The sequence below is a fragment of the Lolium perenne genome, chromosome 2 (genome assembly GCF_019359855.2).
Source record: "Lolium perenne isolate Kyuss_39 chromosome 2, Kyuss_2.0, whole genome shotgun sequence".
Classification (NCBI taxonomy): Eukaryota; Viridiplantae; Streptophyta; class Magnoliopsida; order Poales; family Poaceae; genus Lolium; species Lolium perenne.
The window spans coordinates 281486348-281558100 of record NC_067245.2 but is presented as its reverse complement, the minus strand read 5'-3'; the positions used below and the strand labels follow the sequence as shown (position 1 = coordinate 281558100).

The 71753-nt window shown below is 42.9% G+C and overlaps 5 protein-coding genes and 1 long non-coding RNA gene across 9 annotated transcripts; 5 read left to right on the top strand and 1 right to left on the bottom strand.

Moving 5' to 3' along the window:
• Nucleotides 1–21340: 21340 nt before the first annotated feature.
• On the bottom strand, nt 21341–23175 carry LOC127336555 (phenolic glucoside malonyltransferase 1). The gene has a single exon (XM_051363381.2). The coding sequence runs from the start codon at nt 23022–23024 to the stop codon at nt 21651–21653; it is 1374 nt and encodes a 457-aa protein (XP_051219341.1). The 5' UTR covers nt 23025–23175; the 3' UTR covers nt 21341–21650.
• A 13510-nt stretch (nt 23176–36685) lies between these two features.
• LOC139835333 (uncharacterized) lies at nt 36686–39901 on the top strand. Its single transcript, XM_071825195.1, has 6 exons — nt 36686–37295; nt 37388–37506; nt 38451–38566; nt 39249–39344; nt 39609–39676; nt 39742–39901. The coding sequence occupies exons 1-3, from the start codon at nt 36984–36986 to the stop codon at nt 38503–38505; spliced, it is 486 nt and encodes a 161-aa protein (XP_071681296.1). The 5' UTR covers nt 36686–36983; the 3' UTR covers nt 38506–38566; nt 39249–39344; nt 39609–39676; nt 39742–39901.
• Nucleotides 39902–41095: 1194 nt separating this feature from the next.
• On the top strand, nt 41096–56986 carry LOC127336552 (uncharacterized). 4 transcript variants are annotated; one of them, XM_051363377.2, is made up of 17 exons: nt 41096–41276; nt 41362–41916; nt 41999–42091; nt 53228–53347; nt 53446–53514; nt 53598–53784; nt 53879–54027; nt 54122–54307; nt 54399–54522; nt 54594–54727; nt 55019–55094; nt 55175–55467; nt 55556–55742; nt 55811–55930; nt 55997–56259; nt 56341–56416; nt 56490–56986. In XM_051363377.2, exons 10-17 carry the CDS (start codon nt 54714–54716, stop codon nt 56604–56606), a joined length of 1146 nt encoding a protein of 381 aa, XP_051219337.2. In that variant the 5' UTR covers nt 41096–41276; nt 41362–41916; nt 41999–42091; nt 53228–53347; nt 53446–53514; nt 53598–53784; nt 53879–54027; nt 54122–54307; nt 54399–54522; nt 54594–54713; the 3' UTR covers nt 56607–56986. The 4 variants fall into 4 exon arrangements, with proteins under 4 accessions (XP_051219337.2, XP_051219339.2, XP_051219338.2 ...); XM_051363379.2 differs by lacking the exons at nt 41096–41276; nt 41362–41916; nt 41999–42091 and adding exons at nt 49928–50339; nt 50431–50548; XM_051363378.2 differs by lacking the exons at nt 41096–41276; nt 41362–41916; nt 41999–42091 and adding exons at nt 49928–50343; nt 50431–50548.
• Nucleotides 43461–44936, top strand: LOC139835822 (uncharacterized). Its single transcript, XM_071825693.1, has 3 exons — nt 43461–43914; nt 44013–44605; nt 44688–44936. The coding sequence occupies exons 1-3, from the start codon at nt 43461–43463 to the stop codon at nt 44934–44936; spliced, it is 1296 nt and encodes a 431-aa protein (XP_071681794.1).
• On the top strand, nt 45214–46259 carry LOC139835332 (uncharacterized; the record flags this gene model as incomplete). Its single annotated transcript, XM_071825194.1, has 1 exon — nt 45214–46259. A coding segment is annotated over exon 1 (1005 nt), but the record flags the coding sequence as incomplete, so codon positions are not given.
• Nucleotides 46262–47692, top strand: LOC127336553 (uncharacterized). The gene is made up of 2 exons (XR_007873364.2): nt 46262–46553; nt 47270–47692. It is a non-coding gene; the product is annotated as an uncharacterized lncRNA (long non-coding RNA).
• Nucleotides 56987–71753: the final 14767 nt, after the last annotated feature.

Genomic DNA, 71753 nt, shown 5'->3' with positions numbered 1-71753 from the left:
GGAACATAAGAAATTATAGATACGTGATGTCCCACAAGTATAGGGGATCGTGTGTAGCCTTTTCGATAAGTAAGAGTGTCGAACCCAACGAGGAGCTAAAGGTAGGATAAGTATTCTCTCAAGTTATATCAACCACTGATACAACTCTACACGCACTAAACGTTTGCATTATCTAGGAAATAAAACTACGGTAGCAATACAGGTATGAGAGATAGCTTTGCAAGATAATAAATACATGAAAGTAAATGTTAGTGCTGCAGCAATAAAGTACACTAAGTAACCATATACTAACAGTACCATGAGTGTGGAAAAGTGATGGTAATTGTGGTGGCTTTGTCCAAGATTAATTAGTGAAGACATTTAGTTTATTGTCTTTGATGTAGTTTTCAACGTGGGAGAGGCTAAATATACATGCACTCCACTACTTGGGATTTACAAGTACTATATGATTGGATTGTTAGCAAACATCCGTAAATACTAACAATGCATTAAGGTTTCCCCAACCATAGCCTTAAGTTTATGGTCCTCTTGTAGGATAACGTTGCATAGAAAACAAAAAATTTCCTACCGCGAACACGCAATCCAAGCCAAGATGCAATCTAGAAGACGGTAGCAACGAGGGGGTATCGAGTCTCACCCTTGAAGAGATTCCAAAGCCTACAAGAGGAGGCTCTTGTTGCTGCGGTAGACGTTCACTTGCCGCTTGCAAAAAGCGTAGAAGATCTTGATCACGATCGGTTCCGGCGCCACGAACGGGCAGCACCTCCGTACTCGGTCACACGTTCGGTTGTTGATGAAGACGACGTCCACCTCCCCGTTCCAGCGGGCAGCCGAAGTAGTAGCTCCTCTTGAATCCAACAGCACGACGGCGTGGTGTCGGTGGTGGTGGAGAAGTCCGGCGGAGCTTCGCTAAAGCTACGCGGGAGTTATGGAGGAGAGGGGGCGGCTAGGGTTTGGGAGGGGGTGGCCGGCCTCAAGGGGGTGCGGCCAACTTGTGGCTTTGTGGTGGCCGGCCCCCTCCCCTATGCCCCTCATTATATAGGTGGAACCCCAAGAGTTAGTCCCCAAGTCTTCGAATAAGACCCGAACCAAAAACCTTCCATATGGAGGGGAAACCTAGCCAAGCTAGGACTCCCACTAGAGGTGGGAGTTCCACCTCCCATATGGGGGGGGTGGCCGGCCCCCTAAGGGGGAGTCCACTTGGGACTCCTCCCCCACTAGGGTTGGCCGGCCATGGAGGTGGAGTCCCATGTGGACTCCACCTTCCTTTGGTGGTTTCTTCCGGACTTTTCTAGAACCTTCTAGAACCTTCCATAGAACCTTTCGCGACATTTTAATTCACATAAAATGACATCCTATATATGAATCTTATTCTCCGGACCATTCCGGAACTCCTCGTGATGTCCGGGATCTCATCCGGGACTCCGAACAAATATTCGAACTCCATTCCATATTCAAGTACTACCATTTCAACATCCAACTTTAAGTGTGTCACCCTACGGTTCGTGAACTATGCGGACATGGTTGAGTACTCACTCCGACCAATAACCAATAGCGGGATCTGGAGATCCATAATGGCTCCCACATATTCAACGATGACTTTAGTGATCGAATGAACCATTCACGTATAATACCAATTCCCTTTGTCTCGCGATATTTTACTTGTCCGAGGTTTGATCTTCGGTATCACTCTATACCTTGTTCAACCTCGTCTCCTGACAAGTACTCTTTACTCGTACCGTGGTATGTGGTCTCTTATGAACTTATTCATATGCTTGCAAGACATTAGACGGCATTCCACCGAGAGGGCCCAGAGTATATCTATCCGTCAACGGGATGGACAAATCCTACTGTTGATCCATATGCCTCAACTCATACTTTCCGGATACTTAATCCCACCTTTATAACCACCCATTTACGCAGTGGCGTTTGATGTAATCAAAGTACCTTTCCGGTATAAGTGATTTATATGATCTCATGGTCATAAGGACTAGGTAACTATGTATCGAAAGCTTATAGCAAATAACTTAATGACGAGATCTTTATGCTACGCTTAATTGGGTGTGTCCATTACATCATTCATACAATGATATAACCTTGTTATTAATAACATCCAATGTTCATGATTATGAAACTAATCATCCATTAATCAACATGCTAGTTAAGAGGCATACTAGGGACTTCTTTGTTTGTCTACATATCACACATGTACTAATGTTTCGGTTAATACAATTATAGCATGATATATAAACATTTATCATAAACATAAAGATATAAATAATAACCACTTTATTATTGCCTCTAGGGCATATCTCCTTCACCTCTTACTCCCATACATGCAACTAACCGGTTTGAGCTCTCAGGTTTCTGTCACTCCGGCAGGACTACCCTCTTCCTTTGCACATACTACTAACCCTATGGTGTTGATCCATGCGCACACAAGTATAATGGACACCAAAGGACAGTACCATATCAACATACAACTCTAATGAACCATAGACATTCAACAAAGCAATCAAAAGACAAATATACTACATAAACATGACATAGATCATAGGATAAATATTATAGCATCAAACACCATATTTACATAGGACGGTACAGAGGTTTATGAGAGGATAAACCACTGAATACAAGTAGGAGATGGTGATGGAGATGGAGGTGAAGACGTCGGAGAGGGGCAGCGCGGCGGCGCAGGGCGGCGACGGCGCCAGCGGCGCGGGGAACTCCTTTCCCCGCCGCCGGCAAGCTTGGGGAGCGCCGCCCCTTAGCCTCCCTCCTTCATGGCTTCTTGGGAGCCCTCCCCCATGGAGATGGGATCCATGGGGGAGGCAAAAACGTGGCTTTGGTGGCTGGAAATTCGTGGGTGGAGGAGTCCTCCACGAGTTAGGTTTCCTCCCTTTATATAGCTTCTCAGATTTCCGTCACCTCTTTTACGGTTCCACCAAAACGGGCCTAAAGTCCGCGTCCGAACTTTGATTGGACCGAATTTTAACTCCAGAACGTTCAGCAGAAAATTATCTACAACTTTCTCTTCAGGCTCAACTCCGTTGGAGGTCATCTTTGAGGGTCAAACAGACAATCTCCGAAAACAGTTCTGGGACAGATTACTCCAACAAGGTTTCCTCTTGTATTCTTGATAATTCCTACACATCAAAGTGTAAAACAAGAACATTGTGCACTTTTGCAACTATTAATAGGTTAGTCCAAATAAATCATAAATTTAATACAAAAACAAGTGCCAAAGGCATAATATTAACATGAAACAATCAAAAATTATAGATACGTTTTGGACGTATCAATACGTTTGAGACGTATCAAGCATCCCCAAGCTTAGTTCCTACTCGCCCTCGAGTAGGTAAACGATAACAAGGATAATTTCTGAAGTGACATGCTATTATCATAATCTTGATCAATACCATTGTAAAGCATATGAAGTGAATGAAGTGATTCGAAGCAATAGTAAAGATAATGACTAAACAACTGAATCATATAGCAAAGACTTTTCATGAATAGTACTTTCAAGACAAGTATCAATAAATCTTGCATAGGAGTTAACTCATAAAGCAATAAATTCTTAGTAGAAAGTTTTGAAGCAACACAAAGGAAGATATAAGTTTCAGCGGTTGCTTTCAACTTCAACATGTATCTCATGGATAATTGTCAACACAAAGTAATATGATGAATGCAAATAAGCAAGTATGTAGGAATCAATGCACACAGTTGACACAAGTGTTTGCTTCTAAGATAGAAAGAAGTAGGTAAACTGACTCAACATAAAGTAAATGAATGGCCCTTCGCAGAGGGAAGCATGGATTACTATTTTTGTGCTAGAGATTTTATTTTGAAAACATAGAAACAATTTTGTCAATGGTAGTAATAATTCATATGTGTTATGCATAAGACATCCTATAAGTTGCAAGCCTCATGCATAGAATACCAATAGTGCTCGCACCTTGTCCTAATTAGCTTGGATTTACATGGATTATCATTGCATTCATATGTTTCAACCAAGTGTCACAAAGGGGTACCTCTATGCCGCCTGTACAAAGGTCCAAGTAGATAGATCGCATTTGATTTCTCGTTTTTGATAGATCTCAACTAAGGACATCCATACCGGGACAACATAGAAAACAGATAATGGACTCCTCTTTAATGCATAAGCATTCAACAACAGATAATATTCTCATAAGAGATTGAGGATTAATGTCCAAGCTGAAACTTCCACCATGATTCATGGCTTTAGTTAGCGGCCCAATGTTCTTCTCTAACAATAAGCATACTCAAACCATTTGATCATGATAAATCGCCCTTACTTCAGACAAGACGAACATGCATAGCAACTCACATGATATTCAACAAAGGTGTAACAGTTGATGGCGTCCCCAGAAACATGGTTACCGCTCAACAAGCAACTTATAAGAAATAAGATACATAAGCTACATATTCTTTACCACAATAGTTTTTAAGCTATTTTCCCATGAGCTGTGTATTGCAAAGACAAAGAATGAAATTTTAAAGGTAGCACTCAAGTAATTTACTTTGGAATGGCAGAGAAATACCACATAGTAGGTAGGTATGGTGGACACAAATGGCATAGGTTTTGGCTCAAGGATTTGGATGCACGAGAAGTATTCCCTCTCAGTACAAGGCTTTGGCTAGCAAGGTTGTTTGAAGCAAACACAAGTATGAACCGGTACAGCAAAACTTACATAAGAACATATTGCAAGCATTATAAGACTCTACACTGTCTCCTTGTTGCTCAAACACTTCACCAGAAAATATCTAGACTTTAGAGAGACCAATCATGCAAACCAAATTTTAACAAGCTCTATGGTAGTTCTTCATTAATAGGTGCAAAGTACATGATGTAAGAGCTTAAACATGATCTATTTGAGCACAACAATTGCCAAGTATCAAATTATTCAAGACAATATACCAATTACTACAAGAAGCATTTTCTGTTTCTAACCATATAACAATGAACGAAGCAGTTTCAACCTTCGCCATGAACATTAAAAGTAACGCTAAGAACACCAGTGTTCATATGAAACAGCAGAGCGTGTCTTTCTCCCACACAAAGAATGCTAGGATCCGATTTTATTCAAACAAAAACAAAAATAAAAGCAAACAGACGCTCCAAGTAAAGCACATAAGATGTGACGGAATAAAAATATAGTTTCACTAGAGGTGACCTGATAAGTTGTCGATGAAGAAGGGGATGCCTTGGGCATCCCCAAGCTTAGATGCTTGAGTCTTCTTGAAATATGTAGGGATGAACCATGGGGGCATCCCCAAGCTTAGACTTTTCAGTCTTCTTGATCATATTGTATCATCCTCCTCTCTTGATCCTTGAAAACTTCCTCCACACCAAACTCAAAACAAACTCATTAGAGGGTTAGTGCATAATCAAAAATTCACATGTTCAGAGAGGACATAATCATTCTTAACACTTCTGGACATTTCCCAAAGCTACTGAAAGTTAATGGAACAAAGAAATCCATTCAACATAGCAAAAGAGGCAATGCGAAATAAAAGGCAGAATCTGTCAAAACAGAACATTCCGTAAAGACCAATTTTTTAGGGGCACTTAACTTGCTCAGATGAAAAAGCTCAAATTGAATGAAAGTTGCGTACATATCTGAGGATCACACACGAAAATTGGCAGATTTTTCTGAGTTACCTACAGAGAGGCCTACTCAAATTCGTGACAGCAAGAAATCTGTTTCTGCGCAGTAATCCAAATCTAGTATCAACCTTACTATCAAAGACCTTACTTGGCACGACAATGCAATAAAGTAAAGATAAGGAGAGGTTGCTACAGTAGTAACAACTTCCAAGACTCAAATATAAAACAAAAGTGCAGAAGTAAAATAATGGGTTGTCTCCCATAAGCGCTTTTCTTTAACGCCTTTCAGCTAGGCGCAGAAAGTGTGAATCAAGTATTATCGAGAGATGAAGCATCAACATTGATGGCGTGTAACTCACACGTTCATTGGGAACCCCAAGAGGAAGGTATGATGTGCACAGCAGCAAGTTTTCCCTCAGAAAGAAACCAAGGTTTATCGAACCAGGAGGAGCCAAGAAGCACGTTGAAGGTTGATGGCGGCGGGATGTAGTGCGGCACAACACCAGAGATTCCGGCGCCAACGTGGAACCTGCACAACACAACCAAAGTATTTTGCCCCAACGAAACAGTGAGGTTGTCAATCTCACCGGCTTGCTGTAACAAGGATTAGATGTTTAGTGTGGATGATGATTGTTTGCAGAAAACAGTAGAACAAGTATTGCCAGTAGATTGTATTCGATGTAAAAGAATGGACCGGGGTCCACAGTTCACTAGAGGTGTCTCTCCCATAAGATAAATAGCATGTTGGGTGAACAAATTACAGTCGGGCAATTGACAAATAGAGAGGGCATGACCATGCACATACATGATATGATGAGTATAGTGAGATTTAATTGGGCATTACGACAAAGTACATAGACCGCTATCCAGCATGCATCTATGCCTAAAAAGTCCACCTTCAGGTTATCATCCGAACCCCTTCCAGTATTAAGTTGTAAACAACAGACAATTGCATTAAGTATGGTGCGTAATGTAATCAATAACTACATCCTTAGATATAGCATCAATGTTTTATCCCTAGTGGCAACATCACATCCACAACCTTAGAACTTTCTGTCACTATCCCAGATTTAATGGAGGCATGAACCCACTATCGAGCATAAATACTCCCTCTTGGAGTTAAGAGCAAAAACTTGGCCAGAGCCTCTACTAATAACGGAGAGCATGCAAGATCATAAACAACACATAGGTAATAGATTGATAATCAACATAACATAGTATTCTCTATCCATCGGATCCCGACAAACACAACATATAGAATTACAGATAGATGATCTTGATCATGTTAGGCAGCTCACAAGATCCGACAATGAAGCACATGAGGAGAAGACAACCATCTAGCTACTGCTATGGACCCATAGTCCAGGGGTGAACTACTCACTCATCACTCCGGAGGCGACCATGGCGGTGAAGAGTCCTCCGGGAGATGATTCCCCTCTCCGGCAGGGTGCCGGAGGCGATCTCCAGAATCCCCCGAGATGGGATTGGCGGCGGCGTCTCAGTAAGGTTTTCCGTATCGTGGCTCTCGGTACTGGGGGTTTCACGACGAAGGCTTTAAGTAGGCGGAAGGGCAACGCGGGGGGCCACACGAGGGCCCCACACACCAGGGCCGCGCGGTCAAGACCTGGGCCGCGCCGCCCTATTGTGGCGGCGCCTCGTGGCCCCACTTCCTTTCCCCCTCGGTCTTCTGGAAGCTTCGTGCAAAAATAGGACCCTGGGCGTTGATTTCGTCCAATTCCGAGAATATTTCCTTACTAGGATTTCTGAAACCAAAAACAGCAGAAAACAGCAACTGGCTCTTCGGCATCTCGTTAATAGGTTAGTGCCGGAAAATGCATAAATACGACATATAATGTGTATAAAACATGTAGATATCATCAATAATGTGGCATGGAACATAAGAAATTATCGATACGTCGGAGACGTATCAGCATCCCCAAGCTTAGTTCCTGCTCGTCCCGAGCAGGTAAACGATAACAAAGATAATTTCTGGAGTGACATGCCATCATAACCTTGATCATACTATTGTAAGCATATGTAATGAATGCAGCGATCAAAACAATGGTAATGACATGAGTAAACAACTGAATCATAAAGCAAAGATTTTTCATGAATAGTACTTCAAGACAAGCATCAATAAGTCTTGCATAAGAGTTAACTCATAAAGCAATAAATCAAAGTAAAGGTATTGAAACAACACAAAAGAAGATTAAGTTTCAGCGGTTGCTTTCAACTTATAACATGTATATCTCATGGATATTGTCAATGTAAAGTAATATAACAAGTGCAATATGCAAGTATGTAGGAATCAATGCACAGTTCACACAAGTTTTTGCTTCTTGAGGTGGAGAGAAATAGGTGAACTGACTCAACATAAAAGTAAAAGAAAGGCCCTTCGCAGAGGGAAGCATTGATTGCTATATTTGTGCGAGAGCTTTGGTTTTGAAAACATGAAACAATTTTGTCAACGGTAGTAATAAAGCATATGTATCATGTAAATTATATCTTACAAGTTGCAAGCCTCATGCATAGTATACTAATAGTGCCCGCACCTTGTCCTAATTAGCTTGGATTACCAGGATTATCATTGCAATACACATGTTTTAACCAAGTGTCACAAAGGGGTACCTCTATGCCGCCTGTACAAAGGTCTAAGGAGAAAGCTCGCATTTGGATTTCTCGCTTTTGATTATTCTCAATTTAGACATCCATACCGGGACAACATAGACAACAGATAATGGACTCCTCTTTTATGCATAAGCATGTAGCAACAATTAATGTTCTCATATGAGATTGAGGATATATGTCCAAAACTGAAACTTCCACCATGATTCATGGCTTTAGTTAGCGGCCCAATGTTCTTCTCTAACAATATGCATGCTCTAACCATTTAAATGAGTGGTAAATCTCCCTTACTTCAGACAAGACGGACATGCATAGCAACTCATATGATATTCAACAAAGAGTAGTTGATGGCGTCCCCAGAAACATGGTTATCGCACAACAAGCAACTTAATAAGAGATAAAGTGCATAAGTACATATTCAATACCACAATAGTTTTTAAGGCTATTTTGTCCCATGAGCTATATATTGCAAAGGCGAATGATGGAAATTTTAAAGGTAGCACTCAAGCAATTTACTTTGGAATGGCGGAGAAATACCATGTAGTAGGTAGGTATGGTGGACACAAATGGCATAGTGGTTGGCTCAAGGATTTTGGATGCATGAGAAGTATTCCCTCTCGATACAAGGTTTAGGCTAGCAAGGTTATTTGAAACAAACACAAGGATGAACCGGTGCAGCAAAACTCACATAAAAGACATATTGTAAACATTATAAGACTCTACACCGTCTTCCTTGTTGTTCAAAACTCAATACTAGAAATTATCTAGACTTTAGAGAGACCAAATATGCAAACCAAATTTTAGCAAGCTCTGTGTATTTCTTCATTAATGGGTGCAAAGTATATGATGCAAGAGCTTAAACATGAGCACAACAATTGCCAAGTATCAAATTATTCAAGCCATTTTAGAATTACTACATGTAGCATTTCCCGATTCCAACAATATAACAATTTAAGGAAGAAGATTCAACCTTCGCCATGAATACTATGAGTAAAGCCTAAGGACATATTTGTCCATATGCAACAGCGGAGCGTGTCTCTCTCCCACACAATGAATGCTAGGATCCATTTTATTCAAACAAAAACAAAAACAAAAACAAACCGACGCTCCAAGCAAAGTACATAAGATGTGATGGAATAAAAATATAGTTTCAGGGGAGGAACCTGATAATGTTGTTGATGAAGAAGGGGATGCCCAAGGCATCCCCAAGCTTAGACGTTGAGTCTTCTTAATATATGCAGGGGTGAACCACCGGGGCATCCCCAAGCTTAGAGCTTTCACTCTCCTTGATCATATTGCATCATTTCCCTCTCTTGATCCTTGAAAACTTCCTCCACACCAAACTCGAAACAACTCATTAGAGGGTTAGTGCATAATAAAAATTTATATGTTCAGAGGTGACATAATCATTCTTAACACTTCTGGACATTGCATAAAGCTACTGGACATTAATGGATCAAAGAAATTCATCCAACATAGCAAAAAAGGCAATGCGAAATAAAAGGCAGAATCTATCAAAACAGAATAGTTCGTAAAGACGAATTTTAAAATGGCACCAGACTTGCTCAAATGAAAATGCCCAAATTTAATGAAATTGCGTACATATCTGAGGATCACGCACGTAAATTGGCATATTTTTCTGAGCTACCTACAGAGAGGCAGGTCGAAATTCGTGACAGCAAAGAAATCTGTTTCTGCGCAGTAATCCAAATCTAGTATGAACCTTAATATCAAAGACTTTACTTGGCACAACAATGCACAAAACTAAGATAAGGAGAGGTTGCTACAGTAGTAAACAACTTCCAAGACTCAAATATAAAATAAAAGTACTGTAGTAAAAACATGGGTTGTCTCCCATAAGCGCTTTTCTTTAACGCCTTTCAGCTAGGCGCAGAAAGTGTGTATCAAGTATTATCAAGAGACGAAGTATCGACATCATAACTTGTTCTAATCATAGAATCAAAAGGTAACTTCATTCTCTTTCTAGGGAAGTGTTCCATACCTTTCTTGAGAGGAAATTGATATTTAATATTACCTTCCTTCATATCAATGATAGCTCCAACAGTTCGAAGAAAAGGTCTTCCCAATATAATGGGGCAAGATGCATTGCATTCAATATCCTAGACAACAAAATCAACGGGGACAAGGTTATTGTTAACGGTAATGCGAACATTATCAACTCTCCCCAAAGGTTTCTTTATAGCATTATCAACAAGATTAACATCCAAATAACAATTTTTCAATGGTGGCAAGTCAAGCATATTATAAATCGTCTTAGGCATAACGGAAATACTTGCACCAAGATCACATAAAGCATTACAATCAAAGTCATTGACCTTCATCTTAATGATGGGCTCCCAACCATCTTCTAACTTTCTAGGAATAGAAGCTTCACGTTCTAATTTCTCTTCTCTAGCTTTTATGAGAGCATTTGTAATATGTTTTGTGAAAGCCAAGTTTATAGCACTAGCATTAGGACTCTTAGCAAGTTTTTGCAAGAACTTTATAACTTCAGAGATGTGGCAATCATCAAAATCCAAACCATTATAATCTAAAGCAATGGGATCATCATCCCCAATGTTGGAAAAAATTTCAGCAGTTTTATCACGACGGTTTCAATAGCTTTTAGCAGTTTTTTGCAGTTTTGCAGGCTTTGCATTAGGAGTAGAAACATTGCCAACACCAATTATTTTACCATTGATAGTAGGAGGTGCAGCAACATGTGAATCATTAACATTACTAGTGGTGGTAATAGTCCAAACTTTAGCTACATTATTCTCTTTAGCTAGTTTTTCATTTTCTTCTCTTTCCCACCTAGCATGCAATTCAGCCATTAATCTTATATTCTCATTAATTCTAACTTGGATGGCATTTGCTGTAGTAACAATTTTATTTTCAATATCCTCAGGTTTAGCAGCCATTTTATTAATTAAATAAGATTGTGACGCAGACATGTATGAGATTTGGTTTTCAGCATTTGCAAGTTTAGTTTGCAACCCAGAAATCTCCATATTCAGATTTTCAAGTTGATTCCCTATTTTATTCAACAAGGTAGATTGTTCATTCATGGTTTTAGTAAACAATTTGTTTTGCTCATATTGTGATTGCATAAAGCTCTTGGTGGATCTTTCAATTTCTAACATCTTTTCCTCATTAGGTGAAACATATCTACCATAAGAGTTACCATTAGCAGGATATGGCCTAGAATTATTGTAATTGTTATCTTTAATGAAATTTATATCAACATGTTCTTTTTGGGCAACCAATGAAGCTAACGGAACATTATTAGGATCAACATTAGTCCTACCATTCACAAGCATAGACATAATAGCATCAATCTTATCACTCAAGGAAGAGGTTTCTTCGACAGAATTTACCTTCTTACCTTGTGGAGCTCTTTCAATGTGCCATTCAGAGTAATTAATCATCATATTATCAAGAAGCTTTGTTGCTTCACCAAGAGTGATGGACATAAAGGTACCTCCAGCAGCTGAATCCAATAGGTTCCGCGAAGAAAAGTTCAGTCCTGCATAAAAGGTTTGGATGATCATCCAAGTAGTTAGTCCATGGGTTGGGCAATTCTTTACCAAAGATTTCATTCTTTCCCAAGCTTGTGCAACATGCTCATTATCCAATTGTTTAAAATTCATTATGCTACTTCTCAAAGATATAATTTTAGCAGGGGATAATATCTACCAATAAAAGCATCCTTGCATTTAGTCCATGAATCAATACTATTCTTAGGCAGAGATAGCAACCAATCTTTAGCTCTTCCTCTTAAGGAGAAAGGAAACAATTTTAATTTTATAATATCACCATCTACATCTTTATACTTTTTCATTTCACACAATTCAACAAAATTATTAAGATGGGCAGCAGCATCATCAGAACTAACACCAGAAAATTGCTCTCTCATAACAAGATTCAGTAAAGCAGGTTTAATTTCAAAGAATTCTGCTGTAGTAGCAGGTGGAGCAATAGGTGTGCATAAGAAATCATTATTGTTTGTGGTTGTGAAGTCACACAACTTAGTATTTTCAGGAGTAGCCATTTTAGCAGTAGTAAATAAAGCAAACTAGATAAAGTAAATGCAAGTAACTAATTTTTTTGTGTTTTTGATATAGAGTGCAAGACAGTAAATAAAGTAAAGCTAGCAACTAATTTTTTTTGTGTTTTGATTTAATGCAGCAAACAAAGTAGTAAATAAAATAAAGCAAGACAAAAACAAAGTAAAGAGATTGGATTGTGGAGACTCCCCTTGCAGCGTGTCTTGATCTCCCCGGAAACGGCGCCAGAAAAAGAGCTTGATGGCGTGTAACTCACACGTTCGTTGGGAACCCCAAGAGGAAGGTATGATGCGCACAGCAGCAAGTTTTCCCTCAGAAAGAAACCAAGGTTTATCGAACCAGGAGGAGCCAAGAAGCACGTTGAAGGTTGATGGCGGCGGGATGTAGTGCGACGCAACACCAGAGATTCCGGCGCCAACGTGGAACCTGCACAACACAACCAAAGTACTTTGCCCCAACGAAACAGTGAGGTTGTCAATCTCACCGGCTTGCTGTAACAAAGGATTAGATGTATAGTGTGGATGATGATTGTTTGCAGAAAACAGTAGAACAAGTATTGCAGTAGATTGTATTCGATGTAAAAGAATGGACCGGGGTCCACAGTTCACTAGAGGTGTCTCTCCCATAAGATAAATAGCATGTTGGTTGAACAAATTACAGTCGGGCAATTGACAAATAGAGAGGGCATGACCATGCACATACATGATATGATGAGTATAGTGAGATTTAATTGGGCATTACGACAAAGTACATAGACCGCTATCCAGCATGCATCTATGCCTAAAAAGTCCACCTTCAGGTTATCATCCGAACCCCTTCCAGTATTAAGTTGTAAACAACATACAATTACATTAAGTATGGTGCGTAATGTAATCAATAACTACATCCTTAGACATAGCATCAATGTTTTATCCCTAGTGGCAACATCACATCCACAACCTTAGAAGTTTTACATCCGTCCCGATTTAATGGAGGCATGAACCCACTATCGAGCATAAATACTCCCTCTTGGAGTTAAGAGCAAAAACTTGGCCAGAGCCTCTACTAATAACGGAGAGCATGCAAGATCATAAACAACACATAGGTAATAGATTGATAATCAACATAACATAGTATTCTCTATCCATCGGATCCTGACAAACACAACATATAGAATTAAAGATAGATGATCTTGATCATGTTAGGCAGCTCACAAGATCCGACAATGAAGCACATGAGGAGAAGACAACCATCTAGCTACTGCTATGGACCCATAGTCCAGGGGTGAACTACTCACTCATCACTCCGGAGGCGACCATGGCGGTGAAGAGTCCTCCGGGAGATGATTCCCCTCTCCGGCAGGGTGCTGGAGGCGATCTCCAGAATCCCCCGAGATGGGATTGGCGGCGGCGGCGTCTCAGTAAGGTTTTCCGTATCGTGGCTCTCGGTACTGGGGGTTTCACGACGAAGGCTTTAAGTAGGCGGAAGGGCAACGCGGGGGGCCACACGAGGGCCCCACACACCAGGGCCGCGCGGCCAAGACCTGGGCCGTGCCGCCCTGTTGTGGCGGCGCCTCGTGGCCCCACTTCCTTTCCCCCTCGGTCTTCTGGAAGCTTCGTGCAAAAATAGGACCCTGGGCGTTGATTTCGTCCAATTCCGAGAATATTTCCTTACTAGGATTTCTGAAACCAAAAATAGCAGAAAATAGCAACTGGCTCTTCGGCATCTCGTTAATAGGTTAGTGCCGGAAAATGCATAAATACGACATATAATGTGTATAAAACATGTAGATATCATCAATAATGTGGCATGGAACATAAGAAATTATCGATACGTCGGAGACGTATCAAACATCATAATTTGTTCTAATAATAGAATCAAAAGGTAACTTCATTCTCTTTCTAGGGAAGTGTTCCATACCTTTCTTAAGAGGAAATTGATACTTAATATTCCCTTCCTTCATATCAATAATAGCACCAACAGTTCGAAGAAAAGGTGTTTCCAAAATAATGGGACAAGATGCATTGCATTCAATATCCAAGACAACAAAATCAACGGGGACAAGGTTATTGTTAACCGTGATGCGAACATTATCAATCCTCCCCAAAGGTTTCTTTGTAGAATTATCAGCAATGTTAACATCCAAATAACAATTTTTCAGTGGTGGCAAGTCAAGCATATCATAGAGTTTCTTAGGCATAACGGAAATACTTGCACCAAGATCACATAAAGCATTACAATCAAAATCATTGACCTTCATCTTAATGATGGGCTCCCAACCATCTTCCAACTTCCTAGGAATAGAGGTTTCAAGTTTTAATTTCTCTTCTCAAGCTTTTATAAGAGCATTTGTAATATGTTTTGTAAAGGCCAAATTTATAGCACTAGCATTAGGACTTCTAGCAAGTTTTTGTAAGAACTTAATAACTTCAGAGATATGACAATCATCAAAATCTAAACTATTATGATCTACAGCAATGAGATCATTGTCCCCAATATTTTGAAAAATTTCAGCAGTTTTATCACAAATAGTTTCAGCAGTTTTAGCAGTTTCAGGTAGTTTTGCACGCTTTGCATTAGGAGTAGAAACATTGCCAACACCAATTATTTTACCATTGATAGTAGGAGGTTTAGCAACATGTGAAGCATCAACATTACTAGTGGTGGTAATAGTCCAAACTTTAGCTACTTTATTCTCTTTAGCAAATTTTTCTTCTCTTTCCCACCTAGCATGCAATTCAGCCATCAATCTAATATTTTCATTAATTCGAACTTGGATAGCGTTTGCTGTAGTAACAATTTTGTTATCATTATCCTCAGGTTTAGCAGCCATTTTATTAATTAAAAAAGATTGTGACTCAGACATGTATGAGATTCGGTTTTCAGCATTTGAAAGCTTAGTTTGCAAACCAGAAATCTCCATATTCAAATTTTCAAGTTGATTCCCTATATTTTTCAACAAGGCAGATTATTCATTCATAGTTTTAGTAAACAATTGATTTTGCTCATATTGTGATTGCATAAAGCTCTTAGTAGCTCTTTCAATTTCTAGCATCTTTTCCTCATTAAGCAAAACAGATCTACCAGAAGAATTACCATAAGGATTACCACTAGCAGGATATGGCCTATAGTTGTTACCAGAATTATTCCTATAAGCATTGTTGTTGAAATTATTACTTTTAATGAAGTTCACATCAACATTCTCTTCTTGAGCAACCAATGAAGCTAAAGGAACATTATTAGGATCAACATTAGATCTACCATTCACAAGCATAGACATAATCACATCAATCTCATCACTCAAGGAGGAGGTTTCTTCAACAGAATTTACCTTCTTACCTTGTGGAGTCCTTTCAGTGTGCCATTCAGAGTAATTGATCATCATATCATCAAGAAGCTTTGTTGCGGCGCCTAAGGTGATGGACATAAAAGTACCTCCAGCAGCTGAATCCAATAGGTTCCGCGAAGAAAAATTCAGTCCTGCATAAAAGGTTTGGATGATCATCCAAGTAGTTAGTCCATCGGTAGGGCAATTCTTTACCAAAGATTTCATTCTTTCCCATGCTTGAGCAACATGTTCATTATCCAATTGCTTAAAATTCATTATGCTACTTCTCAAAGATATAATTTTAGCAGGAGGATAATAGCTACCAATGAAAGCATCTTTACATTTAGTCCATGAATCAATACTATTCTTAGGCAAAGATAGCAACCAATCTTTAGCTCTTCCTCTTAAGGAGAAACGAAACAATTTCAGTTTTATAATGTCTCCATCTACATCCTTATACTTTTGCATTTCACAAAGTTCAACAAAATTATTAAGATGGGCAGTGATACGTCTCAAACGTATCTATAATTTCTTATGTTCCATGCTAGTTTTATGACAATACCTACATGTTTTATTCATACTTTATATCGTTTTGATGCGTTTTCCGGAACTAACCTATTGACGAGATGCCGAAGTGCCAGTTCCTGTTTTCTGCTGTTTTTGGTTTCAGAAATCCTAGTAAGGAAATATTCTCGGAATTGGACGAAATCAACGCCCCGCATCTTAGAATTCCAGGATGTTTCCAGAACACCCGAGAGCCGCCAGAGGAGAGCCCTGGGGGGCCCACACATGGTGGCGGCGTGGCCAAGGAGCCAGGCGCGCCACCCTACTGTGTGGTGGCCCCGTCAGCCTTCCGACTCCGCCTCTTCGCCTATTTAAAGGTCCCTGACCTAAATCTTCGATACGGAAAAGCCACGGTACGAGAAACCTTCCAGAGCCGCCGCCATCGCGAAGCCAAGATCTGGGGGACAGGAGTCTCTGTTCGGGCACGCCACCGGGACGGGGAAGTGCCCCCGGAAGGCTTCTCCATCGACACCACCGCCATCTTCATCAACGCTGCTGTCTCCCATGAGGAGGGAGTAGTTCTCCATCGAGGCTAAGGGCTGTACCGGTAGCTATGTGGTTAATCTCTCTCCTATGTACTTCAATACAATGATCTCATGAGCTGCCTTACATGATTGAGATTCATATGAGCTTTGTATCACTATTAGTCTATGTGCTACTCTTGTGATGTTATTAAAGTAGTCTATTCCTCCTTCATGGTGTAATGGTGACAGTGTGTGCATCGTGTAGTACTTGGCGTAGGTTATGATCATAATCTCTTGTAGGTTATGGAGTTAATTATTACTATGATAGTATTGATGTGATTCATTCCCCGTTCATAGTGTAAAGGTGACAGTGTGTATGCTATGTTAGTACTCGGTTTAAATTGCAAAGATCTATTATGCTCTAAAGGTTACTTAAATATGAATGCCGAATGTTGTGGAGCTTGTTAACTCCGGCATTGAGGTGCTCTTGTATCCCTACACAACGAATGGTGTTCATTATCAAACAAGAGTATATGTAGCACAAAGGAAGAGAACTTATTTATTTATGTGATCAATGTTGAGAGTGTCCACTAGTGAAAGTATGATCCCTAGGCCTTGTTTCCAAATACTGCAATCATCGCTTGTTTCTTGTTTCTTTGCATCTTTACTTCCTGCAATATTACTACCATCAACTGCACGCCAGCAAGCACTTTTCTGGCGCCGTTACTACTGCTCATATTCATTCATACTACTTGTATTTCACTATCTCTTCGCCGAACTAGTGCACATATACATCTGACAAGTGTATTAGGTGTGGTGGGGACACAAGAGACTTCTTGTATCGTGATTGCAGGGTTGCTTGAGAGGGATATCTTTGACCTCTTCCTCCCTGAGTTCGATAAACCTTGGGTGATCCACTTAAGGGAAACTTGCTGCTGTTCTACAAACCTCTGCTCTTGGAGGCCCAACACTGTCTACAAGAATAGAAGCACACGTAGACATCAGGCAGCAGCATCATCAGAACTAACACTAGAAAATTGCTCTCTCATAACAAGATTTAGTAAAGCAGGTTTAATTTCATAGATTTCTGCTGTAGTAGCAGGTGGAGCAATAGGAGTGCATATAAAATCATTATTATTGGTGCTAGTGAAATCACACAACTTGGTGTTTTCAGGAGTATTCATTTTAATAGTAATAAAAATAAGTAAAGCAAACTAAATTAAGTAAAGTAAAACAAGCAACTAATTTTTTTGTGTTTTTGATATAAAGAAGCAAACAAAACAGAAAATAAAATAAAGTAAAGCAAGACAATAACAAAGTAAAGAGATTGGATGTGAGAGACTCCCCTTGCAGTGTGTCTTGATCTCCCTGGCAACGGCGCCAGAAATTTAGCTTGATAACGCGTGAAGCACACGTCCGTTGGGAACCCCAAGTGGAAGGTGTGATGCGTATAGCAGCAAGTTTCCCTCAGTATGAAACCAAGGTTGTTGAACCAGTAGGAGATGAAGGCCACGTGAAGGTTGTTGGTGAAGTGCGGCGCAACACCAGGGATTCCTGCGCCAACGTGGAACCTGCACAACACAACCAAAATACTTTGCCCCAACTTAACAGTGAGGTTGTCAATCTCACCGGCTTGCTGTAAACAAAGGATTAAACGTATGGTGTGGAGAATGATGTTTGTTTGCAATGAGCAGCCGAGAACAATGATTGCAGTAGATTGTATTCAGATGTAAAAGAATGGACCGGGGTCCACAGTTCACTAGTGGTGTCTCTCCAATAAGATAAATAGCATGTTGGGTGAACAAATTACAGTTGGGCAATTGACAAATAGAGAGGGCATAACAATTGATGACCCACAAGTATAGGGGATCACAACAGTCTTCGAGGGAAGTAAAACTCAAATTTATTGATTCGACACAAGGGGAGGTAAAGAATACTTATAAGCCTTAACAACTGAGTTGTCAATTCAGCTGCACCTGGAAAAGCACTAGTAACAGGGGTGATGTGAAAGCAACAATAATATGAGAGCAGTAGTAACAGTAACACAGCAGCAGTAGCAGTAATATGAGTGCAATGGCACCAGAAAATAGTTGATACTACTTCCAATGTCATATAGAACGAGTATATGATGATGAAAGATGGACCGGGGTTCCCAGCTATCTACACTAGTGGTAACTCTCCAATAACAAGTGTTGGGTGAACAAATTACAGTTGGGCAATTGATAGGATTGAAATAGCATTAAGACAGAACATCAAGATTATTAATCATGTAGGCATGTTTTCCATATATAGTCATACGTGCTCGCAATGAGAAACTTGCATAACATCTTTTGTCCTACCAGCCGGTGGCAGCCGGGCCTCTAGGGAATCTACTGGAAATTAAGGTACTCCTTTTAATAGAGCACTGGAGCAAAGCATTAACACTCCGTGAAAACATGTGATCCTCATATCTAAGCCTTCCCCTCCTGTTATCCCAGTTGTTGTCACTCTGGGGCCTCGGGTTCCGGACATAGACATGTGCAAACAACTTGTAGATACAATCTAAACAATAAGTATAGAGCTTAAATCTAAGATCATGCCACTCGGGCCCTAGTAACAAGCATTAAACACAACAAGATTGCAGCAACAATAACTTCACAAACTTTATAGATAGACTAATCATAATGTAACAATCCATCGGATCCCAACAAACACAACACCGATTACATCAGATGAATCTCAATCATGTAAGGCAGCTCATGAGATCATTGTATTGGAGTACATGGGAGAGAGAGTACCAACTAGCTACAGCTAGAACCCGTAGTCCATGGGGGAACTACTGACGGAGCATGATGGAGGCGGTGGCGTCGATGGAGATGGCTTCCGGGGGCACTTCCCCGTCCCGGCGGCGTGCCGGAACAGAGATTATGTCCCCCGAATTGGAGTTTTGCGATGGCGGCGGCGCCCCTGGAGTCTTTCTGGAGTTTCGTCAATTGGTAATAGGGTTTTCGCGACGGAGGGAATTTATAGGCGAAGGGGCAGAGTCGGGAGGCGCCCGAGGGGCCCACCCCATAGGGCGGCGTGCCCCCCCTCTTGGCCGCGCCGCCACGTGGTGTGGCCACCTCGTGGGCCCTCTCCGTCTCTCCTTCGGTGTTCTGGAACCCTCCGAGGAAAATAGGAAGTTCGGCTTTTGTTTCGTCCAATTCCGAGAATATTTTCTGTGTAGGATTTCTGAAACCAAAAACAGCAGAAAACAGGAACTGGCGCTTCGGCATCTTGTTAATAGGTTAGTGCCGGAAAATGCATCAAAATGATATAAAGTGTATATAAAACATGTGAGTATTGTCATATAACTAGCATGGAACATAAGAAATTATAGATACGTTTGAGACGTATCAGGCGCCGGCTCCGAAGAACAAGCCGGAAGGCTGGACCGATGATCAGTGACATCAAGATTGTCTGCGCCGGAAGTTGTCGACGGTGGAGCGGAAAGGATGGAGGGCGGCGTAGCAGGAGAAGAAGGCACTGGCGGCGCGCGCACACCACCACGCGCTGGCCGGGTGTATCACTGCCACCAACGCGAGCCCATGGAGTACGGAGGTGCCGGTGTACGTTCCGGGAGTGCTCTCTCCGTCGACATCCGGGTTCTAAAACGACGGCCCCTCCGTCACTACCGGGTGTGTGACGCCAAACTTGTCGCCGCACTACCCCAATTCCCTCTTCTACTCGCCGGCGTACGAGCAAGCGCCCCAACGCGAGCCAGGACCCGGTCCGGACGGCGCCCCGTTCACTGGCTGCAGGGGCCCGCTCGAATTCGATGGTGCCGGTGCTGAGGAGGGGGAGGGGGAGGAGGATGACGAGGAGGAGGGGGAGGGGGTCAAGGACGATGACAAGGACGACGAGGACGAAGAGGGTGGCGACGAAGAGGAGAACGAGGGTGCCGGTGAGGATGCTGATGATCTCGTAGAGGTTGACGCGGACGGCGTGAGGAAGAAGAAGAAAAGGAGGAGGAGAAGATGAAGAAGAAGTATTGAGCAAGGATCAAGACCGAGTTTGATAGCTAGAAGCTCAACACCAAACTGAGTGCAGGACCGACAAATGGCTAAAAATCTCTTTTTATGCATAAGTGGCACCAAACCATTTTCTTGCGAACGGAGACACTAGCAAAAGACAGATTTCATCGGGCTCAATCACATCATATGAGATATATGTTTTAAGACAGAATACACTGTCCATTAATGCAATAATTAAATAGAAATGCATTGTCTTACATATTCCCTCTCTCACAGTTTATTAGGCGTACGCGTATTTCTAGATCACAAATTTGATCAAGTTAGCATTAATTATATATTATAAAAAATTATATCATTAGAGAGTTTAGATGTTCTATTTTCCAATAATATAATTGTTGCACTATATAATTTAAATTATATAGGTTAAATTAGCGACCTAAAGATACGAAAAAGACTAGTAAACTTTTTTTGCGTATAACTTAGAGAGCTTTATTCAAATGAAACTAACCCTGACTGATCAGCCTGTATACTGACCAGCAGGAAGTCTGGAATACAATCTAACCAGCTGCTAGAAACTGTCAATGTGCAAGCAAGCTTTGCACAAAGATGGGCAGAGTTATTAGCTGATCTAGGAACATGCTGAAAAATAAACGAATTGAAACTAACAACTAGCTCTCCAAGTTCTTGAAGGATAGGTGCCACAACCGATCGAGTAAACTGAGAAGGAGGGAGTACACGCAGAAAGGGCATGGAAAATAAAAAAAAACCTTACACCAACAGGAAACCCGCTAACAGGTACTCGGCGTCGAGTACCTACTACGGGTAAAAACCTATTGACACTCGAGCTAAACCGAGAAGTTTCAAACATTACAACTTAACTCACAAAGTCACAAGAGTGTCAAACAACCAACAAAAGTATCGCATGGGACGTACGATGATACAGGCGCCTAGAGGACGACCAACTCTTATTTCCTCGTAGTAGATCGTACGTTAACTGCGTTATTACGGTGACGATGGCAGCCACGCGATGGCATCGGCAAAGCACTCACGGAACCGCTCCATGCCATCCGCCGGCAAGGAGATGCCCACCTCCACCCCGCCTCCGCCGCCGCGCGCCTCGGCCACCGATATCGCTCCTGTCCTCACTACCGACACCACGTCCACCTTCACAGGCCGGCCGAACCCAAAGTCGGTGTCGTACACGCGGAACCTCGGCGAACCCGCCACCGTGAGCGGCAGCTCGGCCGCGCTGAACACCTCGATGAGCCGCTCCATTATCCCGTCCCAGTAGCCGGGCTCAGCGCGCATCACTGTGTCGATAGACGCCGCGACCGCGGCGCACGCGGTGAATAGGCCGTCCGTGCTGGCTGCGGCGACCTCCTTCCTGAGCGCCGACACGAAGCAGGGGCCGACGCAGTTGCCGAGGTACTTTTCCGCGACGGGCGGATCCAGTCTGGCCCGGTGATCAGCCGGGAAGAGGAGGTGGGCACGGTCGCCACCACCACCAGACGACGCCGCTGCCTCGCCCTCGCTGCCTTGTTTAGCTCGGACGTGGCAGTGCCAGATGAAGCCGAACGCCGCGACGATCGACGTGGAGCGAGGCGTTGGCACGCCACGGTGTTCCGCCTCACGGGCGACCGCTTCCTTGATGCGCTGCAGGTGCTCCTTGGACAACGTGAACGTGGCGAGGAGCTGCTGAACGTCGGGGGATATGACTCCCAGTGGCTTTCCGCCGTCGTCTTCGTCGCCGCTGGACTGCCTATGCGGTGCGAAAGTGTCATACAGGTCGTCACGGTCGCGGATGAAGGTGCGGTCGATGACGGGCGGTTGCGGCGCGTTCGCGCCGGCGTAGGCTGCCGCTGCCCAGGCCCAGGTGCGGAGGAAGTGCGTCGAGGACACCCCGTCGCAGGCACCGTGGTGGAAGGTCACTCCCAGGGCGAGGCCGCCGCTCAGCATGGTGGCCTGCACGGCGAGCAGCGTGCCACCAGCCTGCAGCGTCGGCACGAGCGGCAAAATCTTGGCAACCTCTGTTGGGTCGTCCTTGGCAAGCTCGTCGAAGCCGGCGTGGTGGTACTCGGCGACGGTGAAGTTGACACCGTCTCCCGGCTTGTAGTGGAGCTCGTGGCGGTTGGGCGTGCCGGGGGTGAGGCGGAGGCGGCCGGCGAACGGATAGAAGTCACGGAGTGTCCGGGACAAGGAGTCCTTGAGGTTGGAGAGAACATCATTGCCGGTGGCGTTGGCGTAGAAGAATACGCGCTCCACGGGCGGGGCGAGGAGCCATATGGCATCTAGGTAGGTCAGCGGGAGAGAGCGCTCCTGGAGAGCGGTGCCGGCCGGCGAGGGCGCGACGAGGGAGGTGTGTAGGACGCGAGCCATCAAGCGAGCTGTGCCACACCGGTGCGAGGTGCGAGGTGTAGTTATAGACGTAGCACTTACTTGGCAGGCGATCTCTCGCAATACCTTCAGTTAAAACTTGACATGGTACTACCGAGAAGATGTGGCAAAGTCGGGATGCATCTACACAATTGGACATCACGCCTTAAGCAATGAGCAAAAATAGCAAAAACTTATGCGCCAATACGCGGAGGGAGTAATTAACATGGGTCACTGTCCCGCATCCACTCATCCACCAATAAAATTAGCTGGGTTGTGCGTTCCTTAGTCATCCACGGCGGCGGTTCAGCTACAATTAGCTGGGGTATGTGGTCGCAAAAGAAATGAAGCAGTCCTTTCGGTGCATCTCTACATCGGCATATAATGCATCGGCCACACCACTCTATTATCTGTGACGCGTATATAAAAACAACCCACCACAAAGCCGAACACGCACACATACCAGTAGAAATGTATACGGATAGAATAATTTTTGCGCCAAAACTGACCCTGATTCTATTTTAAGGTATCATATCCTATTTTAAGAAATCCGATGGATAAAGATATCCAATTTCGAAGCGATGTTGCGGATACAGTATTAGATATGGTAAAGCAAATAGTATGTGAATATGGATTATCTGAAATTTAATTAGAATAATCAGAAGGTTTTTAACCAGATAATCCGATTTTTAAGTTAAAAGCCAAAACCAATCTTACAAGATTAGTAGTTATTGACTCACCGAATTTATTTGACGAGCATGTTTAGCTCTAAATTTCTATCAGTGCTTGAGTTTTAGTGTGTCTTTTTTTAAATTATACAACACTGAACGTTTAAATCTCTCTCAAGATTTGCAAGAACTATAACTATCTACTGATAAGAGCATATATCTGGCGCCCCATTTCTTATTCGAAACCGCACTTCGGTATATCCACAATCGAATCCGAAACATATCAATATCCGCTCCGATCTAAATCCAAGAAAAATATATGGTAAAGGATACGGTATGAACATAATCCGATTCGATCCATTTACATCCCTACACACGAGGCAAAACCCACCAAGGTATAAAAACAATATGGCGCAGACATCACTGTGGTGGCGTTTCCTTTCAGCTCCCACGCTGCCGTGGTCCTCTCCACTATGGGAGAGTACATTTTTAGCGGCACTTTGTTTAGGGGCACTTATTGGAAGTGTGGCTAAAAAATATATTTACAAGTGCTTGGACCAAAATGCAGCAAAAAAATAGTATTTTTAGAGGCACTTTTCTAAAATGCGAGTAAATATACCTTTTTTTAGAGGCACTTTTTATAAGGGCAGTGCTAGGAATCCCCCGGGGGATTTGATTTCCCAGCCCCCTGCTTCCCGTGCTGACATGTGTCCATTTTGCTGCCAGGTAGCAAAAAAATCCTGTTTTTGCTTTAGTGTAGCAAAAAACGATTCACCCACAAAATAAAAGAAATAGGCTGAGCTCGTCGGAAAGACCACCGGAGTCTCGCCGGAGAGCGCGTAGCAAAAAAATTATGCTATTGTAGAAAAAATGGATATCGTCGGAGACATCGATGGGGAACTCGCCGGAGAACTCAGCGGAGACCTCGCCGGAAACCCCAGTAGCAAACATAATTTGCAATTGTAGCAAAGCCGTAAAAATGTTGTAGCAAAAAATTTATTCATATGTTGCAAATCCTCGAAAACCTTGTCTACGGTGGCATCAGCCCAAAGCAGCAATGCCTGACGTCTAAGGTAGCAAAGCAGTCCTCCGCAGGCAACAACGCCGGAGGCCTAAGTTAGCAAAACTGGCCTCCACTGGTAGCAACACTGAAGACCTAAAACTGCAACCTCTTGAAGACGCGCTGGGTCAGCACATGGAGATGCTCGTAGCACCAGCAACACCTCTGCACGGAGTTATCTCGCCAACCCCACCGATCTCTTCTGGACTGGGGCCATGGTGCTTGGGTGCTTGGGAGCCTCTCACCAGACGCACGCCAATCGAGGTCGAGCGGGATGGGGAACCAGGCGCGGGCACACGCCGGCGAGAAGAAGCAGTGATAAGGGGTGGCCCGCCTTCTCAGTAAGCAACGGTGGTGATGATGATCACGGGATGAACACATCGGAGATACACGATGATGAAGTGGATGATAACTTGTATGACACAATGAGATCTCTCGATTGGTCCCTGTCGCCAATGCAACCGCTCTCAACCCTGCAAGATATTCGCAACTCCACACACTTGCACACGTAGCCGCCGACCACGAAACGGTAAGTTGCAACCATCTAATTCCCAATGGAACAGCAGATCACACAAGACTTTTCAGGGTATACACCAATATCAATGCAATATGGTGTATGAATTCGATAGAGTTGCAAAGCAATCAACTATGAACAAGGGTTTATCTTAAACGTGGTCTAAACTTAATTTGCGGGCGTCCTGGGCACTTATATAGGGGTTCAGGATGACCTCAGGTCGAAAAGATACAAAAATAACCGACCCAGAATAGATCTGGTCGAGACAGACTTGGACTCGGCCGGCCTGGGGGCTGATACGTCCAATTTGCATCACTATTTTATATCATAATTTGCTGTTATTCATTGATATATTTCATATTGGGACACAATACTTATGTTATTTCATCTATTTTGCATGTTTCATCATTATTGGAGGATCGAACACCGGAGCCAGGATTCTGCTGGAAAAAGCACCGTCAGAACGCAATATTTCGGAAGATCAACTCTGGAAGGAAATTATACCAAAAATCCTATTTTTCAAGATGACGAAGGAAGCCAGAAGGAGGAGCCAGGAGGAGCCAGGGTGGGCCCACACCCTAGGGCGGCGCGGCCCAGGCCCTGGCCGCGCCGGCCTATGGTCTGGGGGGCCCACGACCCTTTTCGCCTCCTTTTCTTCGCCAAACCCTTCGTCCCGAAGACCTAAGCCACAGAGGGTACCTCGCGAAGAGTTACAGCCGCCTCTGCGGGGCGGAGAACACCAGAGAGAAAAGAGCTCTCCGGCGGGCAGGAATTCGCCGGGGAAATTCCCTCCGGGAGGGGGAAATCGACGCCATCGACACCGTCATCGAGCTGGACATCATCGCCATCACCATCATCATCATCTCCACCATCATCACCGCCGTCATCACCGCTGGACACCGCCACCGCCGTAGCAATTTGGGTTTGATCTTGATTGTTTGATAGGGGAAACTCTCCCGGTATCGATTCCTACTTGTCGTTGATGCTATTGAGTGAAACCATTGAACCAAGTTTATGTTCAGATTGTTATTCATCATCATATCACCTCTGATCATGTTCCGTATGATGTCTCGTGAGTAGTTCGTTTAGTTCTTGAGGACATGGGTGAAGTCTAAATGTTAGTAGTGAACTATGGTTGAGTAATATTCAATGGTGTGATATTTAAGTTGTGGTGTTATTCTTCTAGTGGTGTCATGTGAACGTCGATTACATGACACTTCACCATTTATGGGCCTAGGGGAATGCATCTTGTACTCGTTTGCCAATTGCGGGGTTGCCGGAGTGACAGAAACCTAAACCCCCGTTGGTATATCGATGCGGGGAGGGATCGCGAGGATCTCAGAGTTTAAGGCTGTGGTTAGATTTAATTCTTAATTACTTTCTTGTAGTTGCGGATGCTTGCAAGGGGTATAATCACAAGTATGTATTAGTCCTAGGAAGGGCGGTACATTAGCACAGGTTCACCCACACAACACTTATCACAACAATGAAGATTATTTAGCCGTATGTAGCGAAAGCACTAGACTAAAATCCCGTGTGTCCTCGAGAACGTTTGGTCATTATAAGTAAACAAACCGGCTTGTTCTTTGTGCTAAAAAGGATTGGGCCACTCGCTGCAATTATTACTCTCGCACTTTACATACTCGTACTTTATTCAACTGTTTCATCAAACCCCCCTGAATACTTGTCTGTGAGCATTTACAGTGAATCCTTCATCGAAACTGCTTGTCAACACCTTCTGCTCCTCGTTGGGATCGACATTCTTACTTATCGAAGATACTACGATACACCCCCTATACTTGTGGGTCATCAAGACTATTTTTTGGCGCCGTTGCCGGGGAGTGAAGCGCTATTGGTAAGTGGAATTGGTAAGGAAAACCTTTCTTGTTGTGCTGATTTTATTTACACTGCTGCTATAAGTCATTATGGAGAGATCTTCTCTTCAATTTCTATTTGGGAAATCTACTACTACTGCAACGGTAGTGGATGAGGCGCCAGGTGAGGAAGTAATACCATATAAAATACCTATGAAAATTATTGAACGTGTTATGGATAACCGCTATGAAGGGGATGGAACTGTCCATCCCGGTGATCATTTACTGTTTTTGCATGAATTATGCGGGTTATTCAAATGTGCAGGTATTGCTATGGATGAAGTGAGGAAGAAACTATTCTCTTTGTCGCTGTCCGGTAAAGCGGCGCATTGGTATAAATTACTGGATAATGGGGATTCTCTTGAATGGAATGATATTGTGCCCCGGTTTTATTCTAAGTTCTATCCTCCAAGTGAAATTCATAAGGATCGGAATCGCATATATAATTTTTGGCCTCATGATGGAGAGAGTATTGCCCAAGCTTGGGGGAGATTGAAGTCTTTAATGCTCAAATGCCCCATTCATGAGCTTCCTGGTAATGTTATTATTGATAATTTCTATGCAAGACTTTCTTTTCAAGACAAGACCTTGCTGGATACTTCTTGTTCTGGATCATTTACACGCAACAAAGAAGAGTTTAAAAGGGACCTTCTTGATCGGATCCAAGAAAATCCGAAGGTTGGGAGAACGACAAGGATAGAGAATCGGGTATAATTTATGATTATAAATGCATTGAAGCTTTTATGGATCTTGATAAATTTCGTAATATGAGTGCTATATATGGTCTTGATTCTCAGGTTCTTTGTAAATCTTTATAAAGCTTTTGCCTCTCATTATGAATTGCCAAAGAAGAATTTTGATAAGTATCATGAACCGTATAAAGATAAAATTGATTCATCTATTAATAAATGCGTTGTAGTTGAAACTGCTGATCATGTTATTCCTGAAGTTTATATTGAAAAAACACCTTTCCCTGCTAAAATGAAGGAGTACTCTGTTATAAATAGTGCGGTTCATAAAAGTGAAAAGAAACCTGTGGAACCTGAAGAACAAATAAAAGTTGAACCTGCTGTTGCAATAGTTAAAGATCTTGTGACTGAAAATGTGGAGGATGGTCATATTATTTTCTGTGAAGATGCTTCTAATATTGTCTCACATCCTAATAAACCCAAACGAGCTAGTGTTCCTATGCTATCTGTTAAAATTGGTGATCATTGTTATTATGGATTATGTGATATTGGTGCAAGTGTTAGTGCTGTTCCGTATGAGCTTTACACGGAGATTATGCACGAAATTGATTCTTGTGAACTTGAAGATATTGATGTGGTTATTCAGCTGGCTAATAGAGAAACTATTTTTCCAATTGGTATTGTTCGAGATGTGGAAGTTTTATGCGGTAAGATTAAATATCCAGCTGACTTTTTGGTACTTGGTTCTGCTGCTAGTGATTATTGTCCAATTATTTTTGGTAGACCTTTTCTAAATACTTGTGGAGCTATTATAGATTGCAAGAAAGAGAAAATTTTGACTAAATTTGCTGGTGAATCTTATGAGTTTAACTTCTCTAAATTTACTAAAACTCCTTATAAAGCTGATTTGCCTAGTAATGATTTTAAAATGGAGCAATGTGCATCTATTGTTCTTGTTCCTAATAATCCTTTGCAGCAACATTTGGAGGATAGCGAGAGCGAAATTTTTAGGAAAGAAAGAGATGAGGTTGAGGAAATTTTTCTTCGCCAACCTATTCTCAAGCATGATTTACCGGTGGAAGATTTGGGTACAACACCGCCACCAAAGGAAGATCCTGTTTTTGATTTAAAGCCTTTACCTGATAATCTTAAATATGCTCATATTGATGATAAGAAAATATATCCTGTTATTATTAGTTCTAAGCTTTCGAGAGATTGAGGAAGAAAGGTTATTGGAAATATTGAAGAAGCATCGAGGCGCTATTGGCTACACTCTTGATGATTTGAAGGGGATTTCTCCGTCTATATGCCAACATGCTATTAATATGGAAGATGATGCAAAGCACATTGTTGAACCTCGGCGTCGTCTAATTCCGAAGATGAAGGAAGTGGTAAGGAATGAGGTATTACGACTTCTTGAAGCTGGTATTATATATCCTATTGCCGATAGTAGATGGGTTAGTCCTGTGCATTGCGTTCCCAAGAAAGGAGGTATGACTGTTGTGCCTAATGATAATGATGAGCTCATTCCTCAAAGAGTAGTTGTAGGGTATAGAATGTGCATTGATTTTCGAAAAGTTAATAAAGTTACTAAGAAAGATCATTACCCTTTACCATTTATTGATCAAATGCTAGAAAGATTGTCTAAAAATACTCATTTTTGCTTTCTTGATGGTTATTACGGGTTTTCACAAATTCTTTGTTAAAGCTAAAGATCAAGAGAAAACCACCTTTACTTGTCCTTATGGAACTTATGCTTATAGACGCATGCCTTTTGGTTTATGTAATGCTCTGCTACTTTTCAAAGATGCATGTCTGCTATTTTTCATGGTTTTTGTGAAAGTATTGTAGAGGTATTCATGGATGATTTTTTCCGTCTATGGGAATTATTTTGATAGTTGCTTGCGAAACCTTGATAAAGTTTTGCGAGAGATGTGAAGAAACTAACCTTGTTCTTAATTGGGAGAAATGCCACTTTATGGTTAATGAAGGAATTGTATTGGGACATAAAATTTCGAGAGAGGTATTGAAGTTGATAGAGCTAAAGTTGAAGCAATTGAGAAGATGCTCTATACGAGGGATGTTAAAGGTATTCGTAGTGTTCTTGGTCATGCTGGGTTTTATAGGAGATTTATTAAAGATTTCTCCAAGATTTCAAAGCCTCTTACTAATCTTCTTCAAAAAGATGTACCATTTGTTTTTGATGATGATTGTAAGGAAGCTTTTGAAACTCTTAAGAAAGCCTTAACAACTGCTCCTATAGTTGAACCTCCTGATGGGAACTTACCCTTTGAAATTATGTGTGATGCTAGTGATTTTCTTTGTAGGCGCCGTTCTTGGACAGCGAGTAGATAAAAAACTGAATGTTATTCATTATGCTAGTAAAACTCTTTGATGCTGCTCAAAGAAATTATGCTACAACTGAAAAGGAATTATTAGCTGTAGTCTTTGCTTGTGATAAATTTAGATCTTATATTGTTGATTCAAAAGTTACTATTCATACTGATCATGCTTTGCAATTAGATACCTAATGACAAAGAAAGATGCTAAGCCGAGGCTTATTAGATGGGTACTTCTTTTGCAAGAATTTGATCTACATATTGTAGATAGGAAAGGTCTTGATAATCCTGTTGCTGATAATTTGTCTAGATTGGAAAATATTGCTTATGATCCTGTTCTGTTAATGATAGTTTTCCAAATGAACAATTGGCTGTAATAAAGGTGAGCTCGCGAGACAGTCCTTGGTATGCTGATTATGCTAACTTTATTGTTTCCAAGTACTTGCCTCCAACCTTTTCATTTCGGCAAAGGAGGAAATTCTTTTATGATTTGAGGCATTATTTCTGGGATGACCCACACTTATATAAAGAAGGAGTGGATGGTATTATGCGAAGATGTGTCCCTGAATATGAACAACAGGAGATATTGAGTAAATGTCATGGTAGTGCTTATGGAGGACATCACGCCGGAGAAAGAACCACGCAAAGGTCCTACAATCAGGCTTTTATTGGCCAACTCTCTTCAAGGATGCGAGAAAGTTTATTTTATCTTGTGATGAATGCCAAAGGGTTGGTAATATCTCCAGACGCAATGAAATGCCTATGAATTATACTCTTGTTATTGAACCGTTTGATTGTTGGGGATTTGACTTCATGGGACCTTTTCCGTCTTCAGAAGGTAACACTCATATACTTGTTGCTGTTGATTATGTTACTAAATGGGTGGAAGCTATACCTACAAAAAGTGCTGATGGTGAGACCTCTTTAAGAATGCTCTTAGATATTATTTTTCCTAGATTTGGAGTACCTAGATATATTATGACTGATGGAGGTTCTCATTTTATTCATGGAGGTTTTAGAAAAACTCTTGCTAAGTATGGTATTAATCATAGAATTGCTTCGCTTATCATCCTCAAACTAGTGGTCAAGTAGAATTATCAAATAGAGATTAAATCTATTTTGGGAAAGACTGTTAATAAAACTAGAAAGAATTGGGCTAGTAAATTGAAGGATGCACTTTGGGCTTATAGAACTGCTTATAAAAATCCCATGGGAATGTCACCTTATAAAATGGTTTATGGGAAAGCTTGTCATTTACCTCTAGAACTAGAGCACAAAGCTTATTGGGCTGTTAGAGAATTAAATAAAGATCCTAAACTTGCCGGTGATAAGAGGTTGTTGCAATTGAGTTCTCTAGATGAATGGAGAAGTGAAGCATATGAAAATGCTAAACTCTTTAAAGAGAAAGTTAAAAAATGGCATGATAGGAGGATTATCAAAAGAGAATTTAATATTGGGGATAAAGTCCTATTGTATCGGTCTCGTCTCGAGATTCTTTGCAGGAAATTACTCTCGAAATGGGAAGGACCATATGTTGACGAGGAGGTGTATCGTTCAGAGCAATCAAAATTAGCTCTCTCCAAGGCAATGCTACGCAAGTGGTGAATGGACAAAGACTCAAGCATTATATCTCGGGTGATTCTTATAATGTTGATGTTGATATTATTCAAGTGGAAACAGGAGGCCTACATCAAAGGGCAAATTGACAGTCCGCGAACTCGACTTCGAATAGGTAACTTGATCTTGGTAATGAAAAGTACGCAATTTACTTTCCGAACTATATTTTTGCTGTTTTTGGAAAATATGAGAAATTACGAGTTCGAAACGGAGTGGAAAGGACGCACGAGGGGTGCCACCATAGGGCGGCGCGGCCTGACACAGACGCGCCGGCCTATGGTTTGGCCGCCTCGTCGCCCCTTTCCGACTCTGGTTCGATCTGGTGCTTTCCTTTTGACGAGAAAAATTTTGCTATATAATCCCCCGGACCCCTGGAGGTCCGTATATCGTTTTCTCGACGTGTTTTGTTTCTAGCTGTTTACGCGGGATCTGTTTCGGTTTAGAAGCACCATGGCCTCCAACAACAAGGGCAAGGGGCTTTTGGAGGAAGAGAAGGAGGTGCCATCGAGACAAGAGCGACAAGCCGGAGGAAGCAAGCAAATCTTGGTGGGATCTGTTGACACTCGACGTTCTTTTTCTCATAAACTGCAGGGACCTTTACCACCCGCTCTTAGCCTCGACTCTTTCCCCATGATGGAAGAAGTCATACGGATTACCGATGAGTTTTGTGATCAATATCGGGCTCTACGAAGAGAAGTGGAGATACTCCAGGAGGAGAATTGCCGTCTCCGAAGAATGATTGAATACCACTCGATTCGCGTCACAAGGTCGTCATCGCCAACTTCGGATAACAATGAATCTCTTCGAATCTTAGTGCGAATTGTCAAGGCCGAGAAACTGAAGACGAAGGAGCTTATTAAGAAGCTCGGGAGGAGTTCATCACCACCATCACCAAAGGAGTAATTCATCATCGGTATTGGCATCCCCTTGGTTTGTTCCAAGCTTGGGGGAGTGCCGCGGTATCACATTATCACTACCTTTTACTTTTATTGTCAAGTAGTATCATATCATGAGTAGGGAAGTTATCATATAAGATGGGTTGCGTTTGGAAGTATCTCTCCTTTAGTTGGTTATCTATGTATCCCTTGGTGTGAGTTATCGTTATGGAATATTAATGAGAAGTCTTATCATTTACATATTGCACATCTTATTTTAGTTTGCAATCTCTATTATATGATTCACCTTGTTGTTAGTATTGGTATCACTTTGGGAGCATTGAATAAATCTATTTGGTTTTGGCAAACTTAGCATTGGTCAATAGCAACAACACTTTGAGGTTTAAATAGAAAAGAGAAATACATGTAGATGTTTCATTGTCTTTCTTGTTAGCTCATAGCTTATTATTCTGAAGTTAAAATTGTTTGTACTTACAAGGAAGATGCATGATTGTTTCTATCACATGTATATTTGTTTGTTTCCCTCGACTCTTATGCTTGCTAATTAACCTTGCTAGCCAAAGACCTGTACTGAGAGGGAATACTTCTCGTGCATCCAAACCTTAACCCAAACCTATGCCATTTGTGTCCACCATACCTACCTACTACATGGTATTTTCTGCCATTCCAAGTAAATACTTCATGTGCTACCTTTAAACAATTCAAAACTTAGTATCACTTATTTGTGTCAATGTTTCATAGCTCATGAGGAAGTATGTGGTGTTTTATCTTTCAATCTTGTTGGGCAACTTCCACCAATGGACTAGTGGCTTCACCCGCTTATCCAATAATTTTGCAAAAAGAGCTGGCAATGGGATTCCCAGTCCCAAATTGATTAAACTAAATAGACACTCCTCCATGGTATGTGATTGATGGACGGCACCGAAGGATTCGGTTAGCCATGGCTTGTGTAAGCAAAGGTTGGGGGAGTGTCATCATCATAATAAAGCTAAAATAAAAAGGCACTCCTTCATGGTATGAGATTGTTGGCAGGCACCCGAGGATTCGGTTAGCCATGGTTTGTGAAAGAAAGGTTGGAAGGAGTGCCACACAAAATGAAAATAATATGGGAGCCGCTCTTAGGAGGTTGTCCGGCAAGGGGTTAGAGTACCCGCTACGGTCGTTGACAACAACAAACACCTCTCAAAATGTTACTTTTATTCTCTTTATATGATTACAAAAATTGAAAAAGCTCTAGCACATGATTTAATCCTGCTTCCCTCTGCGAAGGGCCTGTCTTTTACTTTATGTTGAGTCATAAACCTATTTCCCTCCATCTCAAGCAAGCATTTGAGTAGTTGTGATCAAACCATTATATTGTGATTTGCTACATCATGTCTTTTATTCTTCTTTGTTTAGTACAAGTTTTATCTGAATGAATATAGCTTTGCAAGTTATCAATGATCATGAGAAAACCATTATGATTGAGTATGCAAGTTGTGCCTTATAAACTTTAACATGGGAGCGCTGCTCAATGAGATATAATCTGTTAATTATTCTCGACCAAGAACGAAGTTTGCCATCACCAATTATGATTTCTTATGCACCTTTACTTGTGATTACCTTATACTTGTTTCAATATGAGTTATAAGAGGTTGTTTACTATAATGTCTGTGTGAATGAATATGATGCTTCTTGTCCGTATTTTATTTATCGACTCTTCACTCCATAAACATGTGGTCATGTCTATCGAGCTCGGTTTCGCTTGGGGACAAGCGAAGTCTAAGCAGGGGGAGTTGATACGTCCAATTTGCATCACTATTTTATATCATAATTTGCTGTTATTCATTGATATATTTCATATTGGGACACAATACTTATGTTATTTCATCTATTTTGCATGTTTCATCATTATTGGAGGATCGAACACCTGGAGCCGGATTCACTGGAAAAAGCACCGTCGAACGCAATATTTCGGAAGATCAACTACGGAAGGAAATTATACCAAAAATCCTATTTTTCAAGATGACGAAGGAAGCCGAGAAGGAGGAGCCAGGAGGAGCCAGGGTGGGCCCACACCCTAGGGCGGCGCGGCCACGGCCCTGGCCGCGCCGGCATAGGGTCTAGGGGGCCCACGACCCTTTTCGCCTCCTTTTCTTCGCCAAACCCTTCGTCCCGAAGACCTAAGCCACAGAGGGTACCTCGCGAAGAGTTACAACCGCCTCTGCGGGGCGGAGAACACCCGCGAGACCAGAGCTCTCCGGCGGGCGAGGAATCCGCCAGGAAATTCCCTCGGGAGGGGAAATCGACGCCATCGACACCGTCATCGAGCTGGACATCATCGCCATCACCATCATCATCATCTCCACCATCATCACCGCCGTCATCACCGCTGGACACCGCCACCGCCGTAGCAATTTGGGTTTGATCTTGATTGTTTGATAGGGGAAACTCTCCCGGTATCGATTCCTACTTGTCGTTGATGCTATTGAGTGAAACCATTGAACCAAGTTTATGTTCAGATTGTTATTCATCATCATATCACCTCTGATCATGTTCCGTATGATGTCTCGTGAGTAGTTCGTTTAGTTCTTGAGGACATGGGTGAAGTCTAAATGTTAGTAGTGAACTATGGTTGAGTAATATTCAATGGTGTGATATTTAAGTTGTGGTGTTATTCTTCTAGTGGTGTCATGTGAACGTCGACTACATGACACTTCACCATTTATGGGCCTAGGGGAATGCATCTTGTACTCGTTTGCCAATTGCGGGGTTGCCGGAGTGACAGAAACCTAAACCCCCGTTGGTATATCGATGCAGGAGGGATCGCAGGATCTCAGAGTTTAAGGCTGTGGTTAGATTTAATTCTTAATTACTTTCTTGTAGTTGCGGATGCTTGCAAGGGGTATAATCACAAGTATGTATTAGTCCTAGGAAGGGCGGTACATTAGCACAGGTTCACCCACACAACATTTATCACAACAATGAAGATTATTTAGCCGTATGTAGCGAAAGCACTAGACTAAAATCCCGTGTGTCCTCGAGAACGTTTGGTCATTATAAGTAAACAAACCGGCTTGTCCTTTGTGCTAAAAAGGATTGGGCCACTCGCTGCAATTATTACTCTCGCACTTTACATACTCGTACTTTATTCAACTGTTACATCAAACCCCCCTGAATACTTGTCTGTGAGCATTTACAGTGAATCCTTCATCGAAACTGCTTGTCAACACCTTCTGCTCCTCGTTGGGATCGACATTCTTACTTATCGAAGATACTACGATACACCCCCTATACTTGTGGGTCATCGGGGGCCGGTCGACCGGGCCTGGGACCGGGCCATGCCGGTTCAAACCGGACCTGGCGCCGGGTGGGAACCGGGCTACGGTGTTGGGCATACTGGATAGTGCCCGGCTGGCACAAGCGTCACGTCCGGTTTGGACAGGACGGATCCGGCGTGGAAGCCGGTTGAACCGGGGCTGGGACCGGGTGGCTGATACGCGTAAAGCACACGCCCGTTGGGAACCCCAAGTGAAAGGTGTGATGCGTGTAGCTGCAAGTTTTGGGGCGCGGCAGCGGAGCTGCAGGCGTGATTTCTTCGATCCCCATGGTCGGAGAGTTTTGGGGGAGAGATGCAAGATGAGATAAGGATGTGGTGGTAGACCCCACCCATGAGAAGTCGTACGTGGGAGGCTAGCGCATCCGTGTACGCACGATGACACCCATCAGACGGCTACCGAACGGGAGGTTGGAGCGTGTGTTATCCCCGGGGGAAGTGAATCATTTTTCTTTTTATAAGGGCGCCAAACACAGAGACTTTTAGAGAAACTTCTACCAAAGTGCGGTTAAAAATACCTATTTGTAGGAGTACCTATTTTTAGAGGCACGTTGAAAAGTGCCAATCTCTACTATATTAAATGGCTAGAGGTGGTGTCCCATGGTACGTCCAGCCTCCCACCTCGAATCAAAAATAAAACCCCACGCCTCTCGTCCCGCACGGCACGTTTATACGTAAAAACCGGAATAAACCAAACACAAAACCGGCTGATGGAAACGACCAAGCAGGTCACCACCCAGGCACCCACGCACGGTCTTTGACCTCTCGTCCCGCACAGCCAAAACGAAAAAAAATTCCCCTGATTGATTCCTTACCTTGCCGTCGATGTGCCGCCTCTCTCCGGCCGCCCCTCTCCGGCCGCCTCTCTCCGCCCCCACCCTCTCTGCAGTCTACCGTCAGGCTCGCCGCGTCGCCGATTCCTCCTTCTCCGCCCCCCCCTCTCCGGCCGCCCCTCTCCAACCGCCGGTCTGCCCCGTGCGGGTCAGTCCATGCAACCGCCGGTCAGCTCCTTGCGCGGCAACTGCCGATCGTGGAGGTCGTGGAGATTACCACCTCCAGCACAAAATGCTCAAAGCCCCCTCCCCGCACTTGTTCTCCCCTCGTCTCCCAGTCACCTCTCTCAAATCCGGCGACTGGACCAGCTGCTGCCGCCACCGGGAAACCTCCAACCACAGAATAGGTCGGACGCCGCCGGCAGTGGCCACGCTGTTGCGTCGTCCATCTTGCACGTCGCCCACAGGAGGGCGTGCACAGGACGTCTTCCTCCTCCTTACGCCGCATCTTTGGACGAAGAAGCGTTGGTCTGCTACACCCCTCGACATCCTATGCGCGCATGCCCCCATGCACTGATGCTGCTTGTTCTTTTGGTTTGATTGAGATTCATGCCGTGCAGGTGGAGGGTGGTGGCTCCAGGGGCAGTGACCATCGCGACGAGGCAACTGCAGGGTACACGCAGGAGTTCTACTTCCACAACCTGCTGCTCGAATCCTATTCCTTCTACTGGTTCAGGAGGTAATGAACATTTGTGTATTCATTAGGCCTCAAGATTGTGCTGTTCGTGGTTAAACATATCAGATCATCTCCTAGAGTACCTTTTGAATTGCAGACAAACATGTCTGACATAGAAGCCTACATGCTCAATAGGAGCTACACACACTGGTATATGCCAACAATCGATGGGGTTGGTAGATGTGCTCATGTGCAGAATTAGGGGACATCATCCCCCTCCCTGTATTATTTACCGCAGATTGTGGTGTTTCGATTATGCCCATCTACTCGATATGGCTGTTTAATCTTGTTGTCAGATTCTCATTACTGATTTTTTATCTAGAAATTCATCCTATTATAATCATAGATGAGCTTGTTGTTTGCTGTGATTTCTCTGTGCAATTCGGATTATAAAAACAGATTCGAGTCCTTGCATTGATGGCGTGTTCTATAATGTCGTGGCCTCCCTCAGATCTGGTCATTTGTTTCTACCATATTATGTAGTAAAACATTTGCAATTTGAAGGGGAAAGCTTGAACAAAACAATATTTCCTGCTCTCTGTTTGTGTAATGATAGCTTGTGCTCGACGATTGCTGATTATTTTCCCGGACCAGCATTAGATGAAATATTGACACAGTAAGCCTTTTCAGGGGATCTAACACAATTATAATATTTTGTGCACGAGAGGAACTCCCTAATCGAGTGGAAGGAATAGGAAGATCCTAAGTGAATGGCACTAACTGCAGAGTTCCCTCCTTAATTGTTAATATATCTTACTGATCTTTTTCCTTAGCAAACCCCACACATCCACATGTGAGGTTCTGTAATTCGGTAGCCAATATTAGCTTGACAATTATTTGGTTCTGGAAACCTGAAGGACAACCTGAAGGAAGATGTATTTTTTGTGTTGTTATTATTCTTTTCTCCTTTTCACAATCATACAAGTGAACATGCCATTTTTTTGCAGATACCTGACCAAGGTTTTCATTATTGGCCACATTATCTGGATGAAGTTAAGTTAGCAACAAAGTTAGTAGGGACCCTATCTCTCTACCGCTGGTAGCCTGCCAAGCATTCAACAAGGTGAGAATTCTTCATTGATCGTTGGTGCTAATATGTACAAATCATGCAGTATCTTGCAAACATGAAAGCAGAATCTGTAGCAAAGACCTGTGTCATGGCCTATGTTTATCGTGATCACTGAATGGCCTCACTTTAAAAAGACTGTAGCATGATAAAAGCAAACCCTGCTAATGATATTCCTTACTGCTTCATTATTTATTTTCAGTTGCTTTACCACATCAGTAACAATTGACAAATTTAAAAAAGGAACTTTGTATATGCTGCTTTAGAAATTGTATTGGAGAGGGTGCATACATTTCAATAAATTTGTAACTAATTTGTGAGCAACCTGTCTAGATATATTCATCTTCAATCTCTGATTTTTTCAACTACAACGTTTGTTTGCCGGTCTCATATTTATCAGCCTTCGGTGTAACACCTTAAGCTGGATAGATGTAATAAAAATTCTAACCAGCAATGTAGTTAAAAGTGAATATCTAGGACATTCAATGAACACTACTATCTATCTTCTAAGATTTCTCAAGAAGATTTAGTTATTGTTGGAGATTTCCCCATTGTTTTGGGCGTGCATTTCTTATTGAAAATAAGCATATTGTCCTGAACAGATTGTTAGTTGACCCATCACACAATTTTGTAGCTTGCTAGATTTCTAGACGAACCAGTAATCATCTTTTTTTTCCAGGAAATCTTTGAACCTGGACAGTATTTCTGGATCCTCTCCTGGAAAATAAAAAGGGCCAAGCTTATTGCCAACCTTATTATTTATATAGAGCTGCAGGTCAGCACATGTTGCTTATCTTTCCCCTATAGCTTTATGGTTTTTATTTTATGGTCATTTCATATGCTCTCTGCCTACAATTGTTTTTGTTCTTAATTTGCCTCCCACAATTTTGCTGAACTACTGCTTAGATGAATGTCTGTGGTTGTGCTGCACACTCTTTCTATGGTGTAATGTTCAATTTTCATGCATTCTTTTTTGGGACGATAAGATTTTCCATGCAAGTGCGCAACCATTAAGCCTTTAGTATCTTTTCTTATGTAGATGGCACCCATAAAGCTTATAAACAAGAGGACTTATGCGGACTTCACAGAAACCCCACGGAAACCTAGGTTAGTTTAACTTATCTTCTCATTCAAAAAATGAAGTACTAGCCATCTTACACTGTTTATTATAGATTTAAGGATTTCGATAATATTGAGTATGCTGATACCTACTCAAAGTGGAGCATTCACGTGAGGGTAGACGTGAAGTTTCTTCCTAACAAATACAATGACAACATTTGCTTTGTTCTGATGGATAAAACTGTAAGTTTCAAAGACTCTTGATAAAATTCCTAAAATGTAATCATGTGTTTATCAAATTTAAACATGCAGATATCCGCCAAAAAATAATTAGTGGAGCGATTGACATGACCTTCGTGCAAAGGTTTGTTGAGAGAAGGTCAGCCTTTGTCGCGATGGTGCTGGCTAAAAGAGATGCACGCTACAGGAAGTAGATGACGTGGGATTGTCTGTTCGCTGCTGTAGTTTAGGGAAGCTACATGCTATATGATTTCTGTGTGTCTATTGTAATTTGGCGAGGAAACAGAATCGTATATTGTATTTCGTCTGTTCAATGTATTTGTTGTTTAAAAGAACCTATTGTGTGATGGCTTGCATGTATCAATACTGTTTCATTGGGGTTTATGGCATTTCTCGGTCTGATTTTTAAACAAAAGTACTAACCTGAAATCCTAAAGGCTTCATCACATAATACTTGGGCAAGCTTCCCATCTTTCCTGTATTACCCTACTGTCTAGACTGTATTAAAACATGGATAGGGTCGTACTGTGTGATCCCATGTTTTGGTGGCAGATTCCTTAGGATAAACAAAACCATAGCTGAAGGTTTCATCTTGACTAGCTGCAAAACAAGATGGTGAATCCAGTCAGCAATCAACAAACATATTGGTTCTGAGACAACTAAACGTGAACACACGATAAATATCTCTCAATCAATCAGACCAGAAATCATATTGGTTCTTGTAAAATTGTTTAATTTCACAAAATGAAAATTTTCCTGATCTGCTATAGTAATACTAGCTTGTGCTGTAGTTGCAAATAGATTGCTTCTAATGGCACTTTTTAATATTCGCCCTATCTTTAAAGATAAGCAACATTGAACTATCAGAATGTTTATTTATCTGAAACTCGGTTACTTTGAAGCAACAGGAAAAATAAGACCGAGGATTATTGTGATCTGAAGTGAGAGAGGAAGAATTAACAAGCCAACAAGTGAAACAGTTGCATTCAGAGAAATATATCTTTTCCTGTGGATTATCAAAGGTTTGCGAGGAGTAGACACAAAAGTGTTGCAAAGATGTCACATCTTAACCAAGCATCGCGGAAAGGAAAAGAAGGTTACAATATGCTAACCCTTTAATACTAAGTAGACCGAAAATTTCCCCCATCACATGTGACATACTAATATGGCCCATGTTTTTCGAATTATTGATCTATCAGTTGTTAATGAGCATCGGGCTTGAAGCAATCCCGCAACATCTATGTGCCACGTCCTCCTAATGGGATTTCCATACATGAGCCTTCGAACACTCCAGTTATTTCATCGTCCGACGAAGAAGAGGGACATACTGAATTCCTTACTCCGTACTCAACTGAATTTCAAAGCAACCTTGCCAACACCGTGATACTACAGGGCGAAGGTTCAAATGGTATACACTCCGTCTGGTAGCACAGTATAATGTTGCCACCTGGTTTCACGCCTAATTATCTTTGTAAATGTGGTACACCATACAGGTAGTAAACATGGCAATGATGTCACACGAAGTTCAGCTACTGTGATGGCAGACCAAAGGCAACCAATCGCAAACACTGCAGAAGATAGAAATCGAGCAAGACGTGAACGAGATAGAGCTCGGCGAAATAGCTTGACAACCGAGCAAAAAGAGGAGATTAATGCACGTAGAAGAGCAGCTCGACAAAACAAAGCGCTCGAGGAGAGGAACGCAAGACAAAGTGCTAACAAGAAAAATATCTCCGCAGAAGAGAGGCAGAAAAATAACGCACGTCGAATGAAGTCTAGACAAAATATAGCACCACAAGAGAGGCAAGAGATGAATGCCAACAGAAGAGCACGGAGGCAGAGCATACCTGAATATGAGAGGCAGGCGCTGCTAGCTAAGCGCAGGGCAAATGCCATGGCAAGGCGGAACACCCCTTGTGCCGATTCGATCGCAATGCCGTGCCCAAATGCAGCTTCTTTGGCAACGGGAAACCTCGCCAAAGAGGGAGATGCTTCACCTCCTATCTCTCCTTCATGGAGCACGTCGGACTACACCATTGGAACCGAAGGTGATTCTTCCATCTTTACTCTGCCTCATATGTTAATTCTCATCTAATCTAGCCATTACTTATGGGCTCGAGGACATTACAGATGACAAAGAGGCCTTCCTTAGTAGACTCATGGACGAGAATGCTGTCCCCGACGACCTCATGGACGACGAGTACTACCTATATGATGCTGAAGGTATATTCACCAACCTTTCCACTTGCCCTCTTTCTTACGATTTAAGATACACATCATGCTGTGACACACGATGGCTGTAGGTTCTAGCGCTGATGACACGGACCTCCATGAGCCGACGGACTCGTCTGACATGGGTTCTATCGATCCTTTCGACTTTGTGTACTCCAACCTCCCAGAGAGCACACACATACTGAAGAAAGTCCCGAATTGCTTACACTGCAAGGCCAAGAAGTTTGAGCGTGAGACCGATGGCTTCTGTTGTCGAAATGGACAGATAAAGCTAGCTGAATCAGAACCAATCCCAGAGCTGATGAGGTTATGGTCTAGCGCGGATGCGGACTCGACATTTTCGGGAGAGCATCCGATTCTACAACGGCCACGTCGCCTTCACAACCCTTGGTGTCAACCTTGACAACAAGCTGCACGAACATGAGGTCTGGTGTTTACACATTCCGAGCGAGTGGCAGTGTGTACCGCAACGTGCATTCGTTCGGGCCAGGCTCTCGTCCAGAACATCTGCAGCTGTACTTCTACGACGATGACCCCAGCCTGACCCACCGGAAGGAAGCCACCGCGCAACTGGACCAAGAGGTTGTCCATAATTTGGTAAACATCATGAAAGGAAACCCCTACTCCGAGCAGCTTAGGAGTATGGGGGCCCATAGGGACGAACTCGAGGATTACCGGATAGAATTGAACACCGACTGAAGCTGGACCAACGGAGATACAATCACTGTCTCATCGGAGGTGGCTGCCATCTGGGTCGAGGGCAGTGATCTGACAAATAGGTTCAAGCGTAGCATTACCCTCTGTGGGAACAACAATGAGAGGTATAGCATACAAGCCACACATGGGTGCTATGACCCGCTCTCGTATCCCCTCTTCTTCCCGAAGGGGGAACTTGGTTGGCATCCGAATCTCCCTAAACTTGATGTGCCGTGGCATGTTGCGCAACTACCAAGACGGGGCCGTAATGATGATTCAGGTTCGCCTTTCTAAGATGTTGTGCATTGTTTATAGAATTAATCCTTCTCTTATATTTTCTAACTTTCATTTTACAATCCTTCGCACAGAGGGGGGTGGTCGTTTATGCGTCTCCGTCAGGGACTACTATTGTTATAGGCTACAAACACGTCCCGCCATATTCAACCCCATACTGCATGGAGGGCGCCTGTTCCAACAGTGGGCGGTTGACATGTACATAAAGATTGAGGGATGCAGGTTAGCATGGATCAGGAACCACCAGCCAGAGATACGTGCTGACTTATACAAAGGCATTGTTGATAGCATCACGGCCGGGGAGACAAGAGCGAGCGCTGTTGGCACTAGGACAGTTCTCCCGTGGTCGTTCCAAGGGGGTAACAGAGACATGAAGAAGAGGCATATGGATGCCATGGCATTGGTGCAGACGTACGGCAAGCCTGATATCTTCCTGACGATGACCTGCAACCCAAACTGGCAGGAGATACTGGATGAGCTGCTTCCAGGACAAACCCCGCAGGACCGACCTGATCTTGTGGCTAGAGTATTTAGGGCCAAGCTGGAGACGATGAAAGATATGCTAACCAAGAACCATATCCTGGGTGTTGTGAAGGCGTATGTCTATGTGGTAGAGTTCCAGAAGAGAGGCCTCCCACATGCCCATTTCCTGTTGATCATGGATTCAACATATAAGCTTGTTGTGCCAGAACAGTACGACCGTGTCATATCCGCTGAGCTCCCAGACAAGCATAAGTACCCGGAGCTCTACGCCATGGTTGTGAAGCATATGATGCACGGCCCATGCGGTGTCCTGAAGCCCAACAATGTGTGCATGCAAGATGGTACGTGCAAGTGCGGTACCCACGGGAGTTCAATGAGACCACCGTACAGGGGAAGGACTCCTATCCCGTTTATCGGAGACGGCAAGACGGTCATTCAGCTAAGGTCCGCGGTCAGATGTTGGACAATAGATGGGTTGTGCCATACAACCCTTACCTTCTGCGGATGTTCAACTGCCACATCAACGTGGAGGTTTGCTCCAGCATAAAGGCCGTCAAGTACCTATATAAGTACATATACAAGGGTCACGATCAAACCTCGTTCAATATAGACCAACCTGATGCCAATGGTAACATAGACGAGATCAAGAGATTCATTGATGCAAGGTGGATTACTCCACCGGAGGCGATGTGGAGGATATTCGGCTTCACCCTATGTGAGAACCACCCAGCAGTCCTACAGTTACAACTGCATATGCCGAATATGCACATGGTCACATTCAAAGCAGGAGAGAGCCTGGATGATGTCCTCGCCCGTGATAACGCATCGAAGTCTATGCTGACGGAGTATTTCGCGGCTAACCGGGAGCACGAGTGGGCTCGAGATATTCTGTACAAGGACTTCCCAGGATGGTTCACATGGCAACAAACAAAATATTGGAAGCCAAGAGAAAAGAGCTTTCAAGTGGGCCGAATTGTGTCAGCCAATCCTGCTGAGGGGGAGCGGTACTTTCTAAGGGTGCTTCTAAACCATGTACCAGGCTCGCGATCCTTCGAAGATCTAAAAGCGTGGACGGTGTGCTATGTGATTCCTTTCGTGTGGCTGCCGAGAGGAGGGTCTCATCGAGGCCGACAACACGCTCGACGAGTGCCTTACGGAGTCGGAAGCGATGGGCCATGCCGCCTCGGCGAGGAGGCTCTTTGCAACGATATTGGTATTTTGCGAGCCAGGTGACGTGCGCGGTCTTTGGGATAGACACGTGGAGGCGATGTCGATGACTTCGAGGCGACGTCTCATGTGCCCAATCGCGGTGGAGCGGGAGGTGTTGCTTGATATCGGGGGCATCTTTGGAGTCCATGGGTAAGGACATAAAATCATTCCCTCTTCCGGACATCAATGAGACTTATGACAACACAGATGGCCAAGCCGGGGAGGTTATGGAGGAAACAACTATCGAGGTTGCTGAGGAAGACAAATCCACTGAGTCCTCCCTAAACCCTGAGCGAGAGGATTGCTTATGAAGAGATATTAGCGGCGGTTGACGGAGGTGAAGGGGTATATTCTTTGTCGATGGTCCGGGAGGCACCGGGAAGACCTTCTTGTACAGAGCGTTGTTGGCTAGGGTACGGCGGAGAGAAAGATTGCCGTGGCCACGGCGACATCGGGTGTTGCCGCCTCCATCATGCCTGGAGGCAGGACTGCCCACTCAAGGTTCAAGATCCCACTTAACATCGAAGAAGGGACTTCGTGCCACTTCACCAAGCAGAGTGGAACAGCCAAGCTCCTGAGGATGGCTTCACTCATCCTATGGGATGAGGCCACCATGACAAAGCGGCAAGCGATTGAGGCACTAGACAACAGCATGCGCGACATCATGGGCCGACGAGACCGACCTTTCGGGGGGAAGACCGTCGTCTTTGGTGGGGACTTTAGGCAGGTGCTGCCGGTAGTCAGGAAAGGGTCACGTGGTCAGATAATCGACTCTACCCTGCAGAGTTCGTACCTTTGGAGTAGCATGCGTCCGCTAAGGCTTACCACCAACATGAGGGCACATAATGATCGATGGTTTGCAGACTACTTGTTGAGGGTAGGCAATGGTACCGAGAAAACTGATGAGGAAGGCAACATTCGCCTCCCAGAAGATATTTGTGTGCCTTCGACAGGCGAGGCTGCTGATATAGAGAAGCTTATCGACCATGTGTTTCCTGCCCTTGACCACAACATGGCCAATCCAGGATACATGACGGCTCGAGCAATCCTCTCCACCAAGAATGACAACGTCGATGTAATAAACATGCGTATGATAGAGCGTTTCCAGGGAGAGGAGAAGATCTACTATAGCTTTGATAGTGCCGAAGATGATCCGCATGGCTACTACTCTCTCGAGTTCCTGAATGGCTTGACTCCTAATGGGCTACCCCCGCATGCACTTAAACTGAAGATAAACTGCCCCATTATACTGCTGAGGAACATCGACCCAGCTAATGGGCTGTGTAACGGCACAAGGCTTGTTGTCCGTGGGTTCCAGAAGAACGCCATCGACGCAGAAATCGTGATGGGACAACACGCTGGAGATAGGGTGTTTCTTCCACGAATACCTCTCTGCCCCTCTGATGACGAAATGTTCCCATTCAGATTCAAGAGGAAGCAATTCCCAATCAGGCTCAGCTTTGCCATGGCAATCAACAAGGCACAAGGACAGACCATCCCAGTTGTCGGCGTGTATCTACCGGAGGCGGTATTCTCCCATGGTCAGCTCTATGTTGCATTGTCCAGAGCCACCGCAAAAAGCAACATTAAGATTCTCGCTGTCAAGGACCAGGAAAAGAACCAGAACAAGAATTCAAAGAAGCGGAAAAGATCTGAGTCCTTAGTTACGACCACAAAGAACATAGTGTACAAAGAAGTCCTTACTGTTTGATGTCACCGGGCAAAATCTGAGCAGCTTCCCTGTTGATCCTTATATACCACTTCTGTAAAGGTAAGAATTGTACCACTGACTCCTGCTTGGTATCAGATGATTGCAGTATAAGTTGATTTTCTATCATAAGTTACTATCATTTCTTTTAGAGAAGTTACTATCATTCTTGAGTGTGTCCGTGATATTCCCATATTTATATATCTGCAAATATGCGCACTTGGATTCTTATATTATTTTATTTTATTTAACTTGTTTTTAACCATGCCATTTTGCACAGAATACTCATCCTTGGACCTCATACCTCTGCCTCGACATCTCAAATTCAAATTAGATAGTAATATAACATGTGATATGTGCTGTAAGAATTAAGGTGCTTCTAAAATACATCTAGCACCTGATCTCTAGAAGTTAAAGACTAGCTAACAACCTGACACAAGAATGAATGTATAGACAATAGTTGAAAGCCAATTGCAAGTTTGAATATGTAAACAAAATAGTTTTAATATATTGTGTTTTTTGCAGATTAATTTATTTCTTACGCCCCCGCAGATTTTTTTTTTGTATAATCTTGTCACAATTATTTAGTGAAGTTTATGAGCTCAAAAGATTACCAAAGAATGGGTCGTTGCTGCAGAGTACTGAATATAATTACAATTGTAGTTTTGCGGCAGTAGATGGAATAGATAACATACATGGGGTTACAATTTAATGACTATGTTACTCTGCTGCTTGATAACTGATTGCATACTAAACATCAACATGATTCACTGTCTCAGGTTGGAGCAAGAAAGCCAGAACTGTTCTGCAAGACATTTGAAGAAGCTCACAACAAGCTTGTACTGGCCTCTCGTTTTCAAAAAATATTGCAGTCTCTGTTTTTTTGGGAGATCTTACAAGATTGTGTCTACTTGTGGAGATATACAAAGAACTGAATCTGGAGGTAGTTCAAAGATTCCTGAATGTCTACAAGTACTGATGATGAAGTGTAATGGATGCTGCTGAGAAACCTTCAAATGCCAATGGACTCGGTTTTAGCATCCATGCTGATGATGTTAAGATTTATGATTTGCTTTTCTGGTTCTCATCTTGTGAGAAGGTGATACAGAAATTCGTTGTTGATTAGCTACATTAAAATGTTTCCTCTGTTTCAAAATGTATGCGACGTTTACCACATGTTTCAAAAGCAACTGTATTAATTTGTCAGTGGCATGCGACCACATGTTTCAAAAGTAATTTTTAGGTAAGATATATTGAATAACTGATGCATCCAAGTGATGCCACTGACAAATTGATGCATCCACGTGATACGACTGATGCCATTGAAAACATGATTCACCTGGTGCCAATACTGATCAATTTCAGTTTGTGGACACAGCTCACCACTAGCTCTTCAGTCAACCGACCCAACCCCGTGAACCACAACAACTCCGTCGCACTACACCACAACAGCAACACCTGATGCCATGGCACTGCGGCACTGCCTCCTTGGGGCAATGATTGTATGAACTACTGGCACTGCAAATAACTTGCAGTTCTAGACTCTAATTCGTAAGTATGCATATTTCAGATGCACCTAAGGACATGGAGAATGGAGCTTCGGCCGACTATACCACCAAAGCTGAAGCGGGAACTGCAGAATACCTAATTGAACTCGAGGAGCGGCGTTCAATTAAGGTAAACGTGTAAGAGCATCTTCATCGGCGGCCCCTAAATAGGCGCCGGCCCCTAAATAGATTTTGAAAGTTAATATCATATTTTTAAAACGATATTCATACGAAATTCGAATGAAATTTGTATAAATTTAACGTGAATTTAAACTAAAAACTAAAAAACATCTAGCTGCGCCGGGAGTCGAAGGCGCTGAAGTCCAGGTCGTCGCCGTCATCGCTGGATGCCCCGAAGGACCAGCTGTCGTCCTCGTCGGCCTTCTCCTCCTTTGGCACCGGCACCTCAGCGAGGTCGACGAAGTTGGCACCGTGATCCCTGGCGGACCACACCGCCACCTGCCGGGTCCATCACGATCTTCCGGTAGTCCTCGTCGACGGAGAGGCCGACGATGAAGCTTTGGCCGGGGAACTCCTCCGGGTCATCGCCGAGGGGGAGGGCCGCCCGCGCGTCCATCTCCCACCATTGTTTCTTCTTGGCCGGTGGAAGTGGTGGCGAGGCGCTGGCGTCCTCCTCCTTGACGCGGCGGTGGCCCGACCCCGTCGTCCGACGGGCCAGAGCAGAAGACACGCGCCTTGCCTCGTCGCGGATGAAGACGCCTCCGGAAGGAGGCGCGGCCGAGCGCGTGCGAGCGATGGCTGACGATGATCCGGTGCGCGAGCTTCCGGTCGCCACGGTCCTTTCCGGCGCTCTCTGCAAAGTCGGCGCCACCGGCACCATGCACGCCGCCTGCGGGAAATATAGCGGGTCCTGTGGCCTGTCGCCGCGGACGCGCTGGCAGAAGCCGTACTGGCGCAGTGTGATGTCGACATCGTGGCCGTACCACCAGGCACGGCGGCCGACGATGTTGAAGCGGCCGCGCGAGCGATCTGCCACCCGCGCGAGTGATCGGCCGCCCGCGCGAGCTCGACGACGCGCTCATCTTCGAAACGCCGCTGCCTGGCCGGGTTGTCGACCGCGTTGTCCGGGAAGTTCCTCTCCGTCGGCGTCATTAGGATCCGCCGTTCCCTCGCGAGGGCTCGCGTATGCGGTCCTGTCGGTGGCGATGGCGGCACGGCGATGCCGGCGTTGGAGACGTGCCAGCGGTGCGGCAGGTTATCTTATCTTGCGCACGGGGACACGGTGCCCGATCTGATCTGCTCGGCCTCGTCGAGACTGAGTTGCAACGAGCGGAGCACGCCGTCGCCTCTGCCGCCCGCCTCGTCGTGCTGCGCCATCGTCGTTTCGTGCGTGGGCGGTTTGCGCGGCGGTTGGACGGTGGCGGCTAGGGTTGGAAGACGGGGAAAAGAGAGAAGTGCGCGCCAGTGAGGTTTTAAGGGAGGCGGCGGACGCGCATTGAAGGTGCGTGGGTAAGGTAGTTGGACGCCGCGTGGCCACTCGCCGCCCTCGTCGCCGCTTGGATTTCCGCGCGGGAGGCCATTAATGCCGACGACCAACCTCCCCGCGTCGTTTCCGATGCGAACCGCCGCGTCCTCTCGCTGACAAGGCGCTCCCACCCGCGAAAACCGTCGTGCCGCGAGGCGCCGGCGCGCACGATTCGCGCCCTTCGCCAAGGGACCGGCACGGGGTTACCGGCGCTTCTATTGGGTTCGAAAACTAGCCGGTGAACCCATGTTCGCTACCGGCCCCCAAAACGCTCTTGGTTGCGCCGGTGGAGATGCCCTAACTGCCATATAATCATCACAGTAAAACTATCAGATAGTATTTGACCTCTGTTCTGAACCTACATAGGGCTTGGGATAGTTTTTTTTCTCTGGCATCTGCTTCTCTCTCTTCTCCGCGGCAATCAAACCTTGATCCCCTCCGCGAGACCGCGACTCGAACCGAAACCTCCTGTGACGCCTCAGAACCGCCGCCCAAAACCCGTGCGGGTCAATCCATGGCAACCGCCGGTCAGCTCCATGGGCGGCAACTGCAAATCGTGGAGGTCGTGGTGATTACCACCTCGACCAGTACAGTATCCTCAAAGCCCTCCCCACCCTTGTTCTCCTCTGGCCTCTCCGTCAGCGCTCTCGAATCCGGCGACCGACCAGCTGCCGCCGCCGGGATACCTCCGAGCGCAGAACCGGCACGACGCCGCCGACAGTGGCCCCGCTGCCGCGCCGTCCCCCACCAGCAAGACAGGAGGGCGTGCACAGAACGTCTTCATCCTCCTGACGCCGCATCTTTGGCTGACGAAGTGTTGGTCTGCTTCACTCCTCCACATCGTCTCCGTGCATCTCCCCCAACGCGCTGCTTTCTCTTTGAGTATGACTTATATTTATGAGTGCAGGTGGAGGCGGTGATTCCAGGGCAGTGTACCATCGCACAGAGTCGACTACATCATACACGAAGGAGTTCTGCTTCCGCAGCGTGCTGCTCGAATCCGCTTCCTTCTGCTGCTCAAGGAGGTAATAAACATCTGTGTATTCAGTAGGCCTCAAGTCTTTTGCTGTTGGAAGCATGGAAAGACATTTCAAATCATCTCCTAGATTATTCTTTAAACTATACACAAACATGTCTGACAGAGAAGCCTAAATGCTCAAACTAGAGTCCACAAGGTCAATTCGAAATTAGAGGTTGTGGTACACCTGGTATGCCAACAATTGAGTGATGCACTTAGTTTTGGTGCGTATTGGCAAACCACTCCATTGAAGAGATTCATTTGAAAGTGATACCTCAAACTGATATGCTAATAGCATAGTCAAGATCTATTGCTTTCTTCATCACCGAATAAAAATATCATTTGTTCTTTTGTGGTTCATTACTTCAATCTGATATGCTAAAAGAAACCATATAGTTCCTTATATGCACTTTACCACTTGTCAGCTTCTAGGCTTATCCAAAAAAAAAAAAAACTAATACTCAGCCATCGCACTTGTAGATTACAGTTTGCCCCGGCAGCTCAAAGCAACATCCAACACATGTGTTTGCCCCTCTGTTCAGTGTAGCATGAAGTGGTGTTTTGTTTTGATCATTTCTAATATATACATTAAGTTTAGTATCTGAGTGCATATGTCATCAGTATAGGGCGCTGATACTGTCGAACCAACAACACTCATCCTGCTACTTATTTGTGTATTGACATTGTGACATGGGATATGATGGGAACTAGAACAATAGGTGTTCTGAATTTAGGACTACAAGATGATTGCTGTTGGGCTTTTCACTGAATGGTTTGGATAAGTATATTTCGTTAACGTTCCTCACAGCCATGACTTGGTTAAACAGTAGTGTTTACAGATGCATCTAGGTGAGACAGACTCTTGTTTAGTAGAGATATTAGCTGGTTGCTTTGAATGATAAAAGCACGCCTGCTTCGGTTTTGTCTGAAGATATGAGATCATTTTGTGCTTGCTATAGAGCGGTTATCAGTGCACTGAATTGAAGATGATTTTTTAAATGTTTAATATAAATCTGTTTTTGGGTGCTTCTTATGCATATGTACGTATACTGCGTTTTATTCCAGGTTTTGGTTATCGATACGTTATACGACGTATATCTGTATAAGCAGGATAGGGGGCGAAGTAGTAGCCAATCCACATACCATTTTCAACAGCATTTTTTATCCAATTTTCTCGTAACTTGTCCTTTTCAAAATCTCACACTATTATCGCTTTCAAAATATAGATGGGAGACTGTGGAGAGTTCACTATGATGGCAACCCCCGAGGAAGGTGATGACGACCTTTTTGGTGACCAGCTGGCGACCCTGACGACTTCACTTGGACTTCCACCACCTGAGTTCAGGGGAAAGCAACTACCACCCACGGCACCTGGAGATCATCGTTGGATCATAGAGGGAAATGTGAGGGGCCGACTTGTCAGGACAGAGACACAAGATATAGTCTTCTACAAGATGAGCCCCAATTGGGAGATTGGCGTAGAGATGGCCATGCAAGAGGCACTGGCCCGCACTGTGCAGACTTACCAACATGAGATGTCTCAGGGTTCTTCTTTTTATGCCTTTGGGAGGCGCTTTGAGGATGGGACAGCCAACAGGACTGCTGGAGATCGTGTAGGTATGGATTACAGGGTTATCCAGATGGAGGACTTGGAGTGCCACATCGTCAACTTAGAGGAAAGCCTTACTGCTGAAATGAGAAAGAATGAGAATTTGAGGGTTACCATAGAGAAGCTGAAGCGGGGAAATACAGAGTTGACCATGGAGCTCTGTGATATGGATGACAAGCTGATTGCGAGAGATACTGAGATCACTGAACTGAAGAATGCAATGACGCCTAAGGAGACCCCAGCAGTCCCACATGACCAGGATACGCAGAATGAAGAAGAAGATCCAGAGGAGCGCATTGCTTTTATGCCAAATGGAGAGGAGTTAGAGATCGTCTCTGAGGAGGAGGATACTCCCACGGGGAACACTCCACCCCATCAACGTAGGACCATAAGCACCAGGACCTACCATGCTCTTCTCAACAAGTGATTAGATTGATCGACCACCATTTGCGTCTTAGTGAATTTGTTACACAAGTTGAACCTTACTTCTTAGGACCATTTTGTAATGTTAAAATGTAAGAGTTCCAAACAGATTTAATATATGTGCATTTGAAGTGATGCCAATTAATGTCATTATTTATTCTAGCTACTGTTGTTTTTCAAACATAACGTTTTTTGAGAGATTACACAAGGAGAGCCTCCTACTGTTTACTTTTATTTTAAAAAGGAGTGTTTACATTATTTAAATCTATTTAATTACAACTTTCCCACACCCAGCATGATTGCAGCATTGACATATGTCGGTCTACCACCCTGGATAGCCTCCCTTCGAGTGCACAAACTAGGGGCATCAGCTCTTGTACAGTGCGCGTGTAGTTCCCATCGGCAACCCGAGATAACTAAATGTCAGGGTTGCGACTTGGCAACCGATCGCCACACCGAGCTCATGAGCAACTTCTAACAAGCGAAAACTTCAGGCACAAAGTTTGTTTAGTGTTATTTTTCTTTTATCATAAATGTGTATATTGGTGTAGCTTGAGGTGTAAGTTTTTTTTCCATTGGTAGCTTTTATTGTAATAGGACTTGTTCTTGTCCAGACAATAGCATATCCTCAGCACATATGTTTCACTTTTGCAGATCAAAAGCGAAAACCCGATGAATTCTGTTGAAGATCCACATAAATCAACAGATGAAGGCCTCGATGCCAGGATGTTGGGACGGACTGAAGGTTCATCGAGTTCTGCACAACCGATGGAGGTGCACCTCATTTAATTGTTTTCTTTTGGGTTCCTATGCATGTTGCACATTCTCATGTACTAATTATATTTCAATTATATTATGTCTCACTGTTTTAGATCATGGGAACCCACATGGATTCCGTCGATGCTTCGAAACGACCTGCTGACTCTACACAACCAAATGAGGTTCATACAAACAGATGTATTCTCTATGCATGTTGCATATGCCCATATTTAAATTTTAACTCGATATTGTTCCACTTCTGCAGATCGCCAACAGGAAACATATGGATTCTGTCGATGTTATGAGACTACCCATGGACATATGCCCTGAGGCGATGTTGGAACACACTGAAAATTTGTCGGATGTTACACCACTAAAGGACGAAAAGAGGCGGAAGACCAATTTACAACATAACAAACCCAAGAAAGCAAACAAAATGGTTATCCCACAAGGTTCGTACTTCATTTGCGGTTATTATTCTCTTCGTTGTGCTGCATTATTTTCTGACCTAACTATTTTGTGGCACACTGCCATATTATATGCAAGATTATGTCTGCACTTCCGAAGATATAGATGTTGTCAAGTTAATCATGTCTGCACCAAAAAATACCAAGTTTGTGGACATCGGTGATGCGTTGTTATCAAACAATGACTTAAGATGCCTTACGCAAGATGGCATGTTCTTGCACGATGGTGTAAGTCAAACTGCATGAAGACTGTCCTACTTAAATAAATACTAATAAATACTATGTATATAATTCTAAACATATTCTATGCACAAAATTATAGGTCATAAATGCTTACATATATTGTATAAGTGACCGTGGTCATCTCCGGGATAGAGCCGGTGGAAGGGTGCACCTAGAAAGCACGTTCGTATCCAGCCGGCTAAAGAGACATGGAGAACGTGAGATAGACCCATCAGATCATCGCCGCATTGTGGAACGGATGGATAAGTATTTGAAGAATGACATGGTAAAACTTAGGTTACTGTATGCAGACCTTATTTAGTTTTCTTATTACCTAAATGTTGCTCTGACTAAATCTTACATGATTTTCACTTCAGGTCTTCCTTCCGATCAACGTTACTGCCTCTCATTGGTATGTAATAGTTGTCAACGAAAAAATGTGTGATTCAAGTGCTAGACTCACTTGGTGCTGTTGTAAAACGGAATGACGTCACTCTTACAGTAAGTACTTAATACTCATGTCTTCCTCTTGACATTGCATTATGTCTTTCTCAGTCTTTACTATATTACAGTTGAGAGGACTTGAGAAGCATCTGAAGATCGCATCCCAAAAAAAGGACTTTAACATAGGTGAAAAGTGGCATGATCTCAATGTTACAAAATGGCCAGTTATAGAACAGTTTCCAGAGCCTATGCAGACTGATGGGTATGCCGAAAAACCATTAAAACTTTATTTGTCCGTAAGTCGATGCATACAAATGTTTGTAAGTATATTTGAACAATTACATAAGTCGATGCATACAGATTGCTAGGATGAACCTCTAAATATATCTTGCTTAAAACTGTAATGTATTTTATATCCAACAAACCGCTTGAACATTTACATAAGTCGATGCATACATATAGTTAGGATGAACCTTATTACATGTCCACATAGTTCCTTTATGTTGAGGGGCCTAAATTAAATATTAACACAACATTCGGTAATCCCTTGTAGTGCATCATGTGGGTTGTTCATGATAAATTTTATGGAATATTGGACGGGCGATATGCTGACTGACCATGTCATACAGGTTCTTTTCTCTATCACGATCACATCCTTAGTAGCTTGCATCTTAAATTATTACCTTACCAAATTTGGCTTATTATGTAGGAAGATATGAATGAATTCCGACCAAAATTAGCTGCCATATTGTATGATTCAGAACTGAATAAGATAAAAGGTAGCCCGATATACGCACAATCTGACAAAGAAGAAAATGGATCTGATTCTGATATTGTGGTGCTGCCGAATCCAAAGCGACCATACTCATCCGATGTAGCCGAAGATGATAGAGTCAAAGAAAAGCGTCCTATTCTGGTCCACATGATGCCCACGGATCCACGCATGTTAGTTCACGAGCTTTGCAAATACATCATGTCGATTCAAGACGCCAAACTTTTGGAGTAAGCATGTCGATTCAACATGTTATGAATATGACTTGTGATAATATGCATTATTGTGATTTCATGATTCTTAACATTTGACACACAGGCAGGAATGGGTTCGGAGTTCCAAACCTTATCCTATAGGCTTGAATCTTAAGAAAATCCAGGAAATACTCAGAGTTGACAGGCCCATGGACAATGATTGTTTCAACTTGGGAGTACGCATAGTGGCATGCGATGAGATCCTGCAGATGGTAGAAACTGATGTGCACTACATGGATCTACGTTTTTGTGTAAGTTACTATAATCTCATATTTTCATTGTTATCACTATGTTTCTAAGTACATTAGAAAATGCTCAGACGGCGATGGTCGATTCCACCCGAGGTCACAAGTGGCGAGTAAAGCCAAATATTCAATCACTGGCAACATTGTTTGATAGTTGGCCCGGGACACCCTACAAAATCTCTTCACGCAAATTGGTAAAGATAATTCACTTGTCCAATGTTGTTATCTCTTATGTGTTTCTAATGGTTGTCTCTTTGAAGGTTTTGCTTCCTTATGCATCCAGGGGACACTTTAACTTGTTCTCCATTGATAAGCAAGCATCTTCTGTATCTATTTTGGATCCTCTTTCGGTGTTTCCATCTCTAGAGAGTAAGATGGTTCGATCTCACAACTTGCAATTGAAGTTACAAAGAATTGCAATCTACCTAAGCGACGCACTCGCATTAGCACAACCTGGTTGGGATGCCGATATATTTTCCTGGCCACGTACATCACCAGTTGGTATTCCAGAAAATCCAGACAGGTGAATATCTCTAAAATATAAACTCAAATGTATTACTCTGTTTCTTTACTATTCAAATAATGATGATGCATTTGTCCACAGTAATGCGTCAGGTTATTTCGTGTTTTACATTATGCTCTCATGGAATGGTAAAGAATTGGTTCATCCAATATGCACGGTGGGTATTTATTATACTTTGCACATTTTTATTGTTTACACGTGAAATGTTAATAACAAGTATTGTTAAGCAGGATGGTTACGAGTTGCGGAAGAACTTTTTGATACATGTTCTCAAGTGTCATGAAAATGAAGCAGAAGAAAATATCCCTGCCATTGTACACCAATATTTGAGAAGCATCAAGGAGTAGATATTAGTTGATCGAAAAAATTAGTCGAGCGCTTATTATCTTATTCAAATGTTGTCAGTTACGTCTGTTCTTCAAATATACTTCAAACAAGGTTCTTAGAATACCTCGTGGATGTAGTTTTATACACAATATTGAGTTATTGTAAAAAAGCCGTGGCAACGCACGGGCATTCCGGGATGATTATGCTTCTTCAAACTTTGAATCTCATTAATTTTTTCATTTAGTCAGATCAATTTGGCCTCGTGTGCCGCTCATATTAGAGCGCCCACTTGCTATGCTGCCAGACATGGCATTCTCCATTGATGATGAAAGTTAGGAGAAAATAGCTGTAACCAGAATATGATGATATTTCTATACAAGTCACGTACCATTTTCCACAATTTAGGGTATTTTATTTTAAAGCACTATCTAAATATCTGTTTGATAAGACATGCACCATTGACGAGTATTTGTATTCTTACTGCTGAAAATAAACTCAGTAATGTGATGAACCTGAACTTCGTGCATGTTACAAGACATGTGTGATGACTGTCAATGGGGCCGTAGCAACGCACGGGCATTCAACTAGTAGAAATAGTATTTTTAGAGGCATTTAGATGGTGATTGCAGAAAACTACCGAGGCGCCGTTTCGCTGAAGGCGATACGGTCCATTCCTTCTCGCTCGTTCTCGTTCTGGTTCGTTCTGTTACTTTTCGTTTTCGTTTGATACGAGCAGGGTAGCATGCGCAGCAGGTCAGTGCACCATGTCTTTCACGCCGTGAACACCATGCAAATATATATGTTGGTATATGTAGCATTTATCCTTGCCGTGATAACCATGCTCGCTATTAACACAACTTTGCTACCTAGATCAATTAGCTAGCATAAAAGAGAGGAGACCATTAAAAAAACAGGATATACTGTTTTTTTCTCTTTTCTGGGTTTAGTTTCTTCTGTTTCTTTTTCAAGTCAGTTTCTATTTTTTTCGCGTCAGAACATAATGGTATGGGCGTGGTGCTCGCGGCGTACGGGTATCTTGCGTGAAGCGCCGGCGATCCTCCACGACGAGTCGTCTGTTTCCCGGCGGCTTAGTCCATCGCTACACCGGCGTATACTGCCTCTCCCACTCCGGTTCGTGACAATCAGGCTCGTTGGGCTCCGCAAGGCGGCAGCGCTCAGCGCCCTATCCTTTGCTCAGATGCGGTGGCGACATCATCATCCGCGATGCACCCTGCGATTCTGTCTCAGCGCCGATAAAGAAGGAGGCGGCGATGAAGGAGGAGGCGCACTCACCGCCGCGCGGGCGCCTAAACCTCGGGCGCCAGAGGGCGCCGCTCCTCCCACCGGTTCTACCGTCGCCGCAGCCGTAGCCAGAGAAGAAATGTTGGGAGGTGGAGCTGGAGATGCAGGAGGCGAACCGCGCGCCGACAACCCAGAGGACGCGTTGGTGCACTATCTGATGGAGGACGTGCCGGAGGCAGCGCAACATCAGACGGTGTGGTGGTCTGCGTCCGACAACAACATATCAAATATATATAAAAATATATGCATGCATGCATGGTAGGCCATGCATGCACACTAATTTATTTATTTATATATATATATATATATATATATATATATATATATATAGGGTTGCACTATTCCGAAACAGTTCTGAGCACCAACTGACTCTTATTAGGCCGGAAACAGCCCGAAACAACTCCAGAAAAAAAAGAACCGGTCCGACTAGGACCCGAAGATCCACTTCCCCATCTCCCCACCCCGACCTGACTCGTCTCCCACTTCTGCCACATTCTTCCGCCGCCGCGCCCCGGTGGGCTGCCGCCGGCGAGCCTCCCCTGTCCGCCGGCCACCACTACCTCCTCAGGCCGCTGAGCGCCACCTCCCCACGCCAACGCTCGCCTCCTGCCGCCCGCCGCCCCTGCTTCCCAAGGCGTCGCCGCCTCCTGGAAGATCTCCGCACGGCCGACGGGCCCTCGCCGACCTTCCCCCATGGCCGACGGGCCCTCGCCGATTTCTCTCCCTTGCCGGCATGCCTCCACGCCCTCCGCCCCATCGCCAGCACCCCTCCTAGCACGCCTTGCCCCCTCCCCGCGGCCTCTGTCTCCAACCTCCAGCGCAGATGCCTGCGGGCTCCCCCATGGCGCCCCTGCTCCGCATCGACTCCCGCGCGTCACCAGCGTCCACAGTTCTCCTCCGCCCCAGTTGCGCCGGCCGCCGGGCCTCTCTCCTCCGTCCCAGCTACTGTACCAGAGATTGCCGCAGATCGTGGATTTCCTCTGTTGCCGGTAGTGGGCTTCCCACGATGGGGAAGTGCAAGACTCTAGTTCATCGCAGTCCATGGTGCCTGTCTCTTGACGAATACACGGTGTGTGATTGATGTTGCCTGGGATGTGCACTTTCAGAAAACCTCAAAGAAATGTAAAATCTTGCTTATGTATATACAGTGATAATCGTGATTTCTCTTATAAACTACCAGGAAACACCTCTTCATCTACGGCAGCACATCATGTTGCAGGCAGTTATTTAGGCAGATAACTTGGTCAAATTAATCAGCAGTGCATACAAGCTTATTTAGGCAGATAATAGTATAAAATGCCATTATTTCCATGCGGTTTGTCAATGTTTAGTTGGTAGCCCTTGCACGAAATAAAAAGCCTGAAACTTCGTGCATGTACTATTATACGGAGGTTTCAGCTTGATACTTACTCATTAGAGAACATTAGCCACATCAACCATGCCGGTGCACTCTAGTATTTTCTTCCATCCTTGTGTCTGCTATTTCTATCCTAATCTTGTGATGCCATGTGCATACTGTAGACAAGATCCTCGCTATGGCCTATGGTGTAACATACAGAACCTACATAATTAGCTATGGCGTGACATATAGAACCTATATAATTCGTTCATCGACCGGGAAGTACAAGACGCACAATTTTCATTGTGATAGAAGTGCATTGGGCCCCATGTGTCCGCAAGTTTTCATCAAACGTCAAGCTAGTTGCTGGCGTCCATGACCGGAGTTGCTCTCTTTTCTCATGTAGAAGTCGACCGGGATCGGCAGTACAAGAGCGTTCTGATAAAAAGCGCAGGTAAAAAGATTGGGTTGTATAGGTATACAAACCACAAGCAGCGCAGCAAAAAGAGAACTACACTGACGGATAGTGCACCCATTCAGATTACAAATTACAGATTTTTTTGGGAAAAGGTTAATGGTTTACTGTCAAGAAGTCCATCGGCAAGCTACACTATTGCGCCAGGATTGCTGCCTCCAATGGTTGTACTCGTTTTCTTTACCCACTCATTAGCTGCGATCGTCCTAAGCAGTTGCCATTTATTTTCTAAAAAATATTTTGTTTAAGTTGTGAAAAAAAGGTTGTAGCATAGTAGGCACCACGACACAGTTAGTCTGTGGGAAGTACGAGTAAATAACATACATACATATACATTTTCAGTGTCGGAAGTCCGGCAAAAATATGTTAAACCTTAAAATTGTATCGAGTGGGAAGTACAATCGGGTAGCATCAACAGTACAATACGACCTCCTCTAGTTTTATCTCATGGAAAATAAAGAGGTGATTCTAAGAAACACATTCTAATCACTATAGAATTATTGTACACGGGGCAAGAACATTTCACGTTGGAATAATGGCAAATGGTAAGAATGAATGTGTTGGCAAAATAAAATGACAGTACACATCTTGACGAATGGCACAAGATAAGAAGTAGAAACATATTGTCATTGGCGCTACATGCACCGGAATTGGATGTACATAATTGACACAGGAAAATACATGATAAGTACATGAAAAAATTGAGAAGTTCAATTAACAAATTTTGGGAGAAGTGCATGAAGCAAATATTTGTCGAGAAAAATACCAAAAGTCACGAGGAAAAAAACAACTTTGATTTTAACAAGTACACTATTTACATACTCATGCTCAGTTCTTCCTAAATTCGGGAGCATAGAACGAGATGAGAAAACTGGAAAACCAAAGAAGTATGTTATAGAACATGCTTCTGAGAGTTGTAGGCTCCAGGGGAATACAAACTTAGATTTCATGAGGTACGAGTGAATGACGCCCGGAAGTGCACACCCCTAACTCGCGGACCGATAGCCTCTGCCAGCATGCGGCCGCCCCTGACCCTCGCCTCGCCTCGTTGACCCTTGACCCGCCTGCTGCTACTCCTCTTCCCCGCGTCCCTCGTTGCAAGATCCACTTATTATAGGAAGTACAAGAAAACTGACAAAATCAAAATGTAGAAAAAACAAAATAATCCGGTCATTCACGAGGAATTTCGAATATTTGATGATGAGAAGTACAACCATTCGATACGAGCAGTAGAACCACTTATTATAGGAAGTACAAGAAGACCAAAAAAATCCAAAAGTAGAAAAAATATAATAATTCTTCCATCCGTGAGGAAGTTCAAATACTTGACAATGAGAAGTAAAAGCATATGACACAATCAGTACAACCACTTCGTATAGGAAGTACAAGAAGACCGATAAAATCCAAATGTAGAAAAAAATATCATCATACACGAGAAAATTCAAATACATGACGATGAGAAGTACAACCATTCGACACGAGTAGTATATGAGCTTATTATAGGGAGTACAGGAAAACCGACAAAATAAAAATGTAGAAAAAACAAAATAATAGTGTCACCAGTGAGGAAGTTAAATTACTTGACGACGAGAAGTAAAACCATTTGACACGAGCAGTACACCCACTTAATACAGGAAGTACAAGAAAACCATGTAAAAACCAAATACAGAAAAACAAAATATTCTCGTCATCCGCGAGGAGGTACAAGAAGTGATCCCGATAATTAAAACCGTTCGACACGAGAAGTACACCCTCTTAATATAGGAAGAACAAGAAAATCGAGAAAATTACAACCGCATTAGTGGAAGTACAAGAAGTGATCCCGATAATTAAAACCGTTCGACACGAGAAGTACACTCTCTTAATATAGGAAGAACAAGAAAATCGAGAAAATTACAACCGCATTAGTGGAAGTACAAGAAGTGATCTCGATAATTACAACCGTATTTTCCAAGAAGTACAAGGTCATCCACGGTGAAGTTTAAATACTTGACGCTGAGAAGTACAACCAATCAACACAAGCATAGAAAGAACAAGAAAATCAAGAAAATCCAAATGTAGAAAAAACCAAATAATTCCATTACCCCCGAGGAAGTTCAAATAGTTGATGACGAGAAGTACAACCATTCGACAAAAGCAGTACGAGCACCTATTATAGAAAGTACAAGAAAACCAACAAAATCCAAATGTAAAAAAAACGAAATAATGCCGTCACGCTAGGGGAAGTTTAAATAGTTGACGGAGAGAAGTACAAACATTTGACACAAAAAGTACACCCACTTAATATGTGAAGTACAAGAAAACCGACAAAATCCAAATGTACAAAAAACAAAAAAATCCCATCACCCGTAAGGAAGTTCATATACTTGACAATGAGAAGTACAACCATTCGACACGAGCAATAAACCCACTTAATATAGGAAGTACAAGAAACCGATATAGTCCAAATTTAGAAAAAATAAAATTATCCCATCATCTGCGAGGAAGTACGAGCGGTGATTCTGAGAAGTACATGCGGACACAATAGTAAGTACAAGCGGTAATTACATCAAGAAAATACCCCCACATAAGTTCACATAGCAACATTGTGAAGTTCAAATATTAGGATCTAGGAAGTACACAATCTCTTAAATAGAATATAGGGCCAATCTAAAATTATCATTTCGAAGCACACATGCTAGTTTTTATAAAACACACTAGTACCAAAACATTTCTAGGAAGTACAATCACGAAGGCCAGGAAGTACAAGGACATGTTCACGGGAAGTTCAGATGCGCGTGGTTGTGCTGAGCATTTTCTGTGGCCATGGTCCTCAAACGGACACCGTATGAGAAACTTATAGTCATTTTACTGAACACTTTCGCAAAACAGCACCGAGAAGTACAACCGCATTTCCCTAGAAGTGCAAGTTCGTGTCGACGGAAGTTCAATGCTCTGTTTTTACGGGGCGGAAATCTATTATTCAAATCTCATCGATTTGATCACCAACCACTTCAATCATTGTCACCAAAAGCTTTATATGGTAGAGTATATGTCTAATTTCATTACCTACAACAATTTACAACAAATAAATGGATCTAATCTATCAAATTCAAATCATTATCCCACAAAATATACCGAAAACATGATTTCAAAACTTCTAAAATTACTTTCAAATCGTTCGGAGTTGGCAAAAATGGTAGATACGAAAAAGATGCGCCATTTTGAGACCTTTCCAACCGTACATTATTTCTTTGTTTAAATATACCGCATGGAAATCGCGGGGAAAATCATTCGGTGCCCGTCACATAAAATGGGCGGACAGTAATTCGAATTATTCTATTAAACTGTAAGGAATTAGGGAAAACAAATGGAATAAGAAAGTTGCGTCTACTCCATAGCTTTCCAACGCCATATCATTTGCATCATTCCGACAAACGGTTGAAACAAATCATCCAAATTACTGTCCGCCCGTTTTTAAGTACGTCCGAATTTCGGTATTTTCAAAATTGTTCAAAAACTGTGAGGATTTTGAAAAAACGTAAAACATGAAAAAGTTCCGAAATTTCATTATCTATCCAACGGTATATCATTTGAATAGTTTCGATAAGCGATTCGAAAATCAAACTAAAAGTTCGTTTTCTGGCCATATAGAAGCGTTTTCGTATTTTCAAAATTAAATTTAAACCGTTCATAATCTGCGAAAATTGTGAACATGAAAAAGTTGCGGCTTTTCATTATCTATCCAACAGTATATCATTTGCACAGTTCCGACAAATGGTTAGGAAACACGAAGTAGAATCAGTAGCTCTGAAGAAAATGGGAAGTGCAGGTATGTTCGACTGAAAGGTCAACCCTGTTATCCGGGAAGTACAACCTTGTGTCTAGGGAAGTTCAAGTCGGTGCTCAGAATATTATTCTGCAACCGGTTGCAGAATAGTGCTGGTATATATATATATTGTGAGGCAACTTAATCAAATGTGTTTTCATTCGAGAACTTGTCAAAATTCAAGTTAATTAATTTATCAGCGCTAATTATATAATTAATTAATGAATCTCAGGGATGTTCATACATGATCGATGTAGGCTATATATATATTAATTAGGGTTAATCTAGGGTTTGCTAGCTTATATAGAGCAGGTTTTTATTAGATCGGGTTATAGCTAGGTTGGGTTATGTGTTTTAAGTAGGGTTTGATTAGCTAGGGTTAGTTATATATATATGGTTTAGGGTTAATGGCACATTTAATTTAATTAGAGGACCGCGAGGCCCCCTGGCATGCTTGATGCACAATTAAGTGTCGTTGGCCTATATATAGGGTTCATGGTTAGGGTTATGGTTAGGGTTTAGGGTTTAGGGATTACGGGGTTTAGGGTTTAGGGTTAGAGTTAGGGTTATGGTTATGGTTATGGTTAGGGTTAGGGTTTAGGGTTTAGTGTTTAGGGTTTAGGGTTAGGGTTATTAGGGTTTAGGTTTATTAGGGTTTAATTTTAACTTGTTGTGAATTAAAATATAATTTTTTTATTTGTGTGCTACAATTAATCAAAACTAGATCGATCGAGTGCGCACACACATTATTAGAGACACCCGCGCCTTTGCGCAAAAAGTGCATGCATATGTGTGTTGTTCTGGCCACCAACGATAGATCGAGAGAGGGAGAGATTGAAATCCCCAAGAATATGTTCAAATATATATACAAATATATGCATGCATGGTAGGCATGCACACTAATTATATATATGTATATATATGTTGTGAGGCAAATTAATTAAAGTGTGTTTTCATTCGAGAACTTGTCAAAATTCAAGTTAATTAATTTATCAATGCTAATTATATATATAATTAATGAATCTCATGGATGTTCATACATGATCGATATAGGCCATAGATATATTAATTGGGGTTAATCTAGGATTTACTAGCTAACTCTATATATATATATATATATATATATATAGAGAGAGAGAGAGAGAGAGAGAGAGAGAGAGAGCAATGTTTAATTAGATCGGGTTATTAGCTAGCTTGGGGGTTATGTGTTTTAAGTAGGGTTTGATTAGCTAGGGTTAATTATATATGGTTTAGGGTTTAGGGTTAATGGCACATTTAGAGAACCGAGAGGCCCCCTGGCCTGCTTGATGCGCAATTAAGTGTCGTTGGCCTATAGTTAGCTAAAAAAAAACTATATTTATATGGTTTATATAAAGTTTAATTAGGGTTTAGGGGTTAATTATTAGGGTTTTATTTTAACTTGTTGTGAATTAAAATACAACTTTTTTTATTTGTGTGCTACAATTAATCAAAACTAGATCGATCGAGTGCGCGCACACATCATTAGAGGCACACCCGCCTTTGCGCATAAAATGCATGCATGCATGTGTGTTGTTGGCCACCAACGATAGAGATCGAGAGAGAGAGAGAGCTACAGAGATAGAGATTGAAATCCCCAAGAATTTTTATAGATACATATATATATATATGCATGGTAGGCCATATATGCATGCATATTAATAGTGTATATACATACTATATTGTGAGGTAAATTAAAGTTTGTTTTTATTCGAGAAAACTTGTCAAAATTCAAGTTAATTAATTTATTAGTTATAATTATATAATTAATGAATCCCAAGAATGTTTGATATAGGCCATATATATTAATTGAGATTAATCTAGGGTTTACTAGCTATAGAGCATGGTTTTATTAGCTAGATCGGGTTATTAGCCTGGGGTTATGTGTTTTAATCAGGCTTTAATTAGATAGGGTTGGTTAATTATATATATATGGTTTAGGGTTAAGGCCGGGTTAATGGAAACTAGCCAGTGCACATTTAGAGGACTGCATGCCCCACCCCCGGGCCTAATTAATTGATGCACAATTAAGTGTTGTTGGCCTAGCTATAGGATTTAGGGTTTTTAGGGTTTAGACCCGTTTAGGGTTTAGCTACGGTTGATGTGCAAGAGTGTCGTTGGCCTAGTTAACTAGGCTGAATCCCAAGAATTAATTAATGTTCATACTTGAGAGAACACTTCTCAAAATTCAAGTTTATCGTTGCTAATTAATCGAAAGTACGTAGCTAGCTAGTGCATGCATATGAATTATTTATATGCATTTTCCGGCACTAACCTATTAACGAGATGCCGAAGCGCCAGTTCCTGTTTTGTGCTGTTTTTGGTTTCAGAAATCCTACACAGGAAATATTCTCGAAATTGGACGAAACGAACGCCCAGGGTCTTATTTTTCCACGGAGCTTCCAGAAGACCGAAGGAGATATGAAGTGGGGCCACGAGGTGGCGACACCACAAGGCGGCGCGGCCAAGGAGGGGCTCGCGCCGCCCTATGGTGTGGGCCCCTCGAGCGCCTCCCGACTCTGCCCCTTCGCCTATGAATTCCCTCCGTCGCGAAAACTCTATTACCGAGAGCCACGATACGGAAAAAGTTCCAGAGACGCCGCCGCCACCAATCCCATCTCGGGGGATTCAGGAGATCGCCTCCGGCACCCTGCCGGAGAGGGGAATCATCACCGGAGGGCTCTACATCACCATGCCCGCCTCCGGATTGATGCGTGAGTAGTTCATCCTTGGACTATGGGTCCATAGCAGTAGCTAGATGGTTGTCTTCTCCTCATTGTGCTATCATGTTTAGATCTTGTGAGCTGCCTATCATGATCAAGATCATCTATTTGTAATGCTACATGTTGTGTTTGTTGGGATCCGATGAATATTGAATACTATGTCAAGTTGATTATCAATCTATCATATATGTGTTGTTTATGTTCTTGCATGCTCTCCGTTGCTAGTAGAGGCTCTGGCCAAGTTGATACTTGTGACTCCAAGAGGGAGTATTTATGCTCGATAGTGGGTTCATGCCTCCATTGAATGCGGGACACCGACGAGAAAGTTCTAAGGTTGTGGATGTCGTTGCCACTAGGGATAAAACATCAATGCTTTGTCTAAGGATATTTGTGTTGATTACATTACGCACCATACTTAATGCAATTGTCTGTTGTTTGCAACTTAATACTGGAAAGGGTGCGGATGCTAACCCGAAGGTGGACTTTTTAGGCATAGATGCATGCTAGATAGCGGTCTATGTACTTTGTCGTAATGCCCTGATTAAATCTCATAGTAGTCATCATGATATATATGTGCATTGTTATGCCCTCTCTATTTGTCAATTGCCCAACTATAATTTGTTCACCCAACATGCTATTTCCTATTGGAGAGACACCACTAGTGAACTGTGGACCCCGGTCCATTCTTTTACATCTGAAATACAATCTACTGCAGTCTCTGTTCTCTGTTGTTTTCTACAAGCAAACATCATTCTCCACACCATACGTTTAATCCTTTGTTTACAGCAAGCCGGTGAGATTGACAACCTCACTGTTAAGTTGGGGCAAAGTATTTTGGTTGTGTTGTGCAGGTTCCACGTTGGCGCCGGAATCCCTGGTGTTGCGCCGCACTACACTCCTTCACCAACAACCTTCACGTGGCCTTCATCTCCTACTAGTTCGATAACCTTGGTTTCTTTTTGAGGGAAAACTTGCAGTTGTACGCATCACACCTTCCTCTTGGGGTTCCCAACGGACGTGTGCTTCACGCGTTATCAAGCTCTTTTTCTGGCGCCGTTGCCGGGGAGATCAAGACACGCTGCAAGGGGAGTCTCTCACATCCAATCTCTTTACTTTGTTATTGTCTTGCTTTACTTTATTTTATTTTCTGCTTTGTTTGCTTCTTTATATCAAAAACACAAAAAAATTAGTTACTTGTTTTACTTTACTTAATTTAGTTTGCTTTACTTGTTTTTATTACTGTTAAAATGAATACTCCCGAGAACACTAAGCTGTGTGATTTCACTAGCACCAATAATAATGATTTTATATGCACTCCTATTGCTCCACCTGCTACTACAACAGAATTCTATGAAATTAAACCTGCTTTACTAAATCTTGTTATGAGAGAGCAATTTTCTGGTGTTAGTTCTGATGAGGTGTTAGTTCTGATGATGCTGCTGCCCATCTTAATAATTTTGTTGAACTTTGTGAAATGCAAAAGTATAAGGATGTAGATGGAGACATTATAAAACTGAAATTGTTTCCTTTCTCCTTAAGAAGAAGAGCTAAAGATTGGTTGCTATCTTTGCCTAAGAATAGTATTGATTCATGGACTAAATGTAAAGATGCTTTCATTGGTAGATATTATCCTCCTGCTAAAATTATATCTTTGAGAAGTAGAATTATGAATTTTAAGCAATTGGATAATGAACATGTTGCTCAAGCATGGGAAAGAATTAAATCTTTGGTAAAGAATTGCCCTACCCATGGACTAACTACTTGGATGATCATCCAAACCTTTTATGCAGGACATAATTTTTCTTCGCGGAACCTATTGGATTCAGCTGCAGGAGGTACTTTTATGTCCATCACCTTAGGCGCCGCAACAAAGCTTCTTGATGATATGATGATCAATTACTCTGAATGGCACACTGAAAGGACTCCACAAGGTAAGAAGGTAAATTCTGTTGAAGAAACCTCCTCCTTGAGTGATAAGATTGATGCTATTATGCCTATGCTTGTGAATGGTAGATCTAATGTTGATCCTAATAATGTTCCTTTAGCTTCATTAGTTACTCAAGAAGAGAATGTTGATGTGAACTTCATTAAAAGTAATAATTTCAACAACAATGCTTATAGGAATAATTCTGGTAACAACTATAGGCCATATCCTTCTAATAATGGTAATGGTTATGGTAACTCTTATGGTAATTCTTACAACAATAGTTGAAGTGTACCCTCTGGTCTTGAAGTCATGCTTAAAGAATTTATTAGTACACAAACTGCTTTTAATAAATCTGTTGAAGAAAAGCTTGGTAAAATTGATATTCTTGCTTCTAAGTTTGATAGTCTTGCTGCTGATGTTGATCTTTTAAAATTGAAAGTTATGCCTAATGAAGATAAGGATATTAAGTCATTTGCTACAGCAAATGCTATCCAAGTTCTAATTAATGAAAATATTAGATTGATGGCTGAATTGCATGCTAGGTGGGAACACTACAAGAAAAGTTGCCATGGCCGACGAAGTTGAAGTCGCGTCGTGGTTGCTGGTGTACCATGGCCGACGATTTTTGGTCTCTCCGTTGTGCATGTCAAAACGTTTTTTCTCGTTTTTGAGGCCACCTAGCCCGACGAAAACGGCCAAAACGTCGCGTATGGTGGCCCGGGAAGTGGTGCATCTCGAAATCTCGGGTTCGCCGGCCGAGTCAACGCAAATCCGCACCGCCCAGGGATGTAGGGCCCAGATGGCAGCCTCTCTGGCATTGTTTTTTTTCTCGATCGCGTCATCTCGTTCAACGCTCTCCGATCGAGCCGTTTACGATGCAGGATCATGGGTCCCGCATGTCATCCTCTATGAACAAAAATTCTTTCTATTCTTGGATTTTTTTGACCCCCTGATTTCTGGCTACTTCCTTTTTCTTTTGATCCCTTGCCGCCTTGGAAACGTTAGACCGCTGCTGCTAAATGGGACCCGCATGTCATCCTCTATGTGCAATCAACTTTCTTTTCTTGGAGTTTTTTTGGCACCTCATATTTGAAACGTTGAGGAACCTGCCGGCTCATGGGACCCGCATGTCATCCTCTATGTGCTATAAAAGTTCATTTTCTTGGATTTTTTTTCACCCTCTGATTTTTGGCTATTTCCTTTTTCTTTTGATCCCCTGCCGTCTTGGAAACGTTGAGTAAGCTGCTGACTCATGGGACCCGCATGTCATCCTCTATGTACAATCAAGTTTCTTTTCTTGAATTATTTTTGGATCCTGATATTTGGTCACTTGCCTTTTTCTTTCGATCTCATGTCACGTTTGAAACGTTGAGGAACCTGCTGGCTCATGCGACCCGCATGTCATCCTCTATGTGCTATAAAAGTTTATTTTCTTTATTTATTTCACCCTCTGATTTTTGGCTATTTCCTTTTTCTTTTGACCCCCTGCCGCCTTGGAAACGTTGGGTAAGCTGCTGACTCATGGTACCCGCATGTCATCCTCTATGTACAATCAACTTTCTTTTTTCTTTTGATCGCAAGCCGCATTTGAAACGTTGAGACCGCTGCTGCTAAATGGGACCCGCATGTCATCCTCTATGTACAATAAAGTTTCTTTTTTCTTGGATTATCTTTGGCTCCTGATATTTTGTCACTTGCCTTTTTCTTTCGATCTCATGCCACCTTTGAAACGTTGAGTAAGCTACTGGCTCATGGGTCCCGCATGTCATCCTCTACGAACAATAAAAGTTTTCTTATTTGGAGTTATTTTTGACCCCTAATTTCTGGCTATTTGCCTTTTTCTTTTGATCTCCTGCCCCCTCTGAAACGATGAGGACGCTGTTGGCAGGTCGGTCCCACATGTCATCCTCTATGAACAATAAAAGTTTCCTTTGATGGATTTATTTTGAACCCCTAATTAATTTCTGGCTATTTCCTTTTTTTCTTCTTATCCCCTGCCGCCTTGGAATCGTTGAGGATGCTGCTGCCTCATGGGTCCCGCATGTCATCCTCTCAGAACGGTAAATGTTTCTTTTCTTGGATTTTGTTGACCAAACGATTTTTGGCTTATTTTTTCTTTCGATAACCTGCAGCCTTTAAAACGTTGAGGACGTTGCTGGCTCACGGGTCCCACATGTCAACCTCTATGAACAATAAATGCTGAGGATGCTGCTGCCTCATGGGTCCCGCATGTCATCCTCTCAGAACGAAAATGTTTCTTTTCTTGGATTTTTTACCAACAGATTTTTGGTTTATTTTTTCTTTCCATCCCCTGCCGCCTTTAAAACGTTGACAACGCTGCTGGCTCATGGGTCCCCGATGTCAGCCTCCTCGTACAAGAAACATGTGATATCTTGATTATTTTGCAGACAATAAACAGTGTATTTCGCTCTCTGAGCTATTGCAAACGGATAAATTAAATCTTTATTTTTACCTAAACAAACTTATATGTTGAATCTTCTTGTTTTGTGTTTTTGCGAAGCATAGGACTTTCCTGTTTTTTTTAGAAAAATCCGAACTTTCCTGTTTTGGAGTGGGCTGAAATTGTACGAGTCAAAAGGCCCAGCAGGATAGTTCGAAGGCCTAGATGTCCAGATGCAGCCCAATTGAAATCTTTCTTTTCTTGGATTTTTTCACCCCTTGATTTCTGGCTACTTCATTTTTCTTTTGGTCCTGTGCCACCATGAAAACGTTGAGATCGCTGCTGCAAAATGGGACCCGCATGTCATCCTCTATGTACAATAAAATTTCTTTTCTTGGATTATTTTTGGCTCCTGATATTTGGCCACTTTCCTTTTTCTTTCAATCTCATGCCGACTTTGAAACGTTGAGAAAGCTGCTGGCTCATGGGTCCCGCATGTCATCCTCTGTGAACAATAAAAGTTTCCTCTGTTGGATTTATTTTTTACCCCTAATTTCTGGCTATTTGCCTTTTTCTTTTGATCCCCTGCCCCCTTTGAAACGATGACGACGCAGCTGGCAGGTCGGTCCCACATGTCATCCTCTATGAACAATAAAGGTTTCCTTTGATAGATTTATTTTTGACCCTAATTAATTTCTGGCTATTTCCTTTTTTTATTTTGATCCCCTGCCGCCTTGGAATAGTTGAGGATGCTGCTACCTCATGGGTCCCGCATGTCATCCTCTCAGAAAGGTAAATGTTTCATTTCTTGGATTTTGTTTACTAACTGATTTTTGGCTTATTTTTTTTGTTTCGATCTCCTGCCGCCTTTAAAACGTTGACAACGCTGCTGCCTCATGGGTCCCCAATGTCAGCCTCCCCATACTGCAAATCCTCTTTCTGCAAAGGTTGTATTTCTAGCTAGATAGCTAAGGTGGATTCGAATCTGCCGTGGTTCAGGCAGCTCAGGTAAGCCTTCTTGCACTGATTAATGGAACTAGTGTATAGCAAGGTCAAGACATGTGGCTCGGTGTAATGAATCTATTTGAATCATGTTGTGGATTCAATCTGATAGTTCTCTAACAAGTCAGCCAAAATAGAAATTAAGTTTTTTTCTAAAACGGAAATGCAAATT

Excerpts from the sequence above, each read along its gene's own strand:
- LOC139835822 (XM_071825693.1), top strand. The coding sequence starts at position 43,461 with ATGAAGAAGAGGCATATGGATGCCATGGCATTGGTGCAGACGTACGGC. Across the intron at positions 43,915-44,012 it reads CAATGTGTGCATGCAAGATG|CTAAGGTCCGCGGTCAGATG; the intron begins GTACGTGCAAGT and ends ACGGTCATTCAG. Across the intron at positions 44,606-44,687 it reads TAAGGGTGCTTCTAAACCAT|GGTCTCATCGAGGCCGACAA; the intron begins GTACCAGGCTCG and ends TGCCGAGAGGAG.
- LOC127336555 (XM_051363381.2), bottom strand. The coding sequence starts at position 23,024 with ATGGCTCGCGTCCTACACACCTCCCTCGTCGCGCCCTCGCCGGCCGGC.
- LOC139835333 (XM_071825195.1), top strand. The coding sequence starts at position 36,984 with ATGCAACCGCCGGTCAGCTCCTTGCGCGGCAACTGCCGATCGTGGAGG. Across the intron at positions 37,296-37,387 it reads CTTTGGACGAAGAAGCGTTG|GTGGAGGGTGGTGGCTCCAG; the intron begins GTCTGCTACACC and ends CATGCCGTGCAG. Across the intron at positions 37,507-38,450 it reads TCCTTCTACTGGTTCAGGAG|ATACCTGACCAAGGTTTTCA; the intron begins GTAATGAACATT and ends ATTTTTTTGCAG.
- LOC127336552 (XM_051363377.2), top strand. Across the intron at positions 55,743-55,810 it reads ACATGGATCTACGTTTTTGT|ACGGCGATGGTCGATTCCAC; the intron begins GTAAGTTACTAT and ends GAAAATGCTCAG. Across the intron at positions 55,931-55,996 it reads AAATCTCTTCACGCAAATTG|GTTTTGCTTCCTTATGCATC; the intron begins GTAAAGATAATT and ends GTCTCTTTGAAG.